We start from the raw sequence: 72,089 nt of genomic DNA, 5'->3' as shown, positions 1-72,089 counted from the left end.
ATACAAATGGTTATCTTCCATGTGCACTTAAAAAGAACAAGCATTCTGCAATTATCAAGGGTCCTGTTCTGCAAATGTCAATCAAGTCAAGTTGGTTAAGGTTGTTTAAGTCCCATATATTATTGTTTTGAATCCTCCACCCCCCTCCCCATATAGGGGCCATACTTTCCATTTCTTTGCATATCTTCTTTTTAATCTTGTTATGTAATATATTCTAGCAATTCTGAAATCTGATATTTTCTCCCTAGGGGCTCTTGTTGCTTTTGCTAGTTTCGTAACTTGCCTGGACTAAATCTGTGGAGTCTGCAGTGTGCGGTCACTGATGTCTTTCTTGTTTGTTTCTTTAATTCTTGTCTTTATGTTTTAAGACTTGATTGCCTCTGATTCTGCATGGCTAACCTTGGTGACAGGTTCTGTTCAAATACACTGAGCCCATAAGACTTACACCTTCTTCAGTGGCTGTGTGATGAATCTAATGTGTGGATTAGAGAATACATTCAAAATTCAGACAGTTTACAACTCTGCCACAGCTTTTACTTTCTGCTGGGCACTATCATGTTCCTCTACCTGCCTGTATGGCCTCAAGTTCTACCAGGAATATGTGGATAGCCAGGGCACTCTCTGGTCTGTCCTGCCCATGTGCTTTGCCATAGATATGTGAGAACTATCAAGACCCACTATGGCTGTCTCATTCCCTGTATATCCCTATTAAATTTCTGGTCCCTTGCTTGCCTCAATCAGGACTCAACCTCAAGCTAGCTGAGTTGTTGGCCTTCCCTGTAGTTTGCTTTGTTCTGTCACTGAGATTGCTACTGTTTCTTTCAGTGCCCCTGGGCATGGGGTTTTTCAAATCAAGTAAGCTCCTTCCCAAAATAAAGATGTAGTTTTCCATGGCTTGCCTCTCTATGTAGAACAATTACTGTGATAACCTTGAGCTGGGGTGGAAGTGTGGGGGAAAAGGGTTAGGAGCAGCCACAAGCTAAGACATCACAGACTGCCACTGTTCTTCCCAAAGGTTAGTAGTTTTTCCATGAACATATGCTGCTCAGTTTGTTGTAAGCCTTCATCACTTTTGTTTTTGACAATTTTGCACAGTTTTAATGTTTTGGGTTTTTGATTTTTGTTTTTTTAGAGGGCTTTTTGAGCTCCTTACTCTGACATTCTAGAAGTCCTGCCCCCATCATTCTATATCCATCTAAATTGTGGGTTTATCCATTAGTTTTTTTCAGTTCTGTTAGTTTTTAATTCATGCATGAATAAAGCTGCCCTAATCATCCAGGTATATGTTTTTGTGTGGATATATTTGTGTGAACATATTTTCATTTCATTTGGGTAAACATCAAAGAGTACAATTACTGGATTATCTGGTAAGACTGTTTAGTTTTATAAGAAACTGTCTTCCAAAGTGGCTGTACCACTGGGGAGCCTGAGTGGCTCAGTCTGTTGAGCATTCAACTCTTCTTACTTTCCACGCAAGTCATGATCTCAAGGTTTGTGAGTTCAAACCCCACATCAGGCTCTGTGCTGACCTCATGGAGCCTGTTTGGGATTCTCTCTCTCTTCCTCTCTCTCTCTCTCTTCCCCTTCCCACCCATTAGCTAGATAGATAGATGGATAGATAACTTAAAAAAATAAAACAAACAAAAAGCAAAGTGGCTGTCCCATTTTACATTCCTGCCAGAAGTGAATGAGAGTTCCTAATGCTTCACATGCTCACCAGCATTTGGTGTCATCAGTATTTTGGATTTTGGCCATTCTAATAGCTGTATAGTAGCATTTCATTGTTATTTTAATCTATAATTTCCTAATGACATATGACCTGGAACATCTTTTCATATGTTTGTCTTGTATATTATCCTCTTTGGTGAGGAATCTAAGTCTTTTGCCCATTTTTAAAAATTGGATTTTCCTATTGGTGAGTTTTATAAGTTCTTCATATATTTTGAGTAATAGTCTTATATCAGATTTATCTATTGCAAATATTTTCCCACTCTGTGACTTGTTTTCTCATTCTTTTAACAATATCTTTCATGGAGAAGTGTTTAGTTTTAATGAAGTCTATCTTATCAATTCTTTCTATCACTGATTGTGCTTTTGATGTTTTGATGTTAAAAAGTAATTCCCATACCCAAGATCATCTAGGTTTTCTATATTATCTTCTAGTTTTATAGTGTTGTATTTTATTTAGGTCTATAATCCATCTTTTCATGTAGAGTTTATTTTTGTCAAGGGTAAAGTTGTGTGTCTAGATTCTTTTGTTTGGCATGTGACTGTCTAGGTGTTCCATCACCATTTGTTGAAAAGATGGTCTTTGCTCCATTGTATCGCATTTGCTCTTCTGTCAATAATCAATTTATTTACATTTATGTAAATTTAAAGTTAAATTTACATAGGGGTGCCGGGGTGGCTCAGTTCATTAAGTTTCTGACTTTGGCCTAAGTCATGATCTCATGGTTTGCGGGTTCAAGCCATCCATCAGGTTCTGTGCTGACAGCTCAGAACCTGAAGCCTGCTGCAGATTCAGTCTTCCTCTCTCTCTGCCCCTCCCACCTCCCAAAAATAAACATTAAATAAAAATTTTAAATTAAATTTACATTTATGTGGATCTACTTTGGGGCTCTCTGTGGCATTACATTGATGTATTTGTCTATTCTTTCACCAACATCACACTGTCTTGATTACTATAGCTTTATAGTTAAGTCTTGAAGTATGTAGTGACTCTGAACTTTGTTCTTCTTCAACATTGTGTTAGCTATTCTGAACCTTCTACCTCTCTTTGTAAACTTTAGAACTGGTTTGTCCATGTCCACAAAATAAATAACTTGCTTGGATTGGCACTGGGATTGAATCAAATTTATAGATCAAGCAGCAAAATTTTAAAAAATTCTTATATTCTTCAGTTCTATAATTTCTATTTGATTCTTTTTTAATTTTTGGTTCCTCATTGTACTTTTCACTAATGCCTTGAACATATTTATAACTAGTTTAAGCTCATTATTTGCTAACTCCAAACATTAATGTCACTTATGGGTCTGTTTCTACTAATTATTTTTCTTCTGATTATGAGTCACATTTTTTTCTGCTTCTTTGCAGGTCTATTGATACTTTATTTTGTGCTGGACACTACTGATGCTACATTGTCGGGTGTGGATTTTTTGTCTTCCTTAATAGGGTGCTGAGTTTTGCTCTGGCAGGCAGATAACTTACTAGAGGTTGAATCTGATCCTTTTGAGGCTAGTTTTAAAGCTGATATATCTAGAGTAGCTTTTACTTTAAGGCTAGATTTTCCCTACCCTTGAGGCTTGGAATTTCTGAGAGCTCTACTGGATGCTCAGAGCGCTCAATGAGATCTCTATATTCTGGCTAGTTATAATTCAAACATACTTCAGCTCTCCGTATGCAGTGGTAGTTGTTTAAACTCAGTTTTCTAGCAGTTGTTCTCTGCCTGGCCTTATGGATTATCTACCAATCCATGTATAGGACACCTCTGTATATTTCTGGAGCTCCTTTTCTATACAGCTCCATTCTCTCTGAAACCCTGCCTTGCAAATTTCAGCTGCCTTGGTAGTCCTGAACTATTTCCTCGTCTTAGCAAATGTTCTGTTTGGCCTGCACTTCCCTGCATCAGGATCTAGAAAATGCCTCCAAATTGGGTCATAATGAAGCACACCACATTTGTTTTCTTTCTATTCGGGATCAAACTCCTACTCTGCCTGTTGTCCAATGTCTGAAAGCAATTATTTCATGTGTGGTATCCAATTTTACAGTTTTTGTGGTGGGAGGGCTGATTTAGCACTTGTTACTCTGCATGACCCTCTTTTTTTCCCATCAAAATCAGGCTAATTAATAGCTACTTCAAAATACTATTGTTAAGATAAAAAGAAGTAATATATATATGAACTCCTGATAGTGCCTGGAGCATTTGCAGAAGGTCCACAAATGACTGTCGTCTAATACTGTGGTTTTGGTATGATGCGTTAAATTCTGTCCTGGGCAGATGTAATTGAAAAGGCTAACAGGGAAGCAAACACAGATGGGTCAAAAATCGTACCCGAAGCCACAGGTGTCACCATCACATGCAGCAAAAATTCAGCAGCAATGGCATAGCCTGTAGGCTTCGGATTGTCCTAACCAGCTACTGACATTCTCAGCTAAAGGACAGTGTCCTTGGAGCCAAGGATCAAGGGGAAGGCCATTGTCCACAATAAGAAATGAACATGAAAGCATCAAGCACAACGGAGGCAGTGGGATTTGGTGGAAAGAATAAACAGGCTTTGGAGTCAAACGGGCCTGAATTTCAGTCTCAGGTGTGTTATCTGACATTAGGTAGGTAACATAATCTTATCTATAAAAAGGGAATAATGTATACCTTGCAGGGTTGTTCTGAAAATAAGAGATACTATATGTAAAGTCTTCAGTATTTTGCTGATATGTAATCACTACTATTATCTCAATTACCTGACTATATCACTTCCTTGCTTAATAATTTTCCTTGTTTTCTTATTTCCCTTAAGAAAAAATCCAAACTCCCAGGGCACCTACGTAGCTTAGTCAGTTAAGAGTCTGACTCTTGATCTTGGCTCAGGTCATGATCTCACCATTTATAAGTCTGAGCCCTACATCAAGTTCTGTGCTAATAGCACAGAGCCTGCTTGGGATTCTGTCTCTCTCCTTCTTTCTCTGCCTCTCCCCTGCTCTCTCTGTCAAAATATATAAACAAACATTAAAAAAAGAAAAAGAAAAAATACAAACTCCTAAATATACCTTAGAAGACTTTCCATGACCTGACTTCCTTTGACCTCTTCAGCTTTGAATCTTAATACTGAGCTTCCTCGACTCTGCTTCAGCCACACTGAACTACTTTCTTAATCTATCCAGTCCTTTACGTTGCTTTTATCTCTGTATGAAACATTATTCCCAGCCTCCACTTGGATTACCAACTTAGATATCACTTTGTTTATTCATTCTTTTGTTGATTCATTCATCCAATGTTTATGGGAAACACATCATGTAGCAGGTACTGGGATACAGCAATAAATAAGGTGTATACATCTCTGTCCTCACTGAATTTACCCTGTAGCCTTACCGTATCCACCAAAGCTAGCCATGGCGGGGAGGGGGCTGCTATATACTTTCATGATGTCCTGTACTTCTCATCTCATAGCCCTTCTCTTAGTATTTCGTAATTGCTTATAACTTAAGAGTTAACTGTCACTAGATTTTAAGTTCTGTGGAAACATGAACCATGTTGTCCTAATCTTCATTTCCACTGCCTATCACATTAAATATTTGTTGAATCAACAGTAAAATTAGCTAAATTTTTACTAAATTTTACTGTTAGCTAAAAACTGAAAACTCAGCTTGGCTCTGAAACATTTCCAGAGCACCTATTCTGTGCAAGGCACCGTAGGAGATGAAGATATGGGCCCAACACACCAGTCCAAGTGCAGATAGCAACCACCAGATCTCTCTTAGGCCTGTGTCCCCACTTGCTAAGCTAACAAGCACATGCTGATATTCCCTTGATTCTGCTGGCAGTGAGAAATCACCATTACTCTAACCACCAATTTAGCTTCTAGTGGAGAAGAGTTTTCTTTTCTCAGTGCTAAGAGTTCTTTCAGCTTCGGAGATCCTACTTAAGTCTGCAGGAACCACACTAAGCTCTGAACAGCAGCAGCTGCACACACAAGAGTGTGTCCTGTCAGTGAATGAGCAGACCCCACACAAGGTACTTCCTGGCCTCCTCCCCAGCCTCTGGGAGTTTCCTGCTTCCCTTGGGTACTCCTATCTCTATAGCTTCATCTTCTTTCCCCAAATAATATTTTCAAAGCCTAGTTATATTTCCTGTCTCCAAATGAATAAAATAAGTATGATTGGAAACTTGGCTTTCCTCAGTTTTCCTTAAGAAACTAAATTGGCTTGAGGCAGTGAGAGAGTCGTTCTCATGTATTGATAATGAGCATCAACTGGTACAATGTCAGGGCAACGGGCAGTATGTGTTAAGAGTACCGTAAGAATTTATATCCTTTGACATAGTAATTCTATTCTTAGGAATCAATCTTAAGGATAATTAAAAATGCATCAGAGATTTGGTTGTAGTTACCTAAAATGCAAGCATCATGCTCAGGAGAAATTTGTTTCTATCAGACTTGCTTAAAAGTTGCTTATGAGACATTCAATTTTCAGATGAGAGTTGTTATTACAAAATATTTGGGTCTAAAATTTAGCCATTTGGAAGGTTTGAAAGGAAAAAGCAGCTCTCAATTCTGTAAATGTGGCAGAGTATTGAGAGGAGTGAACAAAATTTCAAAGAGTAAACTTCCCTTTCCTCGTCTACAAAATGGGCTAATGACTACGCTATCTCCACTGGACAGGCGTGTCTTCTGTCTATAATAGGGAGCTCTCCATAACGATAGGAATTGTCTTTATTGGCCTCCCTCTGCCGTTAGAATGACAAAAATCGATCACAGAACACAAAATTCCCAATACTCTGGCCCCAGCCAACCTCTTTAGCCTTATCTTGGGCACAACCTCCCTGTTGGTCACTGTTCCAGCCACATTTCCCCAGGGCCTTCACATAAGCTCTTCCCTCTGCCTGAAATCCTGTAGCCCATTTTCCTGGCCAACCCCTACTTATCTGTAAAATCTGAGCTTAAACGTCACTTTCATCAGGGTATCTTCCCAGACTACCCGACATGGGGAGGTTCTCCCTATTAATCCTCTCTCAGTGCCCTCTGCAGATCCTTTGTAAGGCTTATCACACAGGTCCTTAAATACATGTTTATATCGTTATTTATTTGGTTGCCTCTCCCTTTCAAAACTCCATGAGGGCAGGTTCTGTTTCTGACTTGTTCATGATTATATTTTCAGGCCTTGGCAGAATGCCCGGCATAGAGACCCAAGGTAATTTGTTAAATGAGTGAATCCTTATAATCTTAGAGTGCCAGGAATAGAGATCTTATGCTTCATTTTACAGCCGACAAAACTAAGGCCCAGAGAAGATAAATTACTTTTCCAGGATCACATGGCCAGTGAGTGGATGAGCGAGTTTTAGAGTTCATTTATTCATTCAATAAATGTTTTCTAAGAGCCTACTATGTTCTAGGCACTGTCCTAGGTGCTGGAGTTAGAATGATGGCCAAGACAGCCCCTGACTTCCTGGAATTTACATCATGGTGGAGGAGATGGCCAATAAGCAGATAAACAAGGAGCACTTATCACTATCTCAGACATTATACATCTATGAAGAAGTGCTCTGAAGACAAAATCACATAACCGGTGAGGACTCAAACCCATGTTTTCTGCTTCAAAGTACAGGGCACTTTCCACTACACCACGCTGCTTGCCCTAAGTAAACAAACAAAACCATAATTTATGAGGCTCCCTCAGCTGCCTGTGTGTGTGCTTGGTGGGGTGAAACCCTCATGCTGTCCGTGAAAAAGGGCCAACATCATCAGAAGCAGCAGCTGACTGGCTTGCCTGCTAAAGCAGGTGTCACAGCGTTAGCCAGCCTGGCCTCTGCTGCCTTGAAACTTCACATCTGGCACCCAAAGGGAGAGAGTGTGTTTAAATAAGACAGCTATTGACCAAGTGGCTTGAAGAGGGTTGGAGTTGGCTGGCCTCTGGGAATGATGCAAACCACAAGGGGACAGTACTCAGGAGGTGAACAGAGAAAACAGATGGACTCAAACTGCAGGCGTGACTATTGCCTGAGCACCCCGTCCATCATCGTGGGAGGCTGGGGGAGGCCTCTTCCTTGCTGGAGATGTTTATTTTTTCATTTATAAAGGCGCCCCCTGATGTCTGTACTTGGGGAAATAGAATGCACACTCAGACCACTGGTTTTTCTCTAAATTGTTTCTAGTAGAAATGTGGTTGAAACCAGAGTACAGGCTGCACGGCATGGCACGGCAGCCCACCTGAAAGGTAGGGGTGCTGGGAGATCAAAGGGGAGCCTGGACAGGTGAGCAGAATCACAAGGAAGCCCAACAAAACCCTGGGGCCATTAGCATTCCCTCCTTGCTTTATCACACCATCAGTTTTGATAGCTTAATGTATTGTCTATAACATAGACACTCTAATAAAGGATAGCTGAAAATAAATGATGAAAACTCATTTTTTTCCCACAGAGGTTAAAGCCCAAAGCATTGCTCTAAAAATAATAATTATCATTTACTGACAAACCACAATAAACCAGGCACTTTATTATAATATCTACTCCTCACAACAATCTTGAGGTACATATTACCTTCATCTTACAGATGAGCAAAGTGAGGCTCAGAGAAGTCACTTTGTAGAAATCACACAGTCAACAGGCACCCAGCTCCAGTCTGTCCAACTTAAAAATATTTTTTTGAATATATATTTTTGAGAGAGAGAGAGACAGAGCATGAGCAGGGGAGGGATAGAGAGGGAGGGAGACACAGAATCTGAAGCAGGCTCCAGGCTCTGAGCTGTCTGTACAGAGCCCAACGCAGGGCTCGAACCCACGAACTGTGAGATCATGACCTGAGCTGAACCGGACACTTAACCAACTGAGCCACACAGGTGCCCTCAGTCTGTCCAAGTTAAAATCCAGGACTTTCTACAAAGCCAAGAAGTGACAACCACTTGCCTGATAGCAAAAAGCTGCTCTGCTGCTTCTATAGGCTGAGAAGCCCGTAACTCATATGGTGAGCTATGCACAATTGTAACTAAGAGGAAGGAGGCTTCATGCAGCTTTATTCAGGACAGCTGTTACTCTTTAGGGGGGAGCTTTGGGGTTTGCAGCAAAAAACTTACTGCTAGAATAAAAGCATTATCAATGAACAGTCCTGGGTATCATGGCTGTTCAGTAAGTGACTGATATGCACCCTAATGATATGCAGCACTGCTTAAGTACTGTGCTCCATACCCCTGGAAAACAACTCCTATCAAGAATGGACAATGATAGGACACTCAAATCCAAGTTCTACCATGCAGGAGCTGGGAAGCCTCTCTGCCACTCCATTTCCTAATTCACAAAATCGGGCTGATATCTATTCCTCACAAAATAATTAGGATTAAATAACAAAGTATATGGAAGGCCATGGTGTGGAATAGGTGTACAATAAACATGACTTTAGATGAATTTAGCTGACCATTCTGAGACTATGGGTCATTTGCCCAAAGAATTCCAGGGAGATGCAGTAAGTTCCAGGTCTAAATCAGAGTTTGCGTTTGTGCGTCAGAGAATGGCCTACATGTATCCATAGTGGAACTGTGGAACCAATCCCATCTCCATGGTTTAAGTAGGACCATGGCTCAGACAAGAGCCAGAGGATTTCCAAGCATGAGATGACCCAGCAAAGGCTAATTATTCCAGATTCAAAGCCACTCCCAATTCTCTCCTGTCATGAGTTTCCAAGGAAATCAAGAAGTCATTTGCCTAACACTGAACTAAATCCAATTTCATATTATTTTCCTCCGCTTCTTAGGCACTTATGGAGCAAAGTATTTAAACTCTCTGAGCCTCTATACCTCCATTTGTAAGTGAAAGTGTTGTGAGGATTAGAGAAAGTGAATTTAGATATCTTGCATGAATTTTGGCCCTTGGTAAGCACACTGAAGTATTATAATAGCGTTATAGAACATTGTAAGTATTGGTCTACATCTCTCCTTCCACTAGATAGTTAAATTCCTCAAAGGCAAGAAATTCATCTTGTATCCCCAGCATTTGGCACAATCCTGCTAGGCACATAGTAACGTTTTAACAAAAGTCTATGAAATGCACAAACGTGCATGTTTGCCTTTCCATTGATGGTCTGTCCCAGGAAAGCAGAGAACTTGTCATGTGCTTCTTTTCTTTCACAGAAGCCATCACGGTTGTTGGCCAAATCAGGAAGCATTTTCAAAGCACACTAATGGGCAGACCAACAGCTTCCTCTTATGAGAGGTTGCTATATAGTGGAAGAGTCCACAATGTAAAATCTGAACCTAGGTTCTAGAATACCCTGGTTCACTCCCTTACTGTGAGATGTTGGGCACAATAGCTAAACAACCTAGGCTTGTTTTCTGCAAAATAGGGATGAAAAAAACTTTGGAGGTTATCACAAGGATGAAATAAGATAAAGTAAAGCACCATATAAAGGTAGACTATAACTGAGAGTTTCATTATCAGGCTTAATGGTGTGTAGGAAAATGGTTCTGCTTCCCATACGTCCCATTCCAGGATAGAATAAACCAGAATACCGTGATTATGCCATGTTTATATAATCTTCACCCGTCTTTTAGAAAAACCTGGTTTTGATGTTCATAATGGAAGAACTGCCTTGGCCTACACCAGTGCAATGAGTGGGCAACAAACATGCAGGAGCTACTTCTCCACCTGTGAACCTGCAGCATGGCTTACATAGGGGAAAGAAATACCAAATTTCCTCTTGATTTTCTTATAAGCTTAAGTGAAAGGCAAAGCCAAGAACTGGACAATCTTTTTCAAAGAAAAACAGTGTTCTTGATTTAAACTGAAACCAATTAAATGCATTGCTTAGGGAACCATGGTCTATTTAGATGAGCTTCCTGGTGATCTAAAATTAATCAGAAAACTTTATTTTATTCTAGCCTCTCTTTAAATTCTTCTTAACATTTATTAGCCCACTTATCTAACTTGGTAATTTAGTAAGCACAGTATACTGAGCATAATGGAATCTTTGTTTATAGATTCAAGACCACTTGGCAGGGATGCTGTAGAAAGGACTCAAGCAGCAGATGAGTGGTTGAGTTGGATAAACATTAAGATCGCCTTCACATCTCACAATCTGGGAACCGAACAACTAGTTGTACTTTCACTTATAAAAACGAACATCAATCACCACTGGACAGTATCGAAGTGTGAACTAATATAGAGCCAAGAGCAAGATAGCATAGTGGCTAAGACTGCAGGCACCTAAGCCAAATTGTCAAGATTTATACCTTGGCTCTGTGTCAGTTGTTAGCTCTGTGATTTCGGATAAGCTACTCACTTTCCAGCCTCCATTTCCTCATGTGTAAAATGGGAATAAAAGCACCTATCTCATAGGGTTACTATGAGGATTAAGAGTTAATACTTCTTAACATATTTGAACAGTGCCTGACACATAGTGGGTGTTCAAAAAAATGTGAGTTATCCTGCTTTGTGTGAGTTTAATGTATGTCCAAATACTAGGAGCTGCCCATGCAGCATTTCATAAAAGCCTTCAAACAACCTTTGGGGCATCTGGGTGGCTCAGCTGGTTAAACATCTGACTCTTGATTTTGGCTCAGGTCATGATTACAGGGTTGTGGGATCAAGCCCCGCATTGAATCCCTGCTTGGGATTCTCTCTCCCTCTGCCCCTCTTCCCAGCTTTCAATCTTTCTGCAGTCAGTCAGTCAAACAAAAACAACCCTTTGAACTAGGTGGTAGCTCACTGTAAAGATGAGGAAACAAGTTCTCAGAGACAGAGTACCTTACCTAAGGTCAGTGCCTTAGAGCTTGAATCCAGAGCCTTCTGCATCCCAACTTGTGCTGTTTCAAAGCATCCTGCTTCTCCATTGTGCCAAAATTGAGCATGCATAAAAGTGAGTTGAATTCATGCTCATCCAATATATATCCCATAAACTACCTTTTGGAATACTCCTTGGTACCTCCTTCTTTCCTGTCAATATTCTCATTCTTAAGATAGGACAGAAATAACCTCCACTAAAGGTTCACTTATTACAGATTACTTATACCATGACTATGTAAATGATGAGTGACATTCAAACAGTTGAATAAAATCCATCAAAATGGTGAACCGTCCTCAGCCTATTTTCTTGCATTAAATCCTCTGGTATTTTTCATATAGGACTATAAAATGTTGCCCATTATGATTATCCTGGCTCTGTTCTGATTATTAAGTCCCCATCTGTCCCTCATCTAAGCATCATCTCCACTGCTACATAATGCTATTTAGTTTGCATATCCTGCCACTCCGAAATGGTAACCTCTGAGCTCTTGCAATCTCTAAAGTTATCTTCTCCAGGAATGAACAGAACTAGGATTAACAACTGCTTGACACTTTGGATGTGCATGATCCAAAGCAGATATTAAACAATGTGGTTTTTCCATTCTTCAAGAGCAGTCCAGTAAAAGATGTGAAAGAAGAACCTTAAGAAAGCCTGAAAGACTAAAAGAAAGAAGTTAAAGAAGAACTAGCAGTGAGGAACTTTTTTAAGTATTAAAAAAAAAAAGAGGGGGAGAAGCCAAAGTGAAGCCTCAAGAAACAAGGAGTCTGGCAAGGGCAAATGAGCAAAAAGAGAGGGAATGGTGTGGGGGAGCCAGACAATATTTAGAGCTTGAAATGAAAGGGCAATTCTAGAATTAAGGTGGGTTTGGATCAGAAGCCCTACCAAGTTTCTCTGGCTAAAGAGCCTGGGTGGCAATCTGTGGGTGGCCCATACTTAGGAACACACACAAAAAAACTGGACACAGATACAAGTGGTGAGAAGTGTCACGAAGCAGGGAATGGCAAGAGTCAATCCTAAATGCAGTCATTTGGGTACAATGTACCCTTCAGAGAGGGCATGGTGACAGCATGGGCTAATTTACAGAGCTGCCAGGGCAATAACTCAGAAAGCAATGCTGCCTTCTCACAACAAAACGAGGCAGCCCCAGAGTGTTTCATGGTGGTAAAAAGCTGCATTACAGCTTACTGAGATCCCGGAACCAATGAAAGGAGACAAGTTTACCAAAACGAGTCTTGACACAGAGTACGTTTCTGGCAAATACATTATTATGCACTCATTCTACTCATGTCCTGGAGAAACTATTTAGTTTCCTTATATGGCCCTTCTCTTCAGCTCTCTCCTGTAAAATAACTAATGTCTTCTTAGAGAAACAAAGATAGAATAGAAATAGAACTGTTCCACCCATCCTCCCTCCCCTCCTCGGTTCTTTTCAGGGAGGTGAGTGGAGGCACATATCCTTGAGAGTGTCTGAGAACTACCCCATTTTTGAAATCACTTTTAGAAAACTGAAAGACCTTCTGCAAGAGAATCCATGTTGAGGGGGAAGACGAGGGAAATACTGCAACTGTCCACGCTGGCTGCCAGGATTAAGCAGCCTTGTTTTATCTGTGACATTTTCTAATCCCAATAAAACTTTAATTTTAATAGTACTAGAAGTAAGATACAACGTACATGCATGGATAGAAATACTCACTATATGGCGCGCAAAATCAAAGAATATGCCAGCTGCCCTCTTAAATGAGAATCAACTTCTAATGTTATTACTCTTCTTAAAATCTTACAGTTGGCCTTCACAGTCTTCACATAAAATCCAAACTCCTTAGCCGGACCCCAACTTCATTTCTTAATACATTTCATCCCTGTTCCCAAAGTCTACTGTCCATTTCCCCCCAAAGCCATGATCCTCTGACTGGAAAATCTTTTCCATTTGTCTTTGCTTGGTAAAAATCCTACTCACCCTTCAAATATCTGCTTAACTTTCTCTCTCCCAGGAAGAATGCCCACACTCCTCTGAGATCTCAGAGAATCCTGTGCTTACTTGTCACCGCACTCACCATATGACATTATAATTTCATTTGACTGGCTTGTCTCTTCCATTAGATCCTGTAGACAAGTGCTAAATTCTAGGATGCTACCCATATCCTCTTGTGCCGTCAGAAACCTGACACAGGAGTAGATACACATAAACGTTTTCATGTATAGTAAACACAGCCATCAACAAATCTCACTTTCTTTCAATAGAAAAATATCTCTAAAATTTTTCATAATATAGGACAAGCGTCTTGCACCTTTGATCACATTTACCGCCAGAATGACGACTTTGAAAGAGTAGAACATCTGGTTCATATTCTTGAAAACATTTCAGGAAGTTGGTGGCTGACTGCCATTTCTCACACCAGGAAGGAAGCCACCATTTGTAGAGCACCTATGTGCTACAACTGTGCACCAAATTTATGCTGCATGTATACATTTCTTCAGTCTTGACAATCTATGGCAACTCGTTTTAGCTCTATTTTGACAAAGAACCTGAGGCTTAGACATTTGCCCAAGGTCACATGGTAGCAAGTGATGAAGCCAAACTAATTCAATGTGCAAGATCGGGACTACATTTTCTCCTAAATGAACTAAAAAATGACGTTGGCTGAAACTAAGATTTCCCATTGGGTTGAAAAAATGATGAAGGTGGCAAATAACGTGTTCATCTCAGACTATGGGTATGCAGTTTCAACAATATGAACCGAAAACCAGCCTTGTTCTTGTTCAGAGTTTGAAAGATTGCACACACTGCTGCCGTCCTGTCAAATAACAGACTCATCAGATATTCAGTGTGAAGCACTGTTTTAAAACAACCTCGCAAATTTATTTAACTCATGTGGATAACATGGTAGAGTTCTGTATAAAAAGAAAAAAAAAAGGCCACCACTCCCTCCCTCCTAAGCCTTGCAGACAGCTGAGTTTAGGCAGCATACTGGATGTCACGATCACAGGATTTGCATTATCTTTTCAAAGATGGAACTCCAACCACCACTGGAGTGTTCCAATTCAAAATTCAGTTTCACCAGAGATTCACCAGCAGAATAAAAAAACAAAAATAAAAACAGAAACAAAAGGGGTGCCTGCGTGGCCCAGTTGGTTGAGTGTCCAGCTTTGGCTCAGGTCATGATCGTGTCATTCGTGGGTTCGAGCTCCGCATCAGACTCTGAGCTAGCCTGGAACCTAGCTTTGGATTCTGGGTCTCCCTCTCTCTCTAACCCTTGACTGCTCAGGCTGGCTCTCTCTCTCAAAAATCAATAAAACATTAAAAATTTTTAAAAAAGAGGAAAAACAAAAAACCAGATTGTTGCTTTTTTCTTTAATTTTTCCAATTCTTATTTAAAAACATGACTAGAGGCAATGACAAAAATAACCATTTAAAAGAGATCACACTCTCCAGATGTTTTTTGTAAAGGTTAAGTCCAGGCTTTCCATCCTTTTACATCTTAAAAAGAAAAAGGACTATGGAATACGTCAACCTTTACTCTGCTTATTACACAAAGCCTCTATCTTCTCAAGTCCTAGACGTAGTGCCAGGACTCATCTCCCAAACTTCTGGTCTCAATCAAGTCCATGGGGTGCCTGGCTGGAGAGCCCCGGGTGACGGCTGCTGAGTATGTTCGCATGAAGCCAAGGTCAGTTAGAATCCTAACCTTAAACAGTAGACGGCTGACTGCATCACGACATACGCAGGCTAAGTCAGACGTCCCTCGTCTGTCAGTGGTGAGTCACACCAGCAGCCGAGACTGCGTTCTTTCCCCGGAGCTCACGGTCAAGATCTCCGCCTCACCACCACGATCCACCAAGCTCACTGTCCAGCCATCACGGAAATCACTTAAAAGTTATCAATGGAATAAATGATTTTCCATAAGTAACAAATGAGAATGTGGTACTTGCTTAGTCCTACTAACAACTAAGTCTCTCCACCTTTTCTTGGGCAGCCTGTACTTTGAGGCAAATGGCAGGGTTAAAAATACAGAGAAGCAACATCTGTATAAAAGTGTGTGCTTTATCTCTTCCTTGTTACTTCCTGGAAAATTGCTGTTTCTGAACATTCAGGTTCCTTGAGAAGGAGAACTTTTTCTTAACTGCTGTACCCTGCATGTAGAAAGGGTTTCTCTTTTTAGCCTCCACATCATTGCCTGGGTTCACTCTCTAGGTAGTGACAGTGGGAAAGGGAAAGAGGAGGAGACAAAAATCACAAAGAGCAGCGTAAAGCATGCCCTGTGTCAGCAACATGGCAAGGCCTTTACTATCGTCAACGCTGACACTAAGTAATTTCTGGTGGAGTTGAATACATCATTACATTTCTATTTGTGCTCTGCCTGAGGCTTTTCCCTACCTACTAATTGCAAGTGAAGGTCAAGAGAGCTTTTGGGAAAGGGGCAGAACATAACAATGTGCTGGTCTGCAGCCAGGTGTCAGTGTACTTTATAAAAGAGGAAGAGAGGATTAGAGGATTACAGGGAGACTTTTGTTTCAGCCTTTAGTCCGACTGAGATTTTAAAAACTTGCAGAAAATGGCTTCACATGAAATTATGGTAGTGGGGAAGGAATTACGTGGGGAGTGGTAAACACAGTCAGTAAAATTCAGGGATAAATGAAGACCCACACAAATCCACAGAACACAAAGGAAGAAGGAGGAATACTTCTTGAGCCATAAGTGCTCAGGACACAGGGTTAGGTAGGGACGAATGAATTAGCAATTAAATGGCTTCAAGGATAATTCTGAAACCTGTTCTAATTTATTTTTGGAGTGAATTCTTCTCCAGGACAGGTCAAGATTGTGCTTTAAAAAATGTCCTTAGAACACAACAGCTTCTTAAATATTCTTTTGTCTCTTGCTTCCAGGTGATTTCCCTTTGGTTAAAAACCAGAAACAGCATAAAGCTCAGAGGATGGAAGAAGTCTTTTGATACAGACAAGGTGAGGCACAGGATGAACTTACACAGTAAGTGAGAGTCTGTCTTGGTCTTCTCCCTTGACCACTCCGCGTCTCTGACCGAACAGAGATGGCAGTTCACTTCCTCTGGAAGAAGCCAGTAATGGACACTTGTCTGTTGGCTTTGCCCAGAGCAGCAGTCCCTTTCTTTGGGCCCTTTCGTTCTTCTTTGGGTTCTTTTTTCACAGTCATGGCGGAGGGTCTGTGTACGGAGGAGGTCTTCGTCTTAAGCTCATCTTCACTATCTGTGCAGGATTCACTCACATAGACTTTTTCAGTCACTGGCAGAATAAGAAAAAATGGGAAAGGAGTGGGCGAGTCATTTAGAACACTACTATTAAGAGAATGAGATGCCTTGTTCACTCCAATTTCCTCAGACCCTCTGATCAAGGGAGACCTTTGATCAACTCACCTAGTACTTACTAGAGCCTTCTCCCACTGGGAGATCAGATCAGGCAACAGATAGGAAATATGTATCTTGAACTCATACACTCTCTAGTTAGGGCTCAGAGCCAACATTCACCCCTACTGTCTCATTGCTATGTCCCATGCCTTTCAATGGGTCCTTATCATTTGACCCAAATTCTACACTTGGGTCCCGGTCTATGCTAACTAACTTCCTGAACTCCAAATCGAACTATGTCTCAAACACCTCCATGCTTTGACTGACTTCCTCAATCTCACTTCCCTGACCCACAGTGCCTGCCTATTTCCTCTGCTGCTTTTCCAGATCTTAATCTCTGCTCTATTCACCAGTCCTCATCCTGTCTAGCCAGGCTCACAGTCATAGGCCCTACCAGCGAGATATACCCTGACATTACCCACTCACTCTCTGCACATCCTAGTACAAAGAATTGCAGATTACTCAATTTTTCGGTTCTCAGTTCTAAATGACCCAACACCAACTAGTGGTCTGCATTGTGAAGATAACTGCCCCAAGCAAACTCAATCATATCACAAACTTGATCGTTTTAAGACAATGATAAAATAAGAAACAAAGTTACCAATTCTCTTAATGCCCTATCAGCCAAAGGCATACTTTTGCCTTTTCTTATACCAATAAAATCCACTGACCTTTGAAAATTTTACCAGTGAGCAGTCAGTATAAGGAAGCTGAAAAGGGCATAGGTACAGACAATAGCTTCTGACAATGATGTCACAGAACTGATGAGGGTCTCTTCAGTATTACTGCAGCACACAAACCAACCAAGAGAAACAGGACAATGCCACCTTCCTGTGACTTTAGAGAGCTGCAGCAGCTATATAACCAATGTCTTCTAAATTCTTTCTCAGCCTTCTTGGTTGCATCAGGAAGAGATGAAGAGAAACAGTAAAGAAAAACACCTCCTCTTAGCTGAACATGGTAGCCTAATATGCTTCATAAACGCTCAAACAATTAAAGTGAAAGGTATTTTATCTCTAAAGAACAGTAATAGTTTTAACCACTTAATTAGTGATTGAGAACAAACTGCTCCAGAGGCAGTGGCTTTGGAATCAAATATATCTGCATTCTATGTAGTCTGCCACTTACAAATTCTCAAACTTTTGATATGCATCAGGATCACCTGCAAGGCTTATTAAAGCAGATTGCTGGACTCTAATTCCAGAGTTTCAAATTCAGTAGGCAGACATTCAGAGGAATGGACTTGAGAATTTGCTTTTCTAACGTGTTCCCAGGAAATTCTGATGCTGCTGGTCTGGGGACCACACCTTGAGAATCGCTGTTCTTTCCTGGAAAATGGGGGTAACACTGCCTCACAGAAGGTACGGATGCACCTAGTGATCTTAGCAAGGACTCATAAGTGCTGGTCTTCCCCCTCACAACGGCAAAGCCATGCTGGACGTCAATTGGCGGTTGCCAGTGGAGCATTCCTTCACCCATACCCACTAATCCCATTAAAGGTGCATGATTAACAGTTCCTTCCCTAAGAGTTCCTAGGACTTGTCATTACTTTTAGGAGCCTAGAATTCATTTTGCTGATTCCTATCAACTTAGAGGCTAAAAATCACTGATAAGCTTTAACTATATATATATATAAACAAAGTGTTCTCAAAGGCCTTACTAGTCAACTATGTTCCACAGACCAGAGGCATTGGACTCTCCCATGAATTTATTAGAAATGCAGAATTTCAGGTCCTACCTGAGGGCCTAGTGAATCAGAATTTGAATTTTAGCAAGATCTTCAAGTAATGTGAAGTTTGAGAAATGCTGCTCTAAGATACTTAGGGAATCCCTGTGGCATATCTGTTAGTTCAGCAATTATGATCCCTGACCACCACCCTCATCTCTTCAGCAACTTGAAAAGCATATGTAACTGGATTATCAGAACAAATTTATGAGCTGCTAATTTAATCAATATCTCAAATTAGGGAAGTCTGAAGAGCCATATGCAGAAATAGAAAAGAAACAACTTACTACTAGTTGGTGGTATAAGACTTGCTCCTTCATAGGCTATACTTTGTATTCAAATGGTAGCAGGTCTGTCTATAATGTTAAACTCCAACATCAATTAGCTCATTATTTTATTACTTATTACTGAAACCACTGGTTGTCTCATTGCCAATTCTGTGCAATGCATTGCTTGGGGGAGTTAAAACCAGTCAGGGCAGCACCAACAAAATTTCTTAAGCAGCACTCTTGGTATAGCTCAAGAGTGAAAAGAAGGATTTCTGTATTCAAAGCTTTAGTTACTTCAAACTACAAGACAAAGGAGATTTCAACTTAAAGATACAGAACCTTTATTTTAAGTGAGTAACATGCAACTTTTCTGGGCTGCCATTAAAACAAACAAACATAAGAGCCCAGTTTACATGGGTAACATCAGAATTATTCTCTACTCAAACAATGTTTTGCTGTTAGTAATCTAACTTGTCCAAAAGTCTACCCCACACTAATCTCAGCGGCCCCACTCCCCAGCCCTAAAGCAAAGTCACAGAAAGGGAAAGATCAGTTTTGAAAACCCCCAGACCAGCTCTTATCCAGCATAGGATAGGGCAAACCCCCTGTGCTGGTATACTTGGAACAGTCCGAACAGAAAGGAAAGCACAACTCCTTTGTTGGTAACAGGAGCCAAGATTCATTAGGTTGAGTGAGCTTGGACTAAAAACCTTAAAAAAAAAACAAAACTGCTATGTGAGCATGGTTTTCATTGTTGCATCCAAGGTTCTTAATAGTCCTGTCTGGAGACAGGAGTACAAAAAGTCCACATCCCATACCTGGCCAAAACTTGAGTACTGTGTTTTGAACAAAGCAACAGATAATTAGCCACAAACTCCCAGTAAATGCTCACAATGATATATCTGACATTTTTCTTTCCGGGGATGAGGAAAAAACTAGCACTGATGCCTTTGTCCTCTTAAATTTAAAACAAAGAAAAAAGAATAAGAACTTCAATAGTAAATAGATATATTATCACCAATAGTCAAACCAAAAGGCTTGAAAACACACTATTAGAAGACTGAAAGCAAACAAAACAAAATACAAAAAACAACCCTACCTCAAAGTCCAGAATTTATAGGCTCACAAAAAATTTGGCACTGAAAAGACCAATTTCCAGCGTAAGGAATTTCATTCCCTGATCATATGCTACAATTAAAATGGCACGGGCCTGGGGCGCCTGGGTGGCTTAGCTGGTTGAGCATTGGACTTCAGCTCAGGTCATGATCTCCCAGTTCGTGGGTTCGGGCCCCATATCTGGCTTTGTGCTGACAGCATGGAGCCTGCTTTGGATTCTGTGTCTCCCTTGCTCTCTGCCCCTCCCTCTCTTGCGCGCACTCTCTTAAAAATAAACATTAAAAAAAAAAAAACTAAAAAAAAAAAAGGCAGAAACCTTTTCAGAGGAGTGGAAGGTGGGGAAACATGGGAAAGGGTTTGCACTAATTCTAACAACCACAAAACCTAGGAAAAGAAGATTCTTCAGAATTGATCAATCTTTTTAAGATGAAAGTTTGAACCAGAAAAGGAAAGTCAAGAAAGGGAAAAAATACTTCTTTAGGAGAGCAGGTGCCACAGGAAGGGAGAAACTACAATTATAGATTACCCAACTAAGAAGAGGTTTTCAAGTCTTTGTAAACACAAAAAGATAGTACCAAGATCGGAGCAGCCTATTGGCCTGCAAATGTGAAAGCCTCACAGAAGTCTGAGTCAACTGTGGAAAGGTAGAACAAGGTTAAACATGGCTGAAGAATTCAACCTACAACTGAAAAGCTAAATTCTAATTCCCCTCTAGGTCACATAAAAAGCACATGCTTTTATCTAACATGACTTACAAACAGGAAACATAAAGGAAGTGATTTGGAAGAGTCAAATCCCTCTGAGAGATGGGACAAGAAGACTCTTGACACTCTCTTCAGAGTCTAATCATCCGTGGGGACTTCTTTTCTACTCTTCAAATGTGTAAAACAACCATTCTAGGAAAAAAAAGTTTCTCAACGTCTATAACAACATTTTAAGTTGGTATTATGGTTTCTACATTGAAAGTGCCTTTATTAAATGTTACCTCACCTGAATCTTCACAACAGTCCCACCTACAGGCAAAATGGATATTTTACCTCCATTCCATAGATCAAGAAACTCCTCACCAGAGGTGATAGGACTTTTATCCAAGACCTCAACGCTCATTTCTACAGCATGTGGTCCAAACAAGAACCCATGTTCTGCCTTTCGTTGTGGTGTTCTCTATACTCTGCTACTCAGGCTGTGTGCCACGTTTGGGGTGAGTTAGGTGCACATTCAAGTCTGAAGCACACTGCTCTGTGAGGGATCCTGGAGCCAGAAACTCTTCTTACCCATGCAGCCATCATCATCCACAAAAGTCTTAGACTTCAGCACCCGTTTTCGTTTTCTTTTTTCTCCATTTGAGTTCTAAAAGATCACAGGAAGATCAGAGGTTACAAGATTAAGTTGATCAATGAATCTATAGAGAAAAATAACAAAAGCTTTTTAATCTACAACAATCATTGTCCAATATTCCATGATTATACAAATCATGGAATGAATACAAATGAGAAACTCTATCCATTTCCTTTTAGGGACCAGTCCTACTATACAGACAAGTTACATTCCTATATATGAAAGCTTGATGTTTAATTGCTTATGAGATGAAAAGTAGCACATTCAGCAAAGAACTGTGATCATTCAGTCAACAAACTTTTGTTGAGTAGTGCAGGCACCACAGTTAAAAAGACCATTAGGACAAGGACCTCAGTGGATGAGAGAGACAAGGAAAACAGACCACTGCGATCCACTGTGATAAGGGTTTTAATGGAGGGCTGTGGCAGACACAGGAAAGCTCCCTAAATCAGACAAGAGCTCTGTGGCATGTACCCTTGCCACAGATACTTGCTATTTTAGCCTTAATGCTGCAACATTACCCCTAATTTAGTCTTATACAGATATTACTAATACCAATTTCCTCTTATGTCCACTAGTCTTTCATTCTATTTTCTCAGCTAATGAGGAAATTAGTGCAAAATTTAAATGACAGTCTTAATACAATGAATTAAGGAAAACTAATAGTCGTAAAGGAAAAAAAATCTTGTTAGCACCCTTCTTCTCATTATCTACAGTAACAGACAAGCTGCAGCTGAAAATCATTCAAAACTATATTTCCCCCATTTATTGCCAGCTTTTCTTGACCTTTTCTAGAAGAGTTTCCAAAGAACAACAAGTATGCATAAGTTGTTCCACTTTACTTTCCCACACTTTTCTCTGATGCAGGCAAGATCTTACTTTGCACAATTCCAATAGGAGTTGGGTAACACAGCAGCACTGATGCTGGAGGTCATGAAAAAAAAAAAAACCCTCCCAGGCCCGACCTCTGCAATCTTCCTGAGACTATGCCCTATAGCTGGTTTCTCACTGCAGGTGAGGAGAGGGAATGCCCGTCCTGTAGTACCTATAGGAGAGCGGAATGAGACAAGAGCCATCTACTGGCGTCCCTGGACTATACAGCAGTGGCCTGTTCAGCACAGTTTCAGGTCCTTGGGAGGTCAAGGACACATGGAAAGGCCACCGTCCCAGTAAAGCTTTACCTTGATAGAAGGAGGCTCTGGTTCAGGAGGTGGAGAAGCAGGCGGAGGTGGGGAGGGTGACTCAGCTTCATAATCCCCAGGGGAGTCTGGCATGACTGAAACAATGAAACAAGCTTAGCTAAGAGAACTGTGGCACTATCTGGTACGATGCCTTCTCTGGTGGCTTTTAAACGTCCATGTCCAGCAAAAGACATTTTGCAAACAGTAATTCATGACTACAAACGACTTTGCAGTTATAGATCTTCAAAATCCACATTTACTAATTTTGTACAAAAAAACCCAGAGAATTAAGAATTATTACAGCTGGAATAAACCTTAGAGATTATCTTAGCTAAACTTTTTATTTTGCAGGAAAGTCTAAAGTTGTTTTATAAATATCCATTGATCATCTAACACGTGTCATGTATTTCATTTACAATTGTTTCATTTATCCTCCTAACAACCATAAGAGACAAATATTATTCACACATTAGAGTCAAGTAAAAAGACGCTCAAAGAGGTTAATTAACTTGTCAAGGTCACAGAGCTTACAACTGAGGAAAGAGGTTTTAAACCCAAGTCAGGCTGATGCCACAGCCTTACCATTCCAACTATCCTGTGTTGCCTTACCATTCAGGGCCAGACATTTTCTTTTAAGATTAAATAAACAGATACAATTCTCAGATCGTATCAAATGTTCCATACCAGACTCTAAGGATTATCTTCAATCACCTGAGATGTTTATTAGACTGAAATATTCCAGCTGATGTTAAGAGCATAAACTTTGGAGGAAAAATCATCTTTAAAACATTCACAATTATAGCTCTGACAACTAAGACTTGCTTACTATTCTGTATGGGAACTATTTCTAGTGATTGCTCACTGATGAGGCATGTTTTGCTGTAGTGAGATTAACAGGAAAGAACACTTTTGGGAAAGCAATATTGCTCTGGAAATGGTATCACCTGAGAAGAGAGCATCTCCAAAGGGATCCCATCATTCCTAAACAGTTCCAGAAATAGTGGTCTTAGTATAATGTCCATGAGAGAGGAAGTGAAAATCCTCAGCTGACCTATTGCTTAATCACCACAGAGAAACTGCTGGTAATAAGACTGGGTAGTTGCTTAGCCTCACCTGCTCCCTGAAATCTCCTGGCTGTATTCAAATTCTTAGCACAAGTCTTGGATCTGAAATTCTCCCAACTGATTAGGTCAGTGTTAAAAATTATGACAGTGGAGGGTTCAAGGCCAAATGACCTAAAGAGGTGAAGCAAAACAAGAGCCAGAACAAAACAATAAATTATACACTTCGAGTATGAAACGGGCCCCAAAACTTTATAAGCTCTGGGAAACAAGAGTCAGAAACAGATGAGGAAAGTGGTCCAGCTAGTAATCCAGCTCTAGGAGAGTAGAACATGATGGGAGCTCAAGTAAGCAAGAGAAAAGTCAAACCACAGCACGAAGCTCCCATTTCCCTGAAGGTATAGCAATTAGGAAAGCTGTGTCACATATGTTACAGGGGCAGGAGGAAAGTTTACACAGTGAGGAAGCCAAAAAAAAAAAAAAAAGGAATTTTGAGTCCTCACAATAATAAATTTAGGAGTTTTTATTCTATTTCCACTTCTGTAACCATGAAGACACTTAATCCTAGTGGCAGCCTCACTGCACTGTATACAAGTGTTTATCTAGATCCTCCTCTAACTCTAGCCTCCACAGAGGCAGAGACACCACGATTTCCCCGGCACTAAACATACAATAACAATAGTTTTAATAAAGGAAAACTATCATTTTCGGAACTAAATTTAGGATGAGGGACTTCTAGGTCAAGAAAGAGTCAGCATATACCTCCGTCTCCCTTCCACATCCACTCAGAGACATTACAGTGATGACTAAGAAATGAAATGCTGTAAACCTTCCTGCCATAACAGGGAAGAGAGTAGTAGAAAAGGGAGCCAAGAACTTGTAATGAATAAGAATTTATTCCATCCTGGAAGATGGAAGGCAGATGGGAGAAAGGTGACAAGAGAATTATCAATTAGATGGGTTCGATAGGAGAGCTTACAATCTATTACAAAACTTCTATTTTATCTGATTTTTCAAATTGCATATCACTTTATATATTTTTTAAATAAGTTATTTTGGGGCACCTCCATGGCTCAGTTTGTTAAGCATCTGACTCTTGACTTCGGCTCAGGTCATGATCTCACAGTTGTGAGATCGAGCTCCACATCAGACTCTGAGCTGGGCATGGAGCCTGCTTAAGATTCTCTCTCTCCCCCTCTGCCCCTTCCATGCATGCACACTCTCTCAAAAAATTTTTTCCTTAGAAAGGAAGGATGAGGGGGCAGGTGCAAGGGTAACTCAATCAATTAAGTGTCTAGCCCTTGATTTCAGCTCAGTTTAGATCCACAAACTGTAGGATCAGACCCCACATGGGGTTCTGCACTGACAGCACGAAGCCTGCTTGGGATTCTCCCTTTCCCTCTCTCTCTGCCCTTCCCTCGCTTGTCCTCTAACTGAAAATAAATACATAAACTTAAAAAATATATATAAAAAAGGGAAGATACGGAAAGCAACTAAAATTTTCTGTGCTTTACAAACATTAATCATTCATTCTCATAATATCCCCACAAAATCACTATTTCTATTATTTGTTTTATATAACTGAGGTTCAAAGAGACTAAAAAAATTTGCCCACATTCATATGCTAGAATCCATGTGTCTGATTTACCATCAAGCTAAATATATCCTCAATATATTTTTAGTGACATAGGCCTAAGAAAGGTTTCATACATTGGTGTATTTTAAATATAATCATAATGAGTTTACAGCTTTTCAGATGAAAGGTACTCAAGAAGTGAAATTTAACACTTACCCCAGGACAACAAAATAAGAACTGCAGTAAAACTAATAGCAGGGGTCCAGCAATGTAACCACTGTTTACCAGAGAGTGCTATGGCAGAGATGGGTGATTTAAGAAATCATTCATAGCTTCCTAGGAAATTTTTTAAACTACCTATCATAACCTAAAAAAGCCAGGAGGGGAGGTGGGATCATTTGCTTAACATTCTCCATAAGTAATTTGCAAAAACTAAAAATGTTAGCAAAAAACTTCATCAGCTAAAACTATTTCTTCCTAGCAATGTATTTTTTTTAACTCTATTTTAAAGAGCACAAGAGAGGAAGAGGGAGAGAATCTTAAGTAGGCTCCACACTCAGCACAGGGTCTGATGTGGGACTCGATCCCACTGCCTAGATCATGACCTGACCCAAAATCAAGAGTTGGACATTCAACCAACTGAGCCACCAAGGGCCCCTCTTCCTGGCAATGAAAACATTACTGTTAATGTGATTTCTTTCTGGGTCTGGCCTTTTCTTGCTTTGCAAACAGAGTATGCAGATCTGCTAAAGGTGCTTATGATTCTGCCAAGAAAAGAAAAGAAAGGAAAAGTCTCTTGGGTAGAAAGTTAAAGGTATGAAGTTGAAGAGAATTTTCTGAGAGAAGAGACTTATTGCTGTTAAATACTTATTGAACACCTAAACAGAAAAAATGGGGTGAATAAGAAAACTTGCTATGTTAAGCAATGTCCTGGCACTGCTGACATATCTTATTTGATGTTCATAAAAAGTCTACACAGTGTGATAACATCCCCATTAGAGATGAGGAAACAAGAAATTGAACAAGTTAAATAATCTGCCTCCAGTCACACAGTAAGTGGCAGAAGATTTATTATTTTTTAAAATTATTTATTTTTAAATTTACATCCAAGTTAATTATTAGTATAAACTGCAACAATGATTTCAGGAGTAGATTCTTTAATGCCCCTTACCCATTTAGCCCATTCCCCCTCCCACAATCCCCCCAGCAACCCTGTTTGTTTCTTATGTTTTGTCCCCCTCCCTGGTTTTATATTATTTTTGCTTCCCTTCCCTTATGTTCATCTGTTTTGCATCTTAAAGTCCTTACATGAGTGAAGTCATATATTTGTCCTTCTCCAACTAATTTCACTTAACATAATACCATCTAGTTCCATCCAAGTAGTTGCAAATGGCAAGATTTCATTCTTTTTGATTGCTGAGTAATACTCCATTTTACTTATACACACACACCTTCTTTATCCATTTATCCATCGATGCACATTTGGGTTCTTTCCATACTTTGGCTGTTGCTGGTAGCGCAGCTATAAACACTGCGGTACATGTGCCCAGTGAGTGGCAGAAGTCAGAATTAAACCCCGGTGTGTTTTACTCCAAAGTCCCTGTCATTTCCTCCACTTCTGCTGCTCATTTGCTAATTTCTACCTGAAGACAGCATACTGAAAAGCACATATTCAGTGTAACGGGAATAAAATGGTAACAGGTTAGAGACTGTGTGAAGGTTTAAAATAAAAGCCCACTGGCTTTGAGATGAAGAAGAAATTTAGGAATAAAATAGTAAAGGTTTGTAAACTTAGTCAGATGCTAAAAATTATTTTGCCAGATAAAAAATCTGATAGCCTCTCATCTGTATTATCTATTATTAAAAGGTGTCCATGTCTATCACCTTTCTTCTCACTTCTTTCCAACTAATAACCCCACTCATATTTCTAATCACCCACAGGTATTGTTTTTGTGCATTAACAATTGAAACTCCAGAGCATATTTCAGAGGAATGTAATGAGTGCTTAATCAACCACAGTAATTCCCTGACTTAGAGCTGATTCCTTAACCAGAGTATCTAGTTTACCTTTTCAAAGTACATTAGGCTAATGGCTTGAAAGCCTTTTCCAGATTCTTCCTCAAATCCTTTTCCTGTTTGGAAATAGGGAAGACTCTTTCAATAGCACAGTAATATTCCTGTTACTTCCTAATTATTTTCCCATGTATCTTCATGGAGTCACTTCTATTTCCTTAACTCTTAACTAGTCAGAATGTCCTGATGGCTCTTATTTCAGCCACATGCTTGGGTATCTTCTTTTCAGGTGTCTTGGTCAAAGTATTATGATAAATGACATGAAATGAGAATGTAGCGACGGCTCCTCTAGGATTTTTACAGTGCCCTAACCCTACCTATTTCAAGGAGTCATTAAAAAAAGACCATAGCTCCGGTGGGCACAATAGCTCTGTAAGACATCAGAGCTTATAAACTCCAACATGCAAGCATGACTGACTGGTAGGATCTAAAACCATAGAAGAGTCAAAGTGTACCTGTATCATAGATTTAACTTCCTCATACAATTTCTTAAGTCTTCATTTCTTTTGCATTACTGTCCTCTGTGTGTGTGTGTGTGTGTGTGTATGGCTTTCTCACTCATTTGTACATGTATAGTCACTGAGATGCTTTGGGGTAGCCTCTGTTGCCATTTTCAGTTCTTCTCACAGCAGTCTGTAAGAAGAGTAGAGCCTAACAAGTTTACTTTGTCCTTCACCAGAACAGGTTCCTTTTCCTGCATTCATTATTCTTCTTTAATTTCTTTTAGCATCCATTTGTTTGTTTTGTCATTCTACCTTCATCTGATGCTGAATTCCTTTGGACTAGATCTCCCTGACCCCTCAAAATGTTTTCTACCCATTATGGCATAAATTCATAGAGAACAGATTATAGAAACTCAATCTTTTCACCACTGTTCTCAAAGCAGGGTAGAAGTCATCTGGCATAGCAGATGACTATGCTAAAGCATCTTTCTTGGGGTGCCTGAGTGGCTTGGTCGGTTAAGCATCTGACTTTGGCTCAGGTCATGATCTCACAGTTCGTGGATTCGAGCCCCACATCGGACTCTGTGCTGAATGTTTGCTCAGAGCCTAGAGCCTGCTTCAGATTCTGTGTCTCCTTCTCTCTCTGCCCCTCCTCCGCTTTAGTTCTGTCTCTCAAAAATAAATAAATGTAAAAAAAATTTTTTTAAATAAATAAATAAAAGCATCTTTCTCTTTAGACTCATCCTCTTTCTATATACCTTCATTTACATAATTTGGGAAAAGATCTTGGCTCTTAGAATACTTGATATTCTTTGAAAAGGCATATGAATTTCCCAGGTAAGAATCCTGCCCTTACTCTTTATCTTACGACAGAGACCACAGCTTAAAACTAGAAGGGTCTATGGTGTCATTCCCTTTCAACAATGATACTATGGATTCTCAAACTTAGCACGTTTTATTTATGTGGTGTGGAACACCATACCACCAATGCCCTCGACGCCTACAACATTACCCATTTTAAAAGATTCACATGAAGGTAGCCAAAGGAATATTTCCATTTCATGTTTTAAAAAGAAAACCCCTCAGGGCACCTGGGTGGCTCAGTTGGTCAAGCTTTGGACTTTGACTCAGCCATGATCTCATGGTTCATGGGTTTGAGCCCCGTGTCAAGCTCTCTGCTGTCAGTGAGGAGCCTGCTTTAGATCCTCTGTCCCCCTCCCTCTCTCTGCCTCTCCCCCACTCAAACTCTCTCTCTCAAAAATAAATATTAAAAAAATTTAAAAGTAAAAAATAAAAAGCAAAGCTCTTTGATAATATATATAATAATAATAATCCTTATTCTCTTTCCTTTTATATTAGTTATTTTGCCAAATTACCAGAAAACAGTGGTTCTGGTCAAAAAGCTAAAAAAGACTCTAATGGTGCTACGTATCTCTCAATACCAGAATTACCACTGTCATTGTGACCTATGATAAATTACTTTTTAACTCCTGACCATCAAAATAAGAACTGACCCCTGCTATCAACTAAATGCTTGTGTCCCCCCAAAATTCATATGTTGGTATCTGGAGGTGGGGCCTTTGGGAGATAATTAATAGAATGAGATTATTAGTCTTTTAAGAGACGCAAGAGAAACAACTTCTCTCTCTGCCATAGGAGGATATGGCAAGAAGGTATCCTACAAACTAGGATGAGAGCTCTCACCAGGAACTACAATTAGGCAGTGCCTTGATTTTGGACTTCTCACTCAGCCTTTAGAACTGTGAGCAGGACAAATTTGTCTTGCTTAAGCCACCCAGTCTTTGGTACTTTTGCTATAACAACCCAAGTACCTGAGATAATCCCACTAGTCAAAAATTAATAACAATGCCCACCTTCATCTTCACTGCTATCAGACTCAGGAAGTTTGATTCTTCTCCTCTTTTTCTTCATATTTTCAGCTTCTTTCGTCTCATCATCAGATAACTCCACTCGCTTCCCCCTGTTGACATCCAGGAATAATTTAAGCATGTTACACAAAATAAAAGTATAAGTATTCATATGCTACTACAGGTGTCGCTTCATAACTCATGGTCTTAATTCCACCAGACAGAAGAGTCAAAATAGACCAATAAGGATTCTTTTTGAGGATACTCTGCTGACCACAACTAAGTCATTCCATAAAGCAACCAGAATGAAACATTTTTCTAGCTCTCCTTATAGATCACTGGAAGCTACTTACCAGCTCATCAATTATCATTACAAATTCCTTATTTCTCCTATTGATCTTTCAGTCATTCAACAAGCTTTAAATAAACAACTACTACACACACACAGGCTTTCTGCTAAACACTGAGAATGCAAAGAGGAAGAAAATACTGTTCTCAAGAAGCTCTGGCAAAAGAAATAGATATAAATACCACCAAATACAAGACAATGTGATAAATACTACTGGACAAATAAAATGTTATGGGACAAGACTCTTATTTGAAAACTAAAAGCTAAGTGGAAGTTCATCAGGTAAAAAAGGAAGACAAATTTTAAAGAGAAGAAAAAAAAATGTGCAAAGGCAGAGACATAAGACCTTAAGGTGATCTAATGACATAATAAAAAAGCCTAGACTTCATCTTGACATTAGTTAGCTCCTCTGGATACTCTATCACACTATTCAAATACGTACGAGATGTAGTTTTTATCTTCAAGTAATTTATTTCTTATGTAACTTTAAATACCAACTTATTTTTCTACCTTAAGCTGGAAAAAGACAAATCTCAAATAGGTAAAAAACAGAAACAAAATAAACAACAACAAAAAGATAAAGAGCAGAAATCAATGAAATAAGCAGAAAAAACCTAACAAGGCTAAAAGTTGTTATTCTGGGGCAAAAGATTAATGACATTAGTAAACCCTTCTATAAGGGTTTACTTACAGATACAACAGGAGTGCCTGGGTGGCTCAATCAGTTAAGCGTCCAACTCCAGCTCAAGTCACAATCTCGCGGCTTGTGGGTTTGCAGTTCTGTGCTAACTGCTCGGAGGCTGGAGCCTGCTTTGAATTCTGTGTCTCCCTCTCTGTCTCTGCCTCCCCCCCACTCTCTCTCTCCCTCTCTCTTTCTCTCTCAAAAATAAACATAAAATTTTTTTAAAGAGACAAAACAACATACTACCAAAACCAGGAATAAAAGAATGAAGGAATCTATAATGGTAAGTACAGAGTCTATAGATCCTCAAAGAATAAGGCTGTATTAGGAGCTTTATGCCAATGAACTCAACAACTTAGAAGAAATAAATTCCTTTAAAAACACAACTAAAACTGACCCAACAAGAACAAGAAAATTTGGATGGGTATATTTAAAGAAACCAAATTAATAAAATAAACCTTCCCACAAAGAAAACTGGGTTTGAGTTCACTGAATTTTATCAAACCTTTAAGAAAACAAAAAAATATGTATCCTACACAAACTCAGAAAACAGAGAAAAAGGAAACTCCTCCCTACTAATTTTATGAAGTTACACAACTTTGAAACTGAACTCTGACAAAGATATTATCAGAAAAGTAAATAACTGATCTATAGGCCTCAGAGGTGCAGTGGCAAAATATCCTTATAATATTAGCAAATAGAATGCAACAATTAATAAAAAGGATAATGTATCATGACGAAAATTAGGTTTATCCCAAGAATGCAAGACTGGTTTAACACTTAAAAGCCAATCAAGATATTTCACCACACTAACAGAAACCCCAAATGATCATCTCAATAAAGGCAGAAAAAGCACCAGTCAAGATTCAGCACCCATTCCTAAAAAAACCTCTCAGCAAATCAGGAACAGAAAAGGATGGCCTCCATCCGGTAACGGGCATCTACTTAAAACATACAGTTAACATCATACTTGGTGATGAAATACTGAATGTATTCCTGGCTATAACCATCAACAATGAGTGTTATACCCATGGGCTAGGGACATCTTAACCTACCAATCTCATTTATTCCTAGGAGGTAAGGCCCACTAGACAGAGCCTTGAGCCTCTGAAACTTGAGCATTTTGTTGATGTTTTCTACGAGGGTAGCCGCAGCCTTGCTACAAAAGTCAAGTATTTCTGGGCCTATCAGTGCTGACAGTGTCTTTAGAATTTCTTTCAACAGACTAATTCCTACCAACTATGAGGTAGTGTCTCAAATTCCTGGATCCATTTTTAACAGCTTGTGTGCTTTTTATTTTCTTTTCTAATTACATTTTACCACTTGAAAAATAAACTCATTGATATAAAAAGAAAACAAAGAACTTTTTCTCTTAAATTTGACTGGAAATAGTAATCCCTCACTTGGCAATCTGAAGTGAAAAACAGACCCAGACACAATCAGGCACACTTATGCCATGTCCACAAATTTAAAATGAAATAAAGAAAAAAAGGATAATCAATTTAGATCACTGGGGCCCAAAGAACTGGATTTGGGCTCTAAACCATCTAAACTAGCTGATTCCACAGTTCCACTCCCTAGATAAGCTACTGAACTACTTCTTCATTTTGGTTACACAGCTGTATCCCTAAGGCATTAAGCAGGATTTAGCACTCAACTGAAAACTGCCCACTGTCAATGAGCCCAAACAGACCTTCTCACCCCCAGCAGAGACACTCTTCCTTCACAGGCTCCAAATTTTCCTACCTTTTTTTTTCCTTCTGCTGCATCTTAACAGGCTCTGTTTTTTTGCTGGATTTCTTCAGGCCTGTAGGTGCTGCCAGCTTTGGTTCAGTGACAGACACTGGAGGTTGCTCCACTATTTTTTCTTCTTTCACTGCTTGTTCTGAATCCAAATTGACTTTAAGTTTATCTACAAATACAGTATAGCAGACGATATATAACCTCACCGTGTAATATCAATCTATCATTCCTCTGAGAGTTGATTAAGTGCCAAGTTATTTGTTAGGAGCAGGGGCTAGAGGGATAAAAAACAGTCCCTGTCCTAACAGAACTCATGGTCTAGTCAGAGAACATTTCTCCTTTCCAACTACCACTCTAGCTGTAACTGTTTTCATTTCTGCCTCTTGCTAATCCTTCATTATATCACGGCCCTAGGCCAAATAATAGTAAAAGCAGGGCTTCAAAAAAGCACATACAACTTTATGAGGTATCATTGTTCTCATTTACTAGATGAGAAAATTAAGAGTCTGATGTTTCCCAAGAATGCACAGCTTACAAATAGTGACAACAGAAATTTGTACCAAGATTTTATTTTCAGTTACATTCTATCTTCTTAAACCTGGATACTCTTATTATCTCACTAATATCTTTATTATATAATTAAAAGGCTACTTTAGAATCAGAAGAGTTTGGTTAAAACTCTGTTTCACCCAGGGTAAGGTATCTAAAAGTCAATGTTCTCTGTAAAAACTGAAATAATACATGATTTACCCAAAGTAAATCTCTGATAGAAAAGAGAGCCAGGATTTGAACCTAAGTCAGTTTAAGTCCTTTCCTATTCCCCTACACCAAGCTGAAAAACACAAAAGCAACTACTATGCCGTGCCGAGGACTAGGAAATGCAAGCAGGATGGGCCTAGCCATCTGAGAAATCATAGAAGAATAGCCTTCGTGCTATATTCAGTGATAGTTTTTTTCAAGAAGTCATAAAATACTCTTAGCTGTAAACAGCATGGAGCTCTTCAATAAGTAGCTTTGGTTACATGTAAAATGATTTAAACCAGCTACAGTGTAGGGAAAAGACTGATTGATAGCCTTGGCCATTATACATGGCTTAGTATAATAATTTATAAATAAAGTATATTCTTTGAAAAAATAGATGATGGATAAAAGTATAAGATGCAGTTTGTTTATACTGTATCTTTTGAAGACTTCACGGAGAAATCTGAATGGTAGAATCCACCAGAGAATGGTAGCATTTTCTCTGGTCTTTTTAAAACTGTTGTTCTCAGGGCGCCTGGGTGGCTCAGTTGGTTGAGCCTCCGGCTTCGGCTCAGGTCAGATCTCACGTTCATGGGTTCAAGCCCCGCGTCAGGCTCTGTGCTGACAGCTAGCTCAGAGCCTGGAGCCTGCTTCCAGTTCTGTCTCCTTCTCTCTCTGCCCCTCCCCCTCTCATGCTCTGTCTCTCTCTCTGTATCAAAAATAAATAAAACATTAAAAAAAATTAAAAAAACAAACTGTTGTTCTCAAGTATCAGTACTTCTCAAACTTTTCTACCAAATCGTATAGGAAAGTAAACATGTGTCTCCAGGGACCCAGCGTCAGTAACTGACCCCCAAAAAAGTGGTTCTCTAGAGCTGCATGTATATCCTTAAAGTTTAGGCAAAATTTGCATTGTTACAGAATTTATATCATATTGACAGCAACTGTTTTAAAATTACATCATTAGGGGCACCTGGGTAGTTCAGCTGGTTAAGCATCCAACTCTTGATTTTGACTCAGGTCATGATCTCACAGTTGTGAGATCTATCCATTGACTGAGCCCCACATTAGACTATGGGAAGCCTGCCTGAGATTCTCTCTCTCTCCCTTTCCCCCTGCTCCTCCCCCACTCTTTCTCTCTCAAAAGGATAGGATAGGATAGGATAGGATAGATTAGGGAAAAACTACCTCACTCTTGGGGTAAGGAAAGCAAGGCTATTGCATAGAGTCTACCAATTTCAGGAAATTTATCTTAATTAAAATACCAGTGACCAAACAGATCCAGCATCCAGAGTTTTCACTCTCCGTCATGGTTTCACAGTATTTGGGGAACTCCAACTTATTTACATACACACTACAATTGGCCAATTAGCTGGTAAAAAGGCAGCTCATTGCAACACTTTCAGATTACTGTTAAGGAAAATTTAACTACATTTTCTTATCTGAATGATCATATCATTTGACTAATTAAAAGCATCTCCTTTTTATATTCAAAATATGAAACACCTTTACAAGCAGATACAGATGATGACTTTTTAATTTTGTCACCAATGCTGTAATTTTTTTCACATATGGAGCACTAAGGTTCTTGTTAATGAGATAATTCACATGCCAGAAAATTTACCCTTTTAAAGTATAACATTCAGTGCTTTTTAACTGTGCAAATATCACCACTATCCAATTTTAGAACATTTTCATCACCCCCAGAATGAATCCTGTATCCATGAGCAGTCACTCCCCAACCCAACCTAGCCTGTGACACTAATCTACTAATCTACATTCTGTCTTTACAGATTTGCCTATTCTGGTATTTCATATAAATAGATTTATATAATATGTGGCCTTTTCTGCCTAGCTTCTTTCATTTCACATGTTTCAAGATTCAACCATGTTATCATTCAAGGGTTCATTCCTTTTCACGGCTCAGTAATATCCTATTCTGTGGTTATATCAACTATGTTTATCCATTCATCAGATGATGGACCTTTGGGTTGTTTCACCTTTTTGGCTTTATGAATAATGTTGCTATGAACATTTGTGTACAAGTTTTTATGGAAACATATAGTTTTAATTCATTTGAGTAGATATGTAGGAGTGGAAGCACTGGATAATTATTTAACTTTTTGAAATATTGCTATACTGTTTTTCAGAGCAAGCACGTTATTTTATATTCCCCACAGCAGTATATGAGGGTTTGACTTCTCCACATCCTCGTCAACACTTGTTGTTGTCCAGGATTAAGTTTTAAATGCTTCAAGTCTCAACTCTTTTCATCCAACTCTCTTCATTTTCATCACAATGATCTTGTCATGTGTCAAATACAATAAAAATTTCATCATTTTACTTTTTTCTTTAATGTTTATTTCTGAGAGAGAAAAAGAGAGAGGGGGACAGAGGATCTGAAGCTAGCTCAATGCTGTCAGCACAGAGCCCCATGTAAAGCTTGAACCCACAAACCATGAGATCATGATTTGAAACAAAGTCAGACGCTTACCCGACTAAACCACCAGTCGCCCAAATAAAAACATGGAAAGAAATAATCTGTTAAATAAATCAACTTCAAAAGCATTCTTTTTATTACGTAAGTATTTAATTCTTTTATTTTATCCAGTTTCCCCACTCCTATCACTGTCTGCCTAGCAATTAAAATCATTAACTATTTGATTCCTTATTGATTTGTCTGTCTCTCACAGTAAAACATAAGGACCATGAGGGCAGAGACCTTGCTTGTCTACATTTTCTCCACTGTATCACTATGCATAATAGTTCCAAGTATGCAGTATTTGCTCAATAAATATTTCTGAAATAAACACATAAATAAGTATATACTTCTGTATAACTTCATTTTTTTTACGACTGGCAAATATTCACAGCTTATATATTTTAGAAATAAAAAATTTTTAATTCACTGGTTACAAACGCTTAAGAAAACAAAAAAAAAATAGTCACCAAGAAACCACACATTCTGATTGGATTCAGTGGACCAGCACCAGCCATGCAGGCCAGTGACATTAGCACCATCTGTTTTCATAGAAGTAGGGAGCCCTCCTTGTGCATCCTCCCTGCAACAGTACAGCATACTTCCCAGTAACCTGAAGTATCAAGTCTACGTACTTTCAAAACACAAAAATCTTCTCTAGTAGATTTTATGACAAATAAATACTATCACCCCAGTGTCTCTTCCAACCAATAATCAGACCAATAATCCAACCAATAATCATGGGAAAGCAGAATTCTGACTAATTCTGTTTGCACAGGCATGTAACAAAACACCTTCCCATAAGATCTTTGTAAAACTGATGCTCCAAGAAAATGTGCCACAATTGTCCCACGGCTCCTGAATTCTTTCTGGTATTATGCCACACAGCCCTCAGGGGAGGTGCACTTGGTATGAGAAGTATGAAAATATGGGACTACTGGTTCTTTCCATATAAAAGAATTCTAATTAGAACAAAAATTTTAAGGGTATCTGGATGGCTCAGTCAGTTAAACATCTGACTTTGGCTCAGGTCATGTTCTTCTTGTTCATGAGGTCAAGTCTCACATCAGGTTTTGGGCTGACAGCTCAGAGCCTGAGCCTCCTTCAGATTCTGTGTCTCCCTTGCTCTCTGCCCCTCCCCCACGCATGCTCTGTCTCCCTCTCTCTCTCTCAAAAATAAAAATGTTAAGATTTTCTTTAAATAAAGAAATGTTAGTTTCTCAAAAAATATTATTTTTAAATGGCTACTACCACCTGGCCCTTCTAATTCATATTGAGGTCTAGTTCGTTAACATGAGTAATCCGTAAAAAAATAACTATAGAATGTCAAAAAGATTTGTTTTTGCAACCCCTTGGGAGACAGTGGTAATAATTGATAATGGACACACCAGACAAACTGAACCCATCATCTAGGAAATTAACCTCAACACTGTACTGTTTAACCAAGCAGCCTCCCTTCTATTTTATCACCCATTTCCAAGAGCCCTATGAAACAAATAATTAATTCTCTTTTCAAGGCAGGAAGTAAAAACAGGAATAGTAAACTACCCCCCAAGAGATGTAAACTGAACTCAGCTGTCCCATTAAAATCCGCTGTCCCAGCTGGATTACTTGCCATTCAATATATTGGTCAGTAAACTGCAAATTTATGTTAGGATGCAGGAAGGCTAAAACTGGATATGGTGGCTCTCACCTCAAATATGTTACATTAATCAAAGGAAGGTAAAAACGTGCTTACTCATAGCAGCTTTTCCAAAAAAATTGCTCATCACATTTCCTTTCCCTGTTGCCTTGTTGCCTGCAGAAGATACCTAGAAGCAGAAAACATGTGATTTTTTTTAGCGTCTAGGCTGTTCTTCAAGTAGGAGTTTAAACAATCTCTTCAGATGTGGGGCACACTATCGCGATGGCATAGTCCCTATATGATCATGCCAAAATGTGTCAGCATTAGCTATAAGAACAAATTCACACCAGAGTATCTAATTTTAATCTCCAAAGCTTGGTTACTCATAGTTCTTTCAGAATTATAAACCAAGAATGTGTCTAAACGTTTGAGTATATTTAAAAACTCCTTAGTTTCATAGAATTAAAGCAGATCAGAGGTGGTAAGGTACACTACAGGGGAACCTCCAAAATGTTACATTTGTTATTATCAGAAGTGGATTTGAATTCTGGTTGTGCCATGTAAGAGCAATGTGATATCCAGGCAATTCACTAAAAATGTTTAGTCCTTAGTTTGACCACTTATAAAACAGAGATCGCTTCCTCGCTGAATAGTTAGGAGGGTTTAAGCAAAGATCAAACTACTGGCACACAGTAGTTTTATAAATGTTAAGTGTTTTCCCTCCACTCCCTTCTCCTTTTCTAAAGCAGAAGCCATAAAATCATGGTGATGGTAATAAGAATAATAATAATTATGGGGCACCTGGGTGGCTCAGTCAGTTGAGCAGTTAACTTTAGCTCAGGTCACAATCTTGTGGTTCATGAGTTCGAGCCCCACATCGGGCTCTCTCCTGAGCCCACTTCAGACCCTCTGTCTCCCTTCTCTGCCCCTCCTCAACTCGGTTTTTCTCTCTCAAAAATAAATAAACTTTAAAAAATAACAATAATCATGCTTTTCTGGAGCACTTTTAATAGTTTTTTAAATGAGACTTTTCTTAAGTCAATGTACTTAGTTGAGATGTGTGAACAATAAATAAGGATTGCAAATGAAGAAAAAAACAAGACAAATTCATAAAACAGAGTGAGAATGTTAAATACACTAGAAAGGAAGGCATACATGGCAAAGATCAGAATAGAAGATATTCTCAAAATGACATATTGCTAATATACAATTCCTGGCACTTTACGGTTTTCAAGTGTTCTCACATGCATGATTTCAACTGGCTTGCAAAACAATCTTGTGATGTGCACAGCACCATTTAATAGGAGAATCCAAAGCTTGGTGAGAATCATTATCAAAAGAAAAAGGATAATTTCAGATTAGAATATCAAGAATTGAAGGATTCAGACCACAGTGGAAAAACTAGAATATATTATTACATATTGGAACATACGTGATTAAACTATAATGCTCTTCTAGTTACCCATTCTGAGCTATAATAACATCTTTAAACTTACATTTGTTACCTCTTTAGCCTCTGTTTTGGTTTCCTTGTTGGCATCTTGGGTTTTAGAAGCAGCTTTAGAGGCAAACATTCCCATTATTCCCTTGGGCTGCTGTACAATCTGTTTAGAGGTAGGTGGACTATGACCATTGGTTGTCAACTCATTATTGACTTGTGTCTCACTTGATACTTGAAGAATTGACTGTTCAAACTTTTCAGATGATGAGGATTCAGTAGGAGCTCTGGGAACTGCAGCTGCACATTGTATGGCACTAAACCTGAAGTCGGAAATGTTACATTAATTTCAAAGTCTTGCTTCTTCCACACGATACTTAGAAAACTTTAGAACTAAAATGGATTTTAGAAATTTTTTTGTACAGGGGTGCCTGGGTGGCTCAGTCAGTTAAGCACCTGACTCTTGATTTTGGCTCAGGTCATGACCTCACTGTTCATGAGTTTAAGCCTGCCATCGGGTCTGCACTGGCAGCCTTGAGCCTGCCTGGGACTCTGTCTCCTGTCTCCCTCTCTCTTCTGCCCCTCCCTTGCTTGTTCTCTCTTGAAAACAAATAAAAACTCTCCTTTAGATAGAGAAAAAAGTATTGGAGAGATGTTGAGGGATTTGTCCCAGGCTATATGTCTAGTCAGTAATAGAATTAGGACTGGAATTTGCAATCTCCTACCATACCATATTGAACATCTTACTTTTTTGAAGAAAGCATCCCAATTGAAAACAGTAAAAATATACGAAAAAATAACAAAAGATTAGTAATATCACCATCCTTGGGAAAGCAAGTGGTTATCTCTTGTTTTTAAAGACCTTCACCTTAGAGGGCTAGGTATGCAATAAATATTGACTGAACCAAAATTATGAGCTTTAAATATTAACAAAATTCCTGGCAACTCTCCTAGCCAGAGTGGATCATGCTTTAAAACAAGGAAGAAGCTGGGAACAGAGCCACTGGTTCCTATGACCTCTGGTCCTTTATTGTAATTTGTTAATAATTTCTAATACTACCAACTAACAGCATCAGACAAGTAAGCCCAAAGCCAAGGAAAGAAATGTAGTATGCATGGCATATTAAAGGGAGCATTCATCCCTTCTATAATCATTATAGATGTGCCTGTTTCACACAAATCCCAGTTGTGCTTAAAGCAAAGTTCCTCAGCTTTTTGACAAGGAAAAACATTTTATTTCCCCCAGTCTTTAGCTTATTGGGAGTAGGTGAAAGCTCCTTAGAGGTAGGGAAGGGTATTATTCATCTTTTGTGTTTTAAGTACCCAGTACAAGGCCTGGCACAGAAATACGCTTGCAAGAATGAGAACTGAAGTCCCTGGAAGTGAGGCTTCTGGTTTCTCTCCCTTCTTTAACGTTATCACTTCAACTTGAGGTGGCAAAAGTTAAGAAAGAAACTATATGGTAATAGTAATTATTCAAGAGATCAACCAGGCACAACTTCTAGATTAAGTGCTAGAATAACTGGCCTAAGAAAAAAGTCCCTGATAAATGATTTAATTTCAGAAGTAACCTTAGACTGAGCAGCCCCAAAGCTAGAGTCTATAGCTCCAAAATCTTCCCTGGATTTATTACGGTCCACTTCAGGAAACCCCACACTAACACAAATATTTTGTGCATCTTGGGTTTTAGAAGCAGCTTTAGAGTTAAGAACAGACGGAAATCATTTCCTTTTACCCACTAGTCTTCCTCTCTGGCCTTGCAGTGCTTCCATGTACATAGAAAAGAGCAATGTTTTATTTCATTGTCAACATCTGAACTTGGCCCTGCAACAACTCTTTCTCCATTTGGTCTACATTCCACACCTTAGAGTCAGGATCAGAACTGGCAATAAGGAAGAGACCAAGTTGGGCTGGGAACATGTCCGAAGACAGAAGAATCTGCTCAGTCCTAAAATTTCAACTTTCTTCCTGTCACAGCACTTTTTAAAACACACAAAACAATGAGTCAGATCTCAGTTGGCCCATAATTCTCAGGGGTAATTACAAACTTCTTTATTGGAGATAAATTCTTCACATTTCTACCCATCATACTTTAAGTATTTAAGTAAAGTTTCATTAAGGTGTTTCCCATTACCACATTTCTACTTGCCATGTTTACTTTAGTGGTCCCTGAGTAAATTTCATTTTGAATTTCTGAGTTCCCTTTATTCCTGTTTGTCTACTTATCAGATACAACAGAAGAAGTGATTTTTTAGAGCCTGACATACCATGACTAGATTTTAATAAAGATTATTTTTGAAATCTAATAGTACAATTTACATAAACCTATTAGGGTATTCATCTTTTCTTGTAGTCCTTCCGTAAAAAAACACCACTTATCAGGGTGCCAGGGTGGCTCAGTCATCAGTTAAGTGTCTGACTTTGGATCATGACTCAGGTTCAGGCCCTGCATCGAGCTCTGTGCTGACAGCTCGGAGCCTGGAGCCTGCTTCGGATTCTGTGTTTCCCTCTCTTTGCCCCTCCCCCACTCATACCCTCTTTCAAAAATAAACATTAAAAAAAATTGTTTTAACCACCACTTATCTGTTATTACTCTTTAGCTATATAATTATATTTATTTAATAAATATTTGTAGCCCATTACACTTAAGGTCTTGAGCCGCAGAATAAAAGAACTAATGTCTATCATTAATTAACTCAACAGTTACTTACTGAACGCTTACCATTTCCCAGGCACCAGTTTCTGGTTACAAAATAGACACAATCCCTGTTCTCATGGAACTTACAGAAACTATATTCAACAAGTCTCCATTTCTCCTCCAGGAGCTGGCTGTATCAGTTACCCCTCTGCTCCAGTAGCTTCAACCATTTCTTCTTTTATGGCTCTTTCTGAACGGTACAAGTTCAGGGCATTCTCAACGATGTATACAGTACACCTCAGTCTCAGATCCTCTTTAGCGACCTCTCTCTTTCTCCATTTTATAGTCCAATTTCCTGAAAAGACTTGTTCATATTTGCTGTCCCACCTTCTCATGTTCCCATTTACTCAGTTCACCAGAATCTGGCCACTCTACTGAGAACCCTCTAACCAAGGCCATCACTAAACCCAACGGACACTTTTCAGTTCCTATTTTACTTAACTTTTCAGCAAGATAGGATATTGACAATCAGTCCCTCCTTCTGAAAACTCTTTCTTGCTTTTAGAAAACCATATATTTTCGTGATTTTCCTCTCATCTCTGGCTGTTCCCATTTAGGATCCTCTTGCTCATCCCTTGAAAAGTGGTGGTCTTTAGTGCTTACTATGTGCCATTCTGAGTGTTTTATATGTATTTATTCATTTACTCCTCAACAACACTTTGAGGTTCATACCATTGTTAGCTTCATTTTACTGATAAGGAAATTGAGGCACAGGGAATTTCAATAAAAGGGCAGAGTTTTACCTTCTGCCCTCTTTCATTCTATACATTCTCTCTAAATTACTGTCTCTATTGCTGTGTCCCAATTAATTCGCTATTTTCTCTAATTCTAAAATTTCTATCTTCATGCCGGATTTCTCTCCCTAGATCTAGACTTATCTATCTATTATATAAACATCTCCACTTGGATTCCCCACAGACTTCTCAAAGTCAACATGTCCAAACCCAATTCATCATTGTTCCTTCTCTCCCCAAGCCTACTCCTCCCCACATATTCCCTTTCTTAGTGATGACACCATCACCCAATCCAGCCACCCAGGTCATATGGTCATCATCCTTAACCTCATGAACACCCCAAGCCAGCCACACACACACACACACCTGGTCTCCAAGCGTGACAACATCCAGGTTTTGACAGCATGACTCTTTAGCCTTCATACCTCTTTACCCTCAATACCACTACTATACTTCAGATAACTGTCATCTCCACCCTGAATCACTGCAACATTTCTCCTCATTGAGGACTGTCTCCTGATTATTCCCTTCTGATCGATATTCACCATCTGAATGCAGCCAAATGATCTTTATTTATTTATTTTTTTTTTTGAGAGAGACAGGGAGAGAGCAAGCACAGGCAGGAGAGGGGCAGAGAGAGGGAGAAAGAGAATCCCAATCTGCGCTAGAAGTGCAGAGCCTATGTGGGACTTGATCCAACGAACCGTGAGATTATGACCTGAGCCGAAACCAAGAGTTGAACACTTAACCGACTGAGTTACCAGGGTGCCCCAAGTGATAGTTCCATAAATGCAGCTCTGATCATTTCACCCACCTGCTTCAAAATCTTCAGTGGCTCCCTGGGGCCCTCAGAATAAAGTCTAAACTCCTTATCCTAATAATTAAAGTGTAGACTGTGACTCTTACTTCAATCTTATATTATTTCCCACCTCTCAGTCTAAGTCCAGCCATATATGGTTCCATATAAGCACCACATTTCCTCACAGTTCTGTCCTCCCTCTTCTACTTCTCCTTTTATTGGCCACTTCTACTTCAGCCTTTAGGCCTTGACTTAGATGTCACGTCCTCCAGGAGGCCTTCTCTCTTTTGCCTCATCACTCCACCTCACCCAAAAGTAAGGGATGAGGGCCTGTGGGAAATACATGCATTCTCCTAACCTAGGACATAGCTATTTGATTTCCCACATCTCCCCCTTTTTTGTTTGAAGAATTTTCTTGCTCATGGGAGTTGAGGAGGGTAATCAGTTCATGACTGATTGTTCATGATATCTTGAGGAGGCCACTATGGAGGCAATCACTCAGAGGACTATGAGAATAGCAAGCCAGAAAGCAGTATTCTGCTTTGCAACGCGTTCCCTATAGTCTCCTAACCTAGGACATAGCTATTTGATTTCCCACAAGTGCCCCACAAATGTCCTCCTTCAGTATTACTCCTATTATAGCACTGCCACACTATACTGTAATTGTCTACCATAAGACCATGAGTTCCATAAGCAGGTACTGGGCCACATTCACTCTACAGTGTGTGGAATGTCATAGGTACTCAGCAGATCTTTGTGGAATGAATTCAAATGATCTCACTTAGTACCTCTCAAAGTAGTTGGCACTTAATATGTCTTGGGAACTGATCTGAACCTTTAATACAATCCCACAAAGTAGGCATTATTGTATCTAATTTAAAAATAAAAAAGCCAAACCTTAAAGAGTACTCTTTGTTTTTGCACCAAACCACCTGGCTATTAAGCAGCAAAGCCACAACACAAGCCTGTGCATTACAGTCCATCACCTCACTGAAAATGATATAAAGTATAAAAACAAACAAGATGTGATCCTGGCTATGGAAGATCAACTGCTTTTGGATGGAAGGTAGAGGGATAACAAATTAGAAATAGTTTTTGAAGGACATTTGCACTGGTTCCTGGAAAATGGGTAGGATTCAGACAAGCAGAGACTGGGGTAAGGGAGTAACGAGGGGGCACAACAAACATTTCTCGTGGCAGTGACAGGATAAATACATGAGAAATAGATTTATGGGGAGTCCACTGGGGTTTTCAATATGGGTTGTGGCTGCTATTTTTCACCTTATGATGTACTAATAAAACCAGGCATGTGTCTTACTGCAAGATAAATGGGGTTTTACTAGACTTGGCATTCACTCTTAAGAGGCAGCCACTGTGTAAACATCTTACAAAATCAATTCGTAAAGAAGCCCACAAGGAACATTAAGGAGCTCACTTGCTGCAGTTCTGCAAGTTGCTTTTAAGGATGTCATAGTCGGTATTGAACAGAGGCCCACTGTCCTTTAGCATGGCTTTCTGGATGCTGTACACATGGATGCTGGCAGTCACAGCTAGCTTGGACTTCACTGCTACAAGTCAACAGGAAAAGCAGTCTGTTAATACACAAACTTCATAGCATGTGGGGACTTTAACAAGAAATCCTTCTGCATTAAAATTGTTTGCAATCTGTGGTGGTCCAAAAAGTCCTAAAAGGCCAAAGAGTCACATACACAGTATAACATCAACTCTTCTGTCTATAATGGGGACATCATGACAAGGTAGGTGGTGGTGAGTCAGTTCTAAGCACAACACCTGTGAGGGTATCACTCATCCAATGGACATTCAGTAAACATTAATGAATGATTGATGATGACTATGATGTTTTCTTTTTTTTTCAGTCAGGGAAGAATCTTACACTCTAGCATATAACTGAAGAATAAGTAATTTCTACCTGAGAAGACTCAACTATGTAATTCAATTTTTGTGCAGAGAAAGCAACTCTATAACAAAAATACTAACCAGGCAAGTCTGCAGAGGAGAAACACAGAAGAACATAAGAACAAATGTTAGATTTCACGAAGAAAGGGAATATGCCTGAGTCTCTAGCATGTAGCACAGAGCTTGACATAAATACTCATTATGTATCTACTGAATGAATAAATCTCACTTTGCCTACCACTGTGGGAATTCACAAAGAAAAAAGTGGACATCTCCACGACCCTAAATACTTTGGAGTTCATTTGTAAGAGAATGACACCACTGGCAGTAGTCTTTATATATGAAGTATATATATTCTATATATATGAAGTACAGGTTTAGTCTGGAGACAAAAGTCCAGATCATGTGGACCCTGTTATAGAATTTCTTTGAACTGAATTTTTAAATACTAGAACCATAGCATTAATAATCCTGAAATGGGAAGATAAAAATTTAGTTTAGAAATAAAATTAAATCTTTCTGACTTTGGAAAAGCATTCTTTAATTTTCTTGCTACAAAACTGTTCTGGAACACAAAATAATATTTAGAGACTACTGTCTTTTTACAGTTGATGAGGTGTTCCACATGGTATTCATGATAGTTTTGTGCACGAATCACATGAGCTTTGAGATCCTGTGATAAAAGTGCTTTATAAATGTCAGCAGCTACTGGTCGTAAAAATGGGAAGTTAGGCAGATGTGGTATCCTATTTTAACATGTCTCAGAAACTACTAATAAAAGGAATATTCAGCTCCTCAGTTAAATAGCTGAACATATTTTATGCAGATGCTAGGGGCAGATTTTTTTCTGTACCTACACTGATCTCATGAAAGAAAAATCTTGCCAAGTCGCTAAAACACTTACCTTCCAGTTTATCTTCTCTCACTACTGCAACCTTGTGGCACTGTAAGGACATAACACCTCATTAGTGTTTATAGCAGTACAACTTCCAATTTTAAAGTTTCTTTGCTGATAATTCATTTGCACTTGGATGTGAAATCACAAACATTAGGTTCCTAAAAAATCTGTGTTACAGTTTAATAAAGTCAGACTTATTTTTTAACTTGTTTACTTTAAAATTTCATCAGGTTAAGGAAAGTGATAGAATACACATATCAATGATACAATGAAACCAAACAAATGGCAGCCCTCAGCTCACAGTGCTGCCAGCCCACAGGTCCCAAACCACAGAACAGGGTGAGTGTGTAGCCAGGCCAAAGCCCCCTGTCTGTGTGGCCCGGGCCTACTGAACACACTGATCGTGAAGGTACCGAGCTCGGGCAAGGTGTGTCATCGCACATCACCAGATACTTTGAGCTGAAGCCCCTCTCCACCAGACCCACTGAGACAATAGACTTGGGGCACAAGAATTGGTTAGCCAAGACTTTCCCTAAACAAGGGAAGCTCATCTCGGACAATGTCATGACTCAGCTCAGCCCTGCGTGAGCTGAAAAATCTCACCCAACATAGCTGGGTACTGGATAGTTTTCCAATAACACTTCCAAAAACAGAAGCCCTGGATCATATACCAAGTAGATATGATGATTAATCTGAACATGCCCTTTGAGGTCATTAAGCAACACCTCACTCCTTGCTAAATGCATCCACCTAGCCGCCAGGTCTACAACATCAAATTCATCCCTCCCAAAACTTTGAGCCACAGTGATCTGACTGGAGCATCATCTATCATCCAACGTGAGAATAATATATCAGAGACAGTTCTCAAGAGAGTGAAGGCTTACAAAGCCCAAACAGAACTGGTCCTGGAATATTACCAACCAGTCAAAAGGGGTATTGGCTACATTCTCCACAACAGAAACTGATAAGATCTGGCCCTATGTATACACTTTCCTACAAACAAAAGTTCCACAAATGAACCAGAAGGCATCAGTTACTACATGAGGAAAACTGCATTTACCTAGTAAGATGAGCATAAGCTCCTCATCCTTGCATTTGGAAGCTCCTTATCCTGAGACTGGCACGTGTGAATTCTTTGAGAATTCTACTAGTTTCATTTCTACTGATTTTATTTGAAAATTAAGGATGTGTCAAATAAGTGAGATACAAAAACTCACCTTTTGAAATTATCTAGTGTATTTTATCTGATAATCTATGGGTGTGCAACTGAAAAACATCAGAAATGCCTAAACTTTAAAAAAACTTTTATTTAAACAATTTTTCTAAGTTTATTTTTGAGAGACAGACAAAGCACCCAGGCACGAGCTGGGAAGGGGCAGAGAGAGAGGATCCCAGGCAGGCTCCACAGCGTCAGCACAGAGCCAGAAGTGGGACTTGAACCCACAAACCATGAGATCATGACCTGAGCTGAAATCAAGAGTTGGATGCTTAACCGACTGAGAAACCCAGGCGCCCCTAAAAAAGAAAAATCTTTTAGAGCAAATTAAAAAAGCAAATAGTAGTAATCTAATGTTTGTTCAGAAGAATAAGTGGTTGATAAAGTTTCCTTACTTTATGGAAAAGAAACGAAACAAATTCCATGTCATTTGGGGAAAGTATCTTATCAGAGGCTTTTGCATAGACTGATGCAAAAAAACCCCAAAAAGCATCTTTAGCACTGTAGTATATGGCTTCGTGATATAGTATGTCTATAAAATTCCAAGAAAAAAACAACTGGACTTACAGATTAGTTGCAGGATGCAAATTCACTGCTACCTTTACACTAAGATACTTATAAGCTAGCCATATATGCTGAATTTATTTTGTTGTTAAACATACCTTCAATTTACTCGGAATTTTCAATTTACTATAAAAATGTATTAATATACACGTAAGAAAGTTTATTTTCCTAAGACTTTTTTTAATGTTTTATTTATTCTTAAGAGAGAAAGACAGAGCATGAGTGGGTGAAGGGCAGAGTGAGAGGGGCACAGAATCCGAAGTAGGCTCCAGGCTCTGAGCTGTCAGCACAGAGGCCAACACGGGACTCGAACTCATAAGCAGTGAGATCATGACCTGAGCCGAAGTTGGCCACTTAATCGAATGAGCTACCCAAGTGCCCCCCTATGACTTTTCTTTTGAAAATACATGTGTACTGAGGGATATGATTTACATCAGAAATAGAAGTTCCTGCAAAAACACCAAAATTGAATTTTCAACAGAAAATGTAATTACAGTCTTATGGTTTCAAATGTTATTGAGTTTAGAAATTTGCACTTTAGGATCTACTTGCTAGTTTGCTTTGTAGTCAAGATGTGTCTTGACGAGTAACAAATTAATTACAACAGAAGAACAAAAGAAAACTCATATAGGAAGGAACAAGGAAACACAAATAGATCAGGTATGCTTGAGGAAAATTCCCTTGATATATATAGCAATCAAAATTCATACAGAGAGCAATTAAAAGGATTTACATGATAGGTTGAAAAAGACCAAGAAAATAACTGAGTTTGCTGACTGAGTTCTTTATTCCTAATCAAAGAAGTTGATACCTGCTAGTATTCACTGCCATAGTTATATCCACTATTATTTGGCAGGAAGAAACTTTACCGGTGAGTATAATCTGAGTTCCCGTATTAAAATGAAAATGATTTGATTCTTTAATGGGGTAACAAGGATGCTTGCTTATCTTCTGTGGCCTGATAGGAAGAATGGGGCAATATAAGAGCTAGAGGAGAAATGTGACTCTTCAATGGCATATTTACTCTTAATGTACTTTACTCAAATGAAACAAGTCCTTGTACAAGCCATTATTAACTGCCTTTGAAAATGTAGCCCGTTTTATTCCAGTCATTCAAAATACAAATGCCAGCAAGTGGTTCTTATGTATTTTGTGAAGGAAAAAAATTTATTTTCCTTTCATCTGATTTTTAAAATTTTAATATTGATCTTTCAAAACAGACCAAGGCTGGGGTGCCTGGATGACTCAGTTGGTTAAGCCTCCGACTTTGGCTCAGGTCATGATCTCATGGTTTGTGGGGCTGAGTCCCACATCAGGCCCTGTGCTGACAACTCAGAGCCTGGAGCCTGCTTTAGATTCTGTGTCTCCCTCTCTCTCTACCCCTCCCCTGCTCACACTCTGTCTCTCCTCTGTCTTTCAAAAAAAATAAATAAATGTTAAAAAAAAATTTTTTTAAATGGACCAAGGCTTTTAAGAAGGATTTTAGCAAACATTTCATTCTTTACAAAATTTTCTATAATGCCTCATTTGAATGCTTTCTAAAAATGTTGTGAGCTCCTAAACTTATGAATTATCACTAGGTTATCCGGCATATATTAGTATTAAAATAATAGAATAAAACTAATTTTTTTTAATTTATTTATTTTTGAGAGAGAGATAGCACAAGCCAGGGAGAGACAGAGACAGGGGGAGAGAGAGAATTCCAACTGGACTTAGCACTGTCAGCACAGAGCCCAAGGTGGGGCTCAATCTCATGAACTATAATATAAGATCATGACCTGAGCTGAAATCAAGAGTTGGACGCTTAACTGGCCAAGCTACTCAGGCGCCCCCTTGAATAAAACTAAATTTTAAGATGGTGAGAAATAAACACAAGAAACAAACATAGCATCTCAAATAGTGTGAATAAAAGAGAACTTCTTAGTAAGTTTCGTAAAGAGAATTAACATATAATCATATGGAACCAAATAAAAATGTAATCTGTCTACACAGATTAGAATAAATTCTAAATCAAGCAGATTTAAGTGTAAAGAATGAAACCATACATATACTAGTAGAAAATATGGGTGAATTCTTCTACAAACAGATAAATTCTACTATAATGTGATATAACCTGCAAATGAGGAAAGGTTTCCCAACTATAAACAATAAGAAGAAATAATTTAAATAACCTATAAAAACAAATTTACAGTTTTTAGATGACAAAAATAAACCTTAAGCACAAAGTACAAAGAGAAGTGATACAGTGGAAAAATACCTGTAACTCATATCACAAAGATTATAATATATAGCTTCTAAAATAGAGAAAATTAAGAAACTCCTTTAGAAAAACAGCAAGAGATATGAAGACAGGTCACAGGAAAAGAAACACAAATGACCCTGAAACATGACAAAAGGCATTGCATGGAAAAGGGGAATCTCATACATTACTGGTAGGAATAAAAAATGGAGAGGTATTTTGCAATTACCCAACAAAAGAACATACACGTCCTAACAATCCTCAGAAATGCAATCTTAAAAGTAGCAAAAGTATAAAAAAACACAGATTAACTATAGCACTATTTGTAAAGGCCATATATTGTAAATGACTCAAAAACTATCAATATGGGACTACTGAAAAAACTAAATCTTATCAATGTAGCATCAGGTGGCTGTAATAAGGAATGAGGAATATTTGGTGGTACGTGACTGGCTCAGCTGAAAGAGCATGTGACTCTGGGTCTCTGGGTCATGAGTTCAAGCCCCACATTGGGTGTATCAATTACTCAAGTAAATAAATCAACAAACAAACTTAAAAAAAAAAAAGGAATATTTCTAAAATTGCTATGGAATAATGTTCATGATCTACTGTTAGGTAAAAAAGCAAAGTGTAAAAAAGGGGGTATAGTATGAAAACTTTTATCTAAGAAAAGGAGTAGTAAAGGGTTGCCTGAGTGGCTCAGTCAGTTGAGCATCCAACTCTTGATTTCAGTGCAGGTTGTGATTCCAAGGTTGTGGGATCAAGCCCCATGTCAGACTCTGCACTGAACATGGAGCCTGCTTAAGATTCTCTCTTTCCCTCTGCCCCTCTCCCCCACACTTGCACGCACTCTTTTTAAAAAAAAAAGGGGGGGGAGAGTAATATGAATATATATTTGCATATATTAAAAATATAAACAACAACAACAATGAAAGAAAAACAAGATCTACTACAATAAGGAAAAGCAGGGAACCTAAAAATTTTAAGTAGGGAAAAATTTGAATTTAACTAGATACTGAGTTGGTGGCTTATCCACAGAGAGAAGTTATTCCAAGTGACTCTAAAACACAGGCTAATTGCAGGTTAAGCATCTGACTCTTGATTTTGACTCAGGTCATAATCTCATGGTTTGTGAGATGAAACCCCACCTCGATCTGCACTGACAGTGCAAAGCTTGCTTGGGATTCTCTCTCTCTACCCCTCCCCTGTTCACACACTATCAAAACAAATAAGCATTTAAAAAAAATAAAAAATAAAAAAATAAAATACTAGCTGATTGTGCATCCCTAATTAGATATATCCAATAGACAAAAGGAAATGCAAAGAAATCTTAAAGTGCTTTCAGTAATCACATTAGTAAAAATAGTTTACTTTTCTAAATCTCGTATGTGTGACTAAAGCAAGTATTTTTTAATATTTTAACATATTTATGAATAATGTTAGGAACTACCAAAATTCATAACATAAGAGAAAAAAGCAGTATAAAATCAAGTAAATTTTTTTTCAAAAGTATAATTTTTATACTTAAACTGGGAATATTAGTATGTTTTCAGAATGCATTTTCTCTGTAAAAAAACAAAAGTCGGGGTGCCTGGGTGGCTCAGTTGGTTAAGTGTCCAACTTCAGCTCAGGTCATGATCTCAGAGTTCATGGCTTCGAGCCGCACATTGGGCTCTGTGCTGACAGCTCAGAGCCTGGAGCCTGCTTCAGATTCTGTGATTTCCTCTCTCCACCCCTCCCCCATGTGCTCTCTCTTTCACTCTAAAATAAACAAACATTAAAAAAATAAAAATTAAAAAAAGCCACTCCAAAAAATGTTATGTTCTGTAAAACTACATCAAAAAAATTACAGAGCTAATTAGAAAAGCAGCATTAGGAATTAACCACTCAAACTTATGCAATTTTCTAAGTAAGGCATTACAAACAAAAATGGGTACATTCAGGAGAAAATCTGGATTGCCCAGAGAGTTCAGTGGGGCTAAATGCTGCCAGAGGGAATACTAAAAAGGCCTAAACGCAACACAGTCAAAATGCTAACTTGCTTATGCTAAACAATGCATACCAGGGTAGAGTTCTGATTCAGTGGGTTTCTGGTAAGATGGACACAAGGGTGAGGCACCTGTGTGGCTCAGTTGGTTATGCGTCCGTCTTCGGCTCAAGTCATGATCTCACTCAAAATTTTATGAATATGTCAACATACGTATTTTTCTTTCAGATTCTCAAAGGAATCAGTGATCAAAAAAAGAATAAAATCCACTATTTTAAAGGAACACAAAAGAGGAACTTGGGTGGCTCAGTCAGTTAAACATCCGACTTCAGCTCAGGTCACAATTTCATGGTCTGTGAGTTCGAGCCCTGCATGAGGCTCTGTGCTGACAGCTCAGAGGCTGGAGCCTGCTTCCAACTCTGTGTCTCACTCTCTCTCTCTGCCCCTCCCCTGCTCACACTCTGACTCACTCTTTCTGTCTCACAAATAAACATTTAAAAAATAATAATAAAGGAACACAATGACTCTAAGGTAAAGAACTGACATGACTAGGGGCACCTGGGTGGCTCAGGCAGTTGAGCATCTGACTCTTGATTTTGGCTCAGCTCATGATCCCACAGTCATGGGATGGAGCCCTATGTTGGGCTCTGTGCAAAGCATGAAGCCTGCTTAAAGATTCTCTCTCTCCTCCTCTGTCCTCCTCCCCTGCTCATGGTCTCTAAAATAAAAAATAAATAAAAAACAAAAAGAATTGACATGACTAGAGTGAAGGCAACGACTAATTAAGGAAAGAGAGAGGGCAGGATGCCTGGGTGGCTCAGTTGGTTGAATGTCCGACTTTGGCCTAGGTCATGTTCTTGTAATTTGTGGGTTCAAGCCCCCCCACTGGGCTCTGTGCTGACAGCTCAAAGCCAGAAGCCTGCTTCAGATTCTATGGTTCCCTCTCTCTCTGCCCCTCCCCTGCTTGTACTCTGTCTTTCTCAAAAAATAAACATTTAACAAAATAATACATAAATAAAAGGGCTTTGCCTTATAGAAAAAAAAGGGGGGTCTAGTTAATCCTGAAAACAAAAGGAAAGACATTCAGATGCAAACTTGGGCAGTATCCACTCTAAAGCTATGTGTGCAAAGGATTCTGGTGGCAGGTTTATTTCTGAAAGCAAATGTATCAGGTCTGCTTAATTTCATGTTTCTGATTGATATAGAGTGACATCTGATTTTGTCTACACTTCTAAATACCTTGTTATCATCTGGCTTGCCAAATAGTCTACCAAGAAGGAAAAAATATGCTGGTCACAGAATATAAGGATCTGATCCCATAGCTGTTGTTTCTCCTTGTAATTACTAAATTGGCATTCTAGTTTTAAATTTCGCATGATTGGGGCTCTTGCTACAAGATAACCCCAGTCAATATTTTGATAAATCATGCTTTTCTGAACTGAGAGTTCTAAGGGAAAGTCAAAAGAAAGAAAAACTTATACATTGGTGGATCTCTGAACAGGAAATTTAATCTTTGGGCTAAGTTCTATGGGGATGCTGCTGGTGGTGGTGGTGGAAGCACAAGAACTTTCAAATTAGAAACTTTCAAAAGAACTTTCAGATTAGAGGTTTGGGGAAGTGAGAACAGAAGAGGTGTCCCTTACTTTTGGGAGGAAGACACAAGAGAAATCATCAAAGTTCCCAAGGATCAGTCTAGTGCCGAAGAAGGAACAAGTTATCTCAGCAGAGCTTCTGGTGCCCCCATCCAGGCAGGGGAGTAATAGAATGATCCTTGAACCCTCAAGAGGGACAGGGAAGTAGCTAAGAGAAAGTCGGCAGACCTGAGAAAGCTTTGTGCTCTGGATGATAAAAACACAGCAGTGACCTGTGTTGATGAATGATCAGATACCAGATGGGATTATAAATAGACACAGGAGAATAAAGGTGTTCCTGGTCTATGCCTCTGCACTATATTAGCTCAGTCCCCTGCCAACATCTCCAACCCTCAGCCACTGAGACATAAGCCTACCAAAATGAAATTTTTCTAAATTTCAAATTGAAATCAAATTCATTAAAAAAAAAAATAATTAAAACTGGACTTTCTGAACACCCAAATTGTGGCTCGACATCTGAAGAGGATGAAAATTAACCATCACTGTCCCCCAATAAGAAGAAAGAGGAATAACCGAGTAGTCTCCTAATGTCTTGTTGCCTAGGAAAACTGCATAATCATGATACAGTCTCTGCATCACAGCCAAGAGATTACCCAAACTCAAGAGTTTTAGATTTAGTCTAAAAATCCAAAATAATCAGTTATCTTGAAGGTAATTTTTAAAACTTCCATAATACTGAATCCTGTTTTTTCCCCCCGTGTTATGTTATATAACCCGGTTTATAGCTCAAACATATTTCAGCTCATGATCAGATTCTGACAACTTACAGAATGTCCATTCTGAATGAGACTTCCAGACACTAAATAGGTGACGTGTAGTTGGGCTCCTGAATTCTCCTTTCGTTTCCTTTCAACATAATCATACAGCATCCTGTTCCAAACAAGAGGCACAAGTCATTATTAGTAAGTTTTTACCTCATCAACTCTTAATTCATGACTTAAAAGTTAAATATATTAAATCTGACAGTCCATCAAATTTTTACAGAATATTTTTGGTACATCCCATGGACAGAGAATTTTTAAAAATGGACTTTAGAAAGGACATACAGGCTGGAATCAACTTGTATGGAGTTGGCACAATGACAACAACACACAATGAATACAACAATGAATCAAGAAAAAGTTCAGTCACTAACTATCCTGGATAAGTTAATTTTTCTAGGCCTCTTAACCCTGAGATATAAAACAAAAGAATCGGTGATTCTTTTAGCCTGGAATCCATGTGGCCATCTATAACCCTCCAAACTGTAAGCAGAATACACATGTATTTTTGGAGAGAGACAGTTCAGGGTTAATAGATTCTCTAAGGGATTACTCTAAAACAGTAAGAACCACTATGTAAGGTGATCCTAAGCATCTAGTTCTGAAATTCAAATTTTATGTTCACTCAGACTCAATGCCATTTCAGAACTGCAGAACGTAACAGCTTACTCACACTGCCCAGTATTCAGAATATTCGTTAAACTGAAATTCTCACTCAATGTAGAAACAACATTGCCTTTATTTTTTTTTAATTTTTTAATGTTTATTTATTTTTGAGAGAGAGAGACAGAGCATGAATGCGGGAGGGGAAGAGTGAGAGGGAGACACAGAATCCAAAGCAGGCTCTAGACTCTGAGCTGTCAACACAGAGACTGATGTGGGGCTCTAACTCATGAACCGTGAGATGATGACCTGAGCTGAAGTCAGATGATTAACCAACTGAGCTGCCCAGGCACCCCAATGTTGCTTTTAGTAGCATCCCTAAACTATTTTTTAACCTTATGTCCCAGCAAGTATCAGAAGTTGACTCCCCTAAACAACTTACAGTTTAACAAAATAGTTTAACAACAACAACAAAAAAATGGGGGCATAGCATTTGTCTCTTTTATTTCAAGAAACATTTACTGTGCCTCTGATATATCATACTTCTGCCAAGGACAGCTAAATACTCAAAAATTCTCAAAAATTCCAAGGGAAACTCAACCTACACTGTTGACCACTCTTCTTGAAGCATCTGCTCTCTTAGCTTCCATGATCCCATGCCCCACTGAGTCTCCTGCTACCCCTTTAACTGCCTCTGCCCCATTTCCTGCACAGACTTGACCACCTCCTCCTAGTTCATGCTTCTGGAGTTCTGCTGTCAGCTATCTATTCCCTCCATAAATTAAAATGACCAATGATCTGGGTGCGCCTGGATTTAGGAGGTTTCCTGAGACATGGACTTTCAGTGCTAAAACAGACAGTCCTGGGCACACCAGGATGGCTGGTCACCTTAACTACATATTCTCCTTTTGGAGACTTCGGCTCAGGTCATGATCTCACGGTTCATGGGTTCGAGCCCCACGTCAGGCTCTGTGCTGACAACCAGCTCAGAGCCTGGGGGTCTTCAGATTCTGTGTCTCCCTCTCTTCTCTGACCCTCCCCTGATCTCTCTCTATCTCTCAAAAATAAATTAAAACATTAAAAAATTTAAAAGTAAATACATAAAGGAAGGAAGAAACAACAGAATTTGCTGGTGGATTGACTGTGGGATATGAGAGAAAGGAGTCAAAGACTATTGGACTAAGCAACTCAAAAGAATGAAGTTGTCATTCACGGGCATGGGAAAAAACAGGTGTTGGGGGAGAAATCAGGAGTTTGAGGGCATGTTAAATCTGAAATGCCTGTTAGTCAATAAGTGATATTGAAAGATAATTGGATACTCTTGTCGGAAGTATTACTCCTTGTTCCAAAGTCTTCATAGCCCCCTAAGGATGGACTCTAACACTCTAGCAATGACATGTAAGACCCTTCTTGTTCTGGTCCCTGTATCTTTCACCATTCTTCCACACTCACTATTTTCAGCCTTAGGAAACATTCTGCAGTTCCCCTTGCTCTTTTGTACACCCTTCCTTCTGCCTTGAATGCTCTTCTCAGACCTCATCGACCTAACCCCTCATCAAGACAGCAGCTCAGTTATCACCTTCTATAGGAAGCCTTCCCTAACACCACCAGGCTAGCAGGGTATCCCTGCCTTCTAAGTTCTAACAAAACCTACGCCATACCTGTTAGAGCACTTATCACACTGTATTCTAACTACTTTGTTATAGATCTGCCATTCCCCACTATACTATAAGCTCCTTGAGGACAAAAATGTGCCCTATTCAGGGTGGCTGAGCTCAGTCAGTTGAGTGACTGACTCTTAATCCTGGCTCAGGTCAAAATCTCATAGTTCATGAAATTGAGCCCCATGATGGGCTCTGTGCTGACAGCACAGATTTCCCCCCCACCCCTGCCCTCTCTCGAAATAAAGAAATAAACTTAAAAAAAATTAAAAAATAATATCCAGGGGTACCTGGCTGGCTCAGTCACTAGAGCATGTGACTCGATTGTGGGGTTTTAAGTTCGAGCCCCATGTTGGATATAGAGATTACTTAAAAATAAAAGCCTTACAAATATAATAATTTCTGCATATCTTTAAGTCTCTAAGATATGTTTATCTAATTAAATTACGCCATTTTACTTTTACTGACAAAATATGCAAAATATTCTTAAATATCAATGATGCACTTCCTACATGATTAACTATGCCTTCCTATTTTAATTTAATTTTCCCTAGAACGAATACAGTAATCTATACTGCCTCCTCCAAACCTATTTTAATTCTTCACAGCATTTTTACAACCTTAAATTATCTTTTTTTTTTTTTAATTTGAGAGAGAGACAGAGAGAATCATAAGCAGGTTCCATTCTCAGCACAGAGGCCAACATAAGGCTCGATCCTACAACCCTGAGCCAATCATGACCTGAGACGAAATCAAGAATAAGACACTCAACCAACTGAGCCCCCCAGGTGAAATTATCTTATTTAAATCAATGATGAGAAAGAGCTAATTTGTTAGGTTTATTGTTTTATGACACAGCCCAAAATAACGCTAAAAATAAGAAAAAATGAAAAAATACTTCTTTAAGAAATCCAGGACACCTGGGTGGCTCAGTCAGTTAAGCATCCAACTTCTGCTCAGGTCATGATCTAACAGTTCATGGATTCCAGCCCTGAATTAGACTATCTCTGTGCTGACAGCTCAGAGCCTGAAGCCTGCTTTGGTTTCTGTGTCTCCCTCTCTCTCTGTCCCTCCTCCACTCATACTCTGTCTGTCTCTCTCTCTCTCTCTCTCAAAAATGAATAAACATTTAAAACAAATTTTTAACAAATCCAAGCAAATCAATACCATCCATGCCTAGTCACTGCCCTCAGTGCCACAAAAGATACTTTTTTAAATGTTTTATTTATTTTTGAGAGAGAGACCGACCACACGCACACATGCAAGCAGGGTAGGGGCAGAGAGGGGGGCCAAAGAGAGGATCCAAAGTGGACTCTGTGCGCACAGAGCCCAATGCAGGGCTAGAACTCACAAACTGTGAGATCATGACCTGAGCTGAAGTCAGATGCTTAATGGACTGAGCTACCCAGGTGCCCTCACCAATACTTAAATGCTTCTCCTATAGATGAAACTTAAAAATATGACAGGACATTTAAGTCTCAATTTTCTCAACTGTTACAAGAGGTTGATAACACCCATCACTGTTACAAAGATTATGTGAGATAAATGTATGTGAAAATATCTACCATAGCGCTTACTACTCACTCAACAAATATTTATTGGCACATATTATGAGCCAGGCACTTTAGAGACAACGATTGTTGCATACTGTATTTTCCAAAGATGGCTACAACATCTCCCATCCCACATGCTCTTCTAGACCCTCCCATAGAGAGGTGGAGTCTATTCCCACCCCTTGAATAGGAGAGTGCTAGTGATTCACTTTAACCAAAAGAATAAAGTAGATACGACGGTGCCTGACTTCTGAGATTAGTAGGAAGAGGTGTTCATTCAGCTTTTGCCTTGTGGTGGAACACTAGCTTTTGGAGTCCTGAGCTGCTATGTAAAAAGCCCAACCACCTAGAAGCACCTGAGTGACTCAGTCCATTAAGTGCCTGACTCCAACTCACATGATGATCTCATGGTTTGTGAGATCGACCCCAACGCCAGGCTCTGTGCTGACAGCTCCAAGTCTGGAGTCTGCTTTGGATTCTGTGTCTCCTCTATCTCTGTCCCTTCCCTGCTCTTGCTCTGTCGCTCTGTCACTCAAAAATGAATAAACATTAAAACAAATCTTATTTACTTATAATATTTATAATATTATTTGCCATTTATAATAATAATAATAAAAAAGAGGTCCAACTACCTGAAGACACTATGCTCTGAGGAAGCCCAGCCCATATATAGAAAGACACATGCAATGTCTGATCAACAGCCCCAGCTGAAGTCCCAGCAGATGGCCAGCATCAACTGTCACACCTGTGCATAAAGACGCCCACATCTTTATGAGCCATTTATCTTTTGGGGGTGATAAAAATCTTCTAAAATTAATTATAGTGATGGCTGGGTAGTTTTTTGAATATACTAAAAACAACCAAGTTGTACATTTTCAATGGGTGATTGGATGGCATATGAATTATATCTCAATAAAGCTGTTTTTCACAAAAAAGAATTAAGAAAGCAATTAACAGATTGATATGACAGAGAGTTAGGAAAGGGTGAGGATACCTGAGCATTAGTAAAGGGTTGTTGCAGAAAGTAATGTGTGACATTTGAGCTACAACTGGAAGGATGAGGATAGCTGGGAGAAGAACATTCCAGACAGAGGGAATGGTGCAAATGTCCAAAGGTGGAAATGAGCCCAGCATATCTGAGGAACAAGTGAGGTAGACAGTAGCACAGGATGAAGTTGGTTAAGAGACAGGGGCTAGACAATATACTGATTCTATAAAAATTGCAGGCCATCAAAGTAACAGCAATAAAACTGCAGGCAACTTTACTTTATCTCCAGCCCTCAATATGCACCTTTAAGCCCCAACAGGCTTATATCATAATAGTTATTCCATAAATATCTGTAACCATAACAATACCCTTATTGACTTGCATTAGTAACAGAAATCTCAGACAGTCAAAATCAGTCCAAATCCATCCCAAGGCCAAGAGTTTCAGGTCCTGAGGGCATAGATATCGCAGTCAAAACCAGATTCTAGATCTGTCCAACAGCAGTCCACGTAAAGCCAAACCAACCCATATCAGGAATTTTCTAAGACTCATGGAACATTCCCTAATTTCTTTCTCTAAAAGAAACTTCTATGCAAAGATAGGGAAAAAACTCAGACAATCTTTAGGAATAAAGTGAACTAAATGGGCATTTAATTCAGTATATGTTCTCTCAGCCTGTTCATCAATTCCTCCCCTTGGGACAGAGGCAACATTTTTTAAGCTATGAAATTTTGCAGTTAATTCAAAAGATTGCCTTTGGCCTAAAGTTGGACTACAAGTTTCAGCAAGCAAAGGTGATACAGCAAAATTCAAGGACAATGCCCGGTGCCATCCTGAACACTCCCTTTTTACTTTCGCTTCTAGTTCTCCGAGCTTTATATTCTTTCACAGCCTGTATCAAACACCTGTTGACCTCATTGTGAAAGTACTTCAGTAACACCCAGATGTGGGCCTAAGGAGCAACTGTCAAAATGTAACAACCATATAAGATAACAGGAATATAAATTTGAGATGTAAACAGAATTGGCTGGCCCATTTAATTGAAATGACAAAGTGATGTTAATCAGAAGCCAAGGCTACAAACAAATCCAGTAAATGTAAATGTAAGTCCACCTATCTCTTAAGTAATAGGCAAAATTAGTAGAAAAAATAGTACTCTTTCCCATTTTCCAAGGGATGAAAAAATTACCTCGAGGCTATCTGTAAAGCTAAAAATGAAGCAAAACAGGGGCACCTGAGTGGCTCGGTCGGTTAGGTGTCTGACTTCAGCTCAGGTCATGACCTCATGGTTCATGAGTTCTGAGCTCCATGTCTGGCTCTGTGCTGACAGCTCAGATTCGGTGTCTCCTTCTCTCCCTGCCCCTCCCCCACTCATGCTCTGTCTCTCTCAAAAATAAACATTTAAAAATTTTTTAATAAAAACAAAGCAAAACAAATAAAACAAAAAAATTCCAAAGTGAATTAAATTAATAAATTGAACTTACTGTTTGGCCTGGTTAACATGAACCCCTAGTGTATAGCTCAGCCATTTGTATGTCACCTGCAAGAAGAAATTTTTTTAACCATTTTATTAGATGATTTCAGAGTGCAGGTCAAGTCCCAAAGGCTCCTAGAGATTCCAACTCTTAGATGATTATGCCTTATAAATTATAGTAGATGTCACCCTAGTTTTGCCAAGAACCATCCATCTGGGCAAGTAGGACTGAGATATTTATCTTATAAATACCAAAAAGTTTGTTTCACCGGCTAATTAGATTCTAAAAAGAAGGGCTAAATGTACAAAGAAAAAGCTCTCATTTTCTTTACATTCTTTGTTTAACTAGTGCACTTTAGTCACACTCTTTCTGTGTGGCCACCACTGATAAATATCTAAAACTCATCCAGAAGCCAGATTACTTTGAAGCTATGACATAAACTTCTAAGGAAAGTTGTAGCCATACAAACATTAACAGACACAGTCGGTGCAGGGGTCAGGGAATGAAAAAAGTGGATGAATACTGTATCTGGGGTTAGACTGGAAACTACTGGCATTAAGCCTGGTCTTTCCTTCCATCCTTCCGTGAACTCCCCTGTCATCTGTCACTTCCTTGTATGCGCCTCACCTCTCGAAGTCTTCAATTCTAAATGTTGAGTTTCCAATAATTAAGACATAGGTGAGGCTAAAGCAATAGCAAAAGAGACAGACGTAGGTTGGAAAACAGTCTATCCCTTAATAACTACCAAGAAGTTATTCTGCTCCTCTGCTTCAACTTCCTTTTTTAGAGTTACTTTCACCGCCCTCTGCGTGGGTCGTGAAAAGATTAAATGCAATTACGTATATCCCAAGCCCACAGTAGGCATTCAATTATCACGGTTTGCAAAGTCCATTCACATTCATCGTCTCACATGATCTTCTACTCAAACCTTCTGTGGTATTAATACCAAATTTCCTAGAGGAGGAAGTCGACTGTTGAAAGGCTAAACAATTCGTCACCTAACCCAATTAAGGCACAATTTTCTCAACAGTAAATTTGGGACTTTAAACACCAGCCACCTTATCAGGCAGGTGTGGAAACGTTATTATCTACCAGTGCCCCTCCCTCCGCGCCTGTCCTCCTCAGCCCGGGCTCCTAGCAGAGTCCACAGCACGCCCACCGAAGGGACGCGCGCGGACTTGCGCCAGAGGAATTCCCCCGCGAGTCCTCGAACGCCCAGGGGCACGAGGCGTGGGGACTTGTCTCCCCTCGGCCAGTCCCCACTAGGCCACGCGCAGAGGGGTCAAGGCCCCCCACAGCCCTCTCCGGGCCCAGGACTCCAATCGCATGCCCACATTCCTCAGTCCTGGCTTCTCACTATCTTGTTCTGGTCCGTGACGAACTCGTCTATATTTTCCAGATAAAGCTGGTCCGCCATGGCGCTGCGAAGCTGAGCCCCGCCGCCACAACCGCAGCTCCCGCCGGCGGGAAACGTCTTTCCACCCTCCCAGGTCCCGGGCCGTATCCCACAGCAACGCAGAAAACGCGCTACGGCGGCCGCCCGAGGGTCAAACTAGTTTCCGGGACGGCGCAGGCTCAAGTAGGCGGAGCTAGTAAGTTGGAGCTGACGGAAGTGTAGAGCTCGGAGCGTGAGCGTGAGGGGGAAGGGCTCTTTTTTCAGCCCTGGTTTCAAACCTCGCATCTGCAGTTTAGTGACTAGCCCAGGGCTACATACTTCACCTCGAGGAATCACGGCCTTTACACTTGTAATTTGATAAAACAATCCTTGCCTTTTCATACCATATTCAACATTTATCAAGTACCTATTCCAGGCACTTCGAAAGCACTGAGGACACAGGAGTGAATGATACCGTCAGAAATAAATCAGTAATTTTAGTAGAATGATGCCAGCTGGGATAAAGTACTGCTGATTATAATCCCTCAAAATTGAGAAATTAATGATAGTTGTCAAGAAGGGATGGGTGAAGAGAAATGTTTTGGAAAGAGGCAGAATCATGTGCTGGGAAGAAAAAAAGAGATCATTGCAGTTGGGATGTTGGGAGATGAGGCCAATGAGGAGAGATGAGACTTTGGGAAACGGTAAATCATGCTTCGTACAAAGGTATGTGAAGGGGCACATGAACTTGGTTATCAGGGAAAGGTTTCAGGTTGGGAGATTTCAACTAAAATTTCTCCTTAAATCATCTAAAGAACCCTTAATAATTGAATTCCGCATAAGCCAGTGTAGTTCAATAGGGCAGAATGGCGGAAAATGGCGGAAGCTCTAGAGTTAGACCCTGGATTTGAATCCTGGTGTTGATAATTGTTGTGTGACCTTAAGTAAGTTATTTAACCACTGCAAGCCTGTTACCCAATCTATAATATGGAAATAATAATAGCATCTACTTCAAAGTTTTCTTGCAACAAGTAGTGATTCAAGACATAGCAAAAGTCTACCAAGGGCCAGGCACTGTTCTGGGTTTTGGAGATACAGCTGTGGTCAGTAATACACGGAGCCTGTTCACATGTAGCTTACTTTCTCAAAAAGAAATGTAAGGGACGGTAATGGCTTAAAATAGGATAGTGTGAAATTGAGAGAATTGAATAACTTCGGTTTTCTTTTTAGAGTCAGCAAAACCTGCTGAATGAGCTAGATGAATAGAGTGGGAAAGACAGGAATGAAGGAAAGTACCAAGGTTTGGAATCTAAATGTTTAGGTAAATGGAGATGCCCTTGACTACTGGCTGTGGAAGACTGAGAGAAAGAGCAGATGAGACTGTCAAAGAATTCTATTTGGCCCATAGTTAAAAATGAAATACACACACACACACACACACACACACACACACCCCTCACACCATGCCTGCACTCAATAAAATCAATAACAGTTGGATTACATTACTATACACCAGGCACACTGTACTAGGTCTTTTGAGAGTGAGATTTCGTTTAATCCCCATAGCAACCCTGCAAATGGATTGTGTCTGTCCATATTTTATAGACTAGATTGCTGAGGTTTAAAAGAGGAGAGATGAATTTTCCAGGTCACAGTGTTGAGTAGTAGTACTGGGTTTGGAATTCAAGCTTCTTGTCATTGTTCCACAGGGATGGGAAGTAAGATGATTGACCAAAGAATCTTCACACTACCCCCACACCTAAGGGAGCAGATGATAATACTGTATAGAACACCTGAAACAACATGGCCCTAGATATGCCAATATTAAAAGGGTTGTGTGACTTTCAGAAGCCAGATTAGTAGTTAACTATGGGAGGCCTACCCAACTTGAACATTCCTACCTCAGGGGAGGGGGGCTGAATGGAATGTATGTGGGCTTTGGAAAAAATATTTTTCTTTAAAAACAAACAGAATCCTGGGCTTGAATCCCAGCTTAACCATTTCCTAGCTGTGTGGACTTAGGCAAATCACTTAACTTCTCTAGTCCTCAATTTCATCATCTTTCAAAGAAGTAGCAATAAACAGCCATAGTGTACTAATAAATGTATAACAACCGGATTTTAAAAGTCCTGATTTGGGGCTTCTGGGTGGCTCTGTCGGTTAAGCATGCAACTCTTGATTTCGGCTCAGGTCATGGATCTCATGGTCGTGAGAATGAACTATCCATTAGGCTCTGCCTTGGGCATGCAACCTGCCTAAGATTCTTTCTCTCTCCCTCTGCCCCTCTCCCGCTTTGTGCATGCATGCAGTCTCTCTCTCTCTCTCTCTCTCTCTCTCTCTCTCTCTCAAATAAATAAATAAATAAATAACCCTGAGTTTAAAACTTATGTGGTGTGAATACTCCCATCATGGAAGATTTCAAGCTAGTGATATTGATGCCACTGAATGGAAAGGTACGTATAGACACACGAGATCACACCATTATTTCCCCAATATGTGTAGAATAAACAAATAACCTCAAGATCATATATGGAATTAAGGTAATTATGAAGTGATTATATTTGAATATATATTGTCTTTGTTTTTAATATGATTTACTTAGTTGTAAATTTATATAATTTAATTTTTTAGGAATGGCTCTTGTGGAAAGATAATAAAAGGAAACCTAATTGGGAGACCAGCAGGGGGAGCTCTCAAGCCCTCCACTCCTTGTCCATTGCAGATCTAACAGGGCAGGTTCTGTGCCTGGGGCATTTAGCAAGGTAAAATTAACTTATCTTCTTGTTCTAGGCATCTGTAACATTTTCCCTCTTTAAAATGTAACAGGCAAATCTCCAAAAAGTAAAAGTACCAACATTTCTACCTATACCTTAAATGCTGCTGCTTTAAAAAAAAAAAAAAAAAGACCATTGGGTTCCTGTTCTTTATAGATAAAGCTTAATAGCAACATTAAAAACAATAGCAGTTCTCCAGGAATCAGAACAACCAATCAACCAAAGTATTTCTTTTTTTTAATTTTCTTATTTTTTTTTACACAATTTATTTTTTTAACATATGCAATTATTTTCCGTCATTTACAATACATTGGTTACAATGATACTCCAAACAGAAAAGCAAAGTAAAAAATCAAAACCCCCACTTCTATTTCATGTAATTAGACTTATACAGAAATTATAAGGTTAGGTACCAACTAGTTAATCACCTAATTTCACAGCTATCTGAAGTGGCAATTGTAATATAGCAGCTTATCTATGATACATTCAAGATACATGATACAATTTATTACTTGCCCATTAGCTAAAACACAGCCTGCTTAATACCTTTCCTTAAATTCCACCTCTAGACTACAGTATACTTGAGGTCCATGCAAAAAAGTAGCTACTTTTTATATAGGAAATGGATGATTAAGTCTTTGGTAACCAAAGTATTTCTAAACAAATGAGGCCAGACCAAACTTGGGGATGGCAGTGTCAGCTGATACCAGAAGTGGGAGCCCTAGGATCAAGACTCTTCAGCCTTCATGTTTCAAAAGAGGTTGATATTAAAAACGGAAGACTGATCCTTCTTTTCCCTCCTTTTTGTAAGAGTCACCTTGGGAATCACCTTGGCATGGCGACCGAGTGGCCATTTTGCTGTGGGTTGGAAAAACACCATGCACCTACGACCCCCACCCCTCACCTGCAGACCTGGAATGTTCCGCGCCAGTTTGAAAACAGCCAATCATGGAGCCCAGCTTCCCACCACCCTGACAGAGGAGGCAACCTATCCCATCCCGCCACGGCCCTAAAGTGCCCTTATTTGGTGGTCTGCCCTCCCAGGACCGGACCGGAAGTCTTTTACCCATAAAATACCTTGCCCCTCCTGTACCAGGCGCGACTTCCCTGACTCTCCACTCTCGGAGTCACGGAACCTCGCCCGGGAATCGCAGATCCCAATAAAGGCTTTCTTGGCTCCATAACTTGGTCTCTTTCTTTCCTCTCATCTCTGCCTCCATCTATGAAGTCTTACACTTTTCATCCCAGAAATGATTGGCATTAGAGAGGCTAATGATTGTGATAGCACATCGGATGGGAAATCTAGACTGGACTCAATCAATATTGGGAAGAGAATAAGGAGTGGTGAACCTATCTGCAGGTGGGACCCCAGTAAGGGAAAGAGGCCAGGCCTCTGACCAGCAAAGGGGGCTGTGGGAGCAGCTTAGGAGCCCCACCAGCGAGCTGGGCTACAGGGCTGCCGCAGGTTTCTGGGGGATAGCATTCCAGGCAGAAGAACAGGTCGGAACCAAGGAATGCAAGATTAAGAGTTATGATTGAGGGGCCACATAACTGTCCAAGGGTTGTTCCACATCCCAGAAAACCAGAACTTATTAATACCAAGCTATTAGCATTAGATCATTCATACATTCATTATCAAACATTACTCAAGGCCTCCTGTCTACCAGGCCCTGTGTGACTACTGGGAACAGAGCATGGCCTTTCATCTCTGAGAGTTCAGTCTGTGGGGAGTAAATAGCAATACACGTGAGGGAAGCACAGGGTGCCATGGGAACCTGGCAGAGGCAACGAACCCAGCTTGGGGCTCAGAAGAAATGTGGAGAAAACTGGACTTAGGTATCCAGGAGTAGATAGCATATAATCCCTCCTTTCACTTTAGGTGAAATATATAGGAAATCAGAATGCTGTCATTGTTACAGCTTTTAACACATACAAAAAAAGAGCTATTTTATGAGAACATGTGCACCTTGTGCAGAGTGGCTTGTGGAATGTACAACTATCAAGGCCAGGGCACATCAACCTTCTTGACAGCTGGGGAGGCAGGAGCCCAGGGAAGGGTAAAATAACATGCTGTTCTGACATACCTTATCAGTTCTATAAAAATCAATGTAAAACCCTTCTGTTACCAAAACAAAGTAGGTGAGCCAGGAAGGCATTCAGACACTGTTCCCCTGTTTCATACCCACGGTCACCCCACCACACCCCCAGCCCACACTCACACCTCAGCTTCTTTGTTTCTTAGCTCAGTCACCAAAGGATTCACTTTGCTGCCTTTGTTGCCTCAGTCACCCAGAAAAAGAGCAGAGATAGCTCATCCCCTGTCCCATCTTGCAATTGCTTTGTATGTTGCTTTCCTTTCTCTATCTCTTTGGGGGCTGGAAGGGTGCTTTGAAGGAGTGTATGTCCCTATTTTTGCTGTTAGCATCTTTGTTGTAAGCATTTTTGCCACATAATTGGCAAAAAAAGCAGTTTTGCCATAAAAGATAAGATCACAAAAAATGAAGGAGGGATATTCATTAAAAAAGGATATAATGAAAAATGAATAACAAAATTAAAAAGACACTGGCAAAATACAAAGTATTTGAATACATTCAAAATATATAGTGTAGATTCATGGCTGTACTGTGTAAATACCTGATTTTATTTTGTGGATTGTACCTAAGCACTTGTCTTCCAAATCTTGCATTCACAGAATTATATATATTTTTTGCTTGTTGATTCATTTCTTCATTGGACATCAGAACTTTTTTGCTAAAATTTTTTTCCTTCATTAAGAGAGGTATTAGTTTCTAAATAGAAGAATGCATATTTGTAACTGAACTTTTTATTGCATTGTGACAGCCTTCTACACTGTTGTTTGTTCTTGGCATTCGTCCATTGATAGCTGTTACAAAGTTCTGTGGGAAATATGGGTTCAAAACTCTGTACCACTGTATACACCATTATGAGGGCTAAGATTTACATAATGTAGAACCTGGAGTACTGTGTTAAAGAAGAAATGAAACCAAACTCAACCAGTTGATGAAAGCAACAATCGGCCAAGCCAAACTACCAACCAGTAACTCTTTTCTTTTATGCCAAAATAGCCTTGGAGCCAATTAGTTATGCGGCAAAGATGCTTAGAGAAAACTACCTAAAACCAGAAGGGTGATGGTAAAAGTGAAGATAATTGGAAATTGGTGATGAGAAGTTTTGTCCTAAGCACATCACTTCTGAATTATTAAATTGGGGGTGGGAAGGTGAGGTAGGCTTGGCATTCAGGGCTCAAAAAACCATGACCCTTCTCTAGAGACCATTGCTGTCTGGCTCCCAGCATTGCTGGCTGGAAAGACTTCCTGAGGAAATGACATGTAGCCTCGCTTTGGTATGGAGTAAAGAAGGGGCAAGTGCTATTTTAGACACAGTGGATGGAGTAGCGGTTCTCTTTGCCTCATTGTCTCTCTCCTGGCAACATTGCTTCTCTGTCTCTATGACTGTTTTGTTTGGCTTTGGCTTAATCACAGTTTATACTTCCTCATAATTTTAGTTTAAACACAGCCATAAGTTACCAAGGGTCACCTACACCACTACCTCCAGCTTTTACCGCATCATTACAGACGCTCTTGACACTTCCCCATCTGGTAATTCCTAAATGGTTGAACCTGATTTCCTCCACTTATCTCAGGGTTTTGGTTTTTTAAATCTCAAATTATTGGTATCTTTTTTAGTATACTGAGCAGTCATGGACGGGTTCCTCTTGGACAGGTGCTCTTTTATTCATTCATTGAATTCCTCCTATGAGCCCACCATACACATGGAATACAGTAGAATACAAGATGCTCAGACGCAGACTTAGATTGGGGATCCACAACAAATAGATGGGCCATCAGAGGGAGTATATCACCCAGGGAACCCCAAGGAACATCAGCACAGAAGGGACATGGAAAGAAGGAGAGGCCTAAAAAGTAAACTGAGGGAGAAGGAGCACTGGGAGGGTTCCATATGGAAACCAAAAAAGTGAATTTGAAAGAGAGGGTTTGCAACAGTGTAAAATGTGAAATGGGGTTGGGTAGGGGTTGAGAGGAATGCATTGGATTTGGAGGTCAAGGGGCCTCTGATGAAGTACAAAAGGAGCAAGAGATACAAAAGCCAGATGGCAGTGAGTTAGGAGAGAGGAAATGTAAGAAGAGGAACTGAAGATTGAGGTGGAGGCAAATCGGAACAAATGGAGAAATAGGAGTGAGGGTAGTCATGAACTTTACAACATATATGCCTAACCAATAGGGGTGGGAGGTGGTGGTGGGTATTTGTCTTAGAAAAAGGTAGGTCAGGAATTCTGGGGTCTTTTCCATCTAGAATGTCTTCAGTAGGGTCGCCTCAGAAACTACAGGCCAGAATCTGTAGGAGGAGGGGATAGGGTAGATCCTCAGTTCCCACAGAGTGGAAATTTCTTAAAGGTCTTTTCATTCCTGGATTCCCAGCACCCAGAGTGGCCATAGAGGCACAGGGTAGGCCCTTAGCAAACATGTGTTGACTGATAACCAAATGGCCAAATGAATCAATGGATGGATAAAACTGAATTAAATATTGTTCTGTTCTATAATCCCTTTGTTGGTCTACAGAATATTGTTTGTGGAAGGTGTTGTCTACCTTCCTTTTCACCACTTGAACAATTACATAGTCTGTTATCAAGGTGAGTATTGTTGATAAGCTAATTGGGGAAATCCAGCTTCCTTCAAAGGTCCAGTGATCAGAAATGAGGGCGCAGGAGAAGACGGGGAGGCTTTTATGGATAAAAGCTAGGACTAAGCACAGGTCCTAAATAGGCTTGAGAGTTGCAGGGAGCATTGCTGCTGGAGATCCCAAAGGGAGGCTTCCTACATTCCTATCTATATAAACCTCATACACATACATATTTATCTAGTGAATACTCCATGAATTGACTAACCTGAAGTATCTTACCTTTTCATACTTTCTCCCAAGACTCTGGAGCAAAATCAAAAACAAGGGGGTAAACTTCACTGAAACAAATTCTCCTTGTTTCCCCTTTCTCTGTCCATGAGAAGATGCCTCCATCACACCTTTGATCTCTCTGTACCACCTGTCCAATTTCAAACCCTCCTTATCATCAGTCAATTTTTCTGCTTATAAAGGAAAGTCATGCTCATTCTCATCTTCAGCTTCCTCTCTGTTGCAATCCACCCCATGGTCCATCTTTAACACCAGTTCCAGGATGATGTTTCTAAAACACAAATTTGATGACGTTTCTCACACACACAACCACAACCCAATTTTAAATAGTTCCATCACCCCCAAAACATTCCCATGCGCCTTAATTCCCCACTTACACAATCAATTCCTGTTCCCACCCCCAACTCCAGGTAACCACTGATCTGATCTCTGTCTTTATACTTTAGTCTTTTCATACAGATGGAACTTAACAACATGTAGTTATTTGCGTATGACTTCTTTTTAGGGCTGAATTGTGTCCACCCCTCCAACCCAACCATATATTGAAGTCCTAACCCTCAGTCCCTCAGAATGTGATTGTATTTGGAGATAGGGTTTTTAAAGAAGTAACTAAGTTAAAATGAGGTCATTAGGGTGGACCTTAATCTATAAGACTGGTATCTGTGTAAGAAGAGTAAATTCAGACAATATTCACAACTAGAGGAGAGACAAGTGAACCCACAGTGTCAGCAGAACTGCCTCATAGAGGGAGCCATTGTTCAAATGGGTATACTAGAGATGAAGAAGCTTAAGTCCCAGATGTTTAGTGATTTTCCCCAAGCTCATACACCAGAAAATAACTGAACTTGGGACTTGCACTGCGATTTGTTGATTCCCATACAGCCTAGGATTCCTGATAGACTAGTGGGGGAGAAGGCTGGGTATGGGGAGGGGCACTCAGTATGATGTGGTGACAGACTGCCTTGTGTCTGGTCTCAGTATGACGCCAAAACAGGCTGGAGTTAAATGACCAAACCGAAGTTTTATAAAAATTAATCTAGTAGCACAAAGAACAATTCATCGGCAGACATTCATATTCCCATCCTTTCATTCTCTGCATCCTAGGACTCCCCAAGTCTGTTTCTTTTCCATCCTGTTTTCTGAAATCATTTTTTCTCTTTCATTTTCTTATCTTAGCCCTTGACCAGTTTCTGAAGATATGCTACAGTTTCCAACTCCCTTTGGTATCTTCTGCTCCAATCTCTTCTCCTTTCCCTGCATCCTTTTCCAGCCACACTTTGGGCTCTGTGCCAAGGCATCCCTGATGCTTACCAGAGGATAGACTCTGTTCATGGTGTTTACCCAGGAGCTGGCTAGGCGTCTTCTGGGTATTGGAAAAAAAGACCTCCATGTACCTCAGACACCCATCCATAAAACAAGGATCCCATGGCAAGGTCTTCCAGATCTGACCCTTTCAGAGGGTAGTGCTGGAACCCTAATAAAGGACTGGCGGATATGTACTGTCAATGAGCAGCAGATGGCAGTCACCTCTCCTGTCATCTACCTTTAGGAGGCGCTGGTGCTCCTTCTCACAGGAAGAGTAACAATGACTAAGGACCTCAACAACTAATGGGAAGAGAACACTCTGCAGGCCAAACTTTAATTGAATTAATTTCCTGAACTTAAAGAACAGGGGATTTCACATTAAAAATCAGATTTCAGGTCTTGTTAATCCAAACATCTAGCTGCCATCTTCTGCCAATGGTATTTTGCCATTGGTCAAAGTATTTGCACTGTTATTTTTCTTAAACCCATTTCTTGTAAGTGAATAGTTCTTGACCATATATTCAAAAGAAGAAGAATGAGCTAGATTGAAAGGACCACAAGTTTTAAAAAAGGAGGGAAAAGAACCCAGTTTTTGTGACAATGAAGTAATCATAGTGCTGTCTCTGTTGAAAGAATACAACCTAAATGCTATTATGAAAATAAAGCATATTAAGACCTAAGAAGAATATGGAAAAGACGTGAGATGAAAAAGCAACAAAACAGAAAAAAGGACTAAAACATCAATTAATTCTTTTTAATGCAGATAAATGTTTCTATTAAAAACTGTAATTAAGAGAGAATAAATTATAAGTGAATAAAATAAAATAAAACAGAATAAGTAAAACAGTATCACCCTATAGAGGGTATAGCCTTTTGAGATTCTAATTCAATCTCTTCCCCAAGAACCCCCCTGCCCTTTTATGGATGGACTAGCTGAGGCCCTGAGACATTGGATAAATTGTCCAAGATCACAAAGGTAGGAAGTGGCAAAGCTGGGAAAATAAATCACGTTTTGGGGACCACAGGGGAGGGGAAGGGGAAAAAATAGTTAAGGAGAGGAAGGGAGGCAAACCATAAGAGACTCTTAAATACTGAGAACAAACTGAGGGTTGATGGGGGTGGGGGAAAGGGAGAAATAGGTGATGGGCATGGGGGTGGCATTTGTGAGAATGAGCACTGGGTGTTATATGGAAGCCAACTTGACAATAAACTATAAAAAAAAGAAATAAAATAAATAATATCTCTGGACTCTATATCCTCTACTTCTTCCATATATCCTATGATCACAGAGCTTGACAAACATTTTTTGAGTTGATGAAAGGAAGCAGAGTACAAAGGAAAGAACATTAAGTTGTGATGGGGCGTCCTAGAT

At 39.6% G+C, this 72,089-nt stretch overlaps 1 protein-coding gene, 1 long non-coding RNA gene and 1 pseudogene across 3 annotated transcripts; 2 read left to right on the top strand and 1 right to left on the bottom strand.

The window, feature by feature from the left end:
- Positions 1-16,239: 16,239 nt before the first annotated feature.
- On the bottom strand, positions 16,240-61,861 carry POLD3 (DNA polymerase delta 3, accessory subunit). 2 transcript variants are annotated; one of them, XM_029914622.1, is made up of 12 exons: positions 61,671-61,861; positions 60,323-60,378; positions 54,040-54,142; positions 45,621-45,660; positions 44,235-44,367; positions 38,627-38,891; positions 37,245-37,317; positions 32,290-32,455; positions 29,519-29,625; positions 22,492-22,586; positions 21,247-21,322; positions 16,240-16,739 (listed from the first exon to the last, which is right to left on the bottom strand). In XM_029914622.1, exons 1-12 carry the CDS (start codon positions 61,728-61,730, stop codon positions 16,537-16,539), a joined length of 1,377 nt encoding a protein of 458 aa, XP_029770482.1. In that variant the 5' UTR covers positions 61,731-61,861; the 3' UTR covers positions 16,240-16,536. The 2 variants fall into 2 exon arrangements, with proteins under 2 accessions (XP_029770482.1, XP_029770483.1); XM_029914623.1 differs by having other exon boundaries at positions 38,636-38,891.
- Positions 46,174-46,658, top strand: LOC115306629 (annotated as a pseudogene).
- Positions 61,862-62,196: 335 nt separating the features above from the next.
- LOC115306142 lies at positions 62,197-65,313 on the top strand. Its single transcript, XR_003915209.1, has 3 exons — positions 62,197-62,414; positions 64,320-64,450; positions 65,274-65,313. It is a non-coding gene; the product is annotated as an uncharacterized LOC115306142 (long non-coding RNA).
- The last annotated feature ends 6,776 nt before the right edge of the window (positions 65,314-72,089 follow it).

Source organism: Suricata suricatta, chromosome 11 (assembly GCF_006229205.1).
Source record: "Suricata suricatta isolate VVHF042 chromosome 11, meerkat_22Aug2017_6uvM2_HiC, whole genome shotgun sequence".
NCBI classification, from domain to species: domain Eukaryota; kingdom Metazoa; phylum Chordata; class Mammalia; order Carnivora; family Herpestidae; genus Suricata; species Suricata suricatta.
The sequence above is the reverse complement of the archived record's forward strand: the minus strand, read 5'-3'. Positions and strand labels throughout refer to the sequence as shown.

Excerpts from the sequence above, each read along its gene's own strand:
- POLD3 (XM_029914622.1), bottom strand. The coding sequence starts at position 61,730 with ATGGCGGACCAGCTTTATCTGGAAAATATAGACGAGTTCGTCACGGAC. Across the intron at positions 60,379-61,670 it reads TCACGGACCAGAACAAGATA|GTGACATACAAATGGCTGAG; the intron begins GTGAGAAGCCAG and ends TTCTTCTTGCAG. Across the intron at positions 29,626-32,289 it reads CAGCAGAAGGAAAAAAAAAG|GGGGAAGCGAGTGGAGTTAT; the intron begins GTAGGAAAATTT and ends GGATGTCAACAG.